This window comes from Idiotropiscis lumnitzeri, chromosome 2, assembly GCF_059441095.1.
Source record: "Idiotropiscis lumnitzeri isolate Australia: NSW breed Sydney's pygmy pipehorse chromosome 2, RoL_Ilum_1.0, whole genome shotgun sequence".
In the NCBI taxonomy this organism is placed as follows: Eukaryota; Metazoa; Chordata; class Actinopteri; order Syngnathiformes; family Syngnathidae; genus Idiotropiscis; species Idiotropiscis lumnitzeri.
This window is the reverse complement of record NC_142392.1, coordinates 22,599,739-22,671,827: the sequence shown is the minus strand read 5'-3', so window position 1 is coordinate 22,671,827 and position 72,089 is coordinate 22,599,739. Positions and strand designations below refer to the sequence as shown.

The following is a 72,089-nucleotide window of genomic DNA, read 5'->3' as shown; positions in this document are numbered from 1 at the left end:
CTTTCCACGCTTTCCACGTCTTCGTCAAATTGTTTGAATCCAAAGCCAGAATCGGCGGCGGTCGCAGTCCTTCCATTGTAGCGACTGTCCGTAGTTAGCTTCCGTGCTAACAAGCTAGCGATCCTTTCAACACTCTCTTCCCGTCGCCAGTTATGACTCACGCGCTGCCACCATGTTTCACTCTGTTCTGTTTCTCATTCAGAGTGGACGATTAAAGCATTGACTTGCTTACTTCACTTTTATTAACTTCTTAACTTTTGCAGTACAGTACGTTACTTCAGTCTGTTGACAAAGGGAAAACGTCACTTCCTCCTTCTCTCGTCCGTCACTGTAATCGGCCCCTAAGCAACATAACATAACAAACAATAATATTGTTACAGTAACCATTAAAAAAACGTATAGTCACCATAAAATTATTTAAAAAAAACGTATCGTAAACATACTAAAGCTGTTGCTTTATGTTATTTACAAAGAATTGTTGTTTAAAATCCCCCTGGCTCTTCTTTTTGTCTTTTCTATATTATGTACGTATTAATAACTGTGTTTGGTTTGCTGATGTTAATAAAGTTTTTTACAAAAACCGTATGAGTAAATATTTATCATCTCATCAATATTTGCAGAACAGAGTACTGAGTTTCGAGATCCTCACAATAATAGTTCTCAAAATCATATTTCTTAGGAATTTAGCTTCGTTAAGGGATATTTTATTGACAATCTAACATCACTATACAAAGACAGAAAAAAATTGGTGGTGGGGGGGAGCGAATCTTTTTCCTCTTGGTAGGGGTGGGCGTGAAATAATTGAGAAGCACTGCTAGTATATGCAGAAATTATATTCATACAATCTTGCAGCCCGAGTGAACCACAGCATTGTTGCAAATTCGGTAGGAGAAACGGAAACGTCCCACTGCTGTAGAAGCAGCGGCTTCTCCGGGCATAGGCGGAGTGACGTAAGAGCTGACTCGCCAATGTGGCTTTAATTTAGTTATTTTGCAAAAAAAATTATCGACCCAATTAAAATATTATATAAAATATATATTAAAATAGAACAGCCAGGGGTAAAACAAACACAGAGTCAAAGAAATATATTTGAAAAATACGTGCTTAAAGCATGACGTCATAAGCAAGCGCGCAGCTTCCGAAGGACCTCGACCAGATCCACCGACTCCTCCACACCGGAACAAAAACAGCCACCGCTAAATTCTTCTGATTTCGTGTGGAACTGACTGTAATTTTCTCATAGGATGCCCAGTGCTACTCTGAAGGACTACGACATAATTCATTAAGTCTTTGTGTCCCGATAACCTCATCTTCGCGCGTTGATGCTTTTCGGCGTAGTTAGCTTAGCTTGTTAGCTAGCTAGCCGCTAACGAAAAGAGGCACATGACTCATCGCCAAGCAGAGATCAAGTGTGGATTTTTTGGAATTATCATTTGAAAATGTGTGCAAAAACGACACCCAAGTACGAAGAGGAACTTTGTGGAATAAACGAAGAGAACGAGCAACATCTTCAACTGCTGGGCGAAGGTTGCAAGCAGCTTCGTGTTGTGCAACACAAAGCAGGTTTGTACACGTCTTACTCTCATTTGCTTTGTATAGAACGACTTTCTATCGTTAGAAATATGCATCACAACATTAAGTTGTTTGGGGAAATCGTTCACGGTTATTGCCATTTTATTTTTAAATGTTGCCTTTTACTTGTCGGTTTGCTGAACATTTGTTTATGCCAAATGAAATCAGTGCAGAAAATAAATGCCAAAGAATAACCAATAGTGGGGGGTGAACTCCATGTTTTTCCCAGTATAAAATTTGAACTCGTTTTACATTTTACATTTTCTGGGTTTTATATCTTGTTCAAGCAAGTCCTTACGGAAGGAATTCTGCCCGACTCTAAAAAATGTGCACTCTGCGGCGAAAACATCAATGGCGGTTGATCAATTTTAGTGGATTAAACACAAAATATTAAGTTTTTAAAAAAAATCAAGCACGTAATGGTCTTATTTATTTATTAACTTTGTACTGGCTTCGTCGGGTGAGAGTCAATGAACCTCCGGTGGCTCTGCACTGTTTTGTGCACATGTGCGTAGTTTCACCCCATCCAATCATTTAAAATACATTTAATGCATCCATCCAGGGTTGCACGGATCTCATCAGTGAACAAGCGCATGCTGCAAGGAATGCATCTGCATTTTTTGCTTACTATGGGCTTACAAAGGGAGAACGTCAAAACCCCCTTTTCTACCAACAAGTCCAGGAACATTTAGTTCCTGGTAATAAAGTTCCTGTGGCCCAGGTGGTTTGCATCTCCCCCACAACTCGTAGTTCCTGGTAATTTATCCCAATGACAATGATGATGTATCAGTGGGAGGTCTTGTGTTCCTTTGTTACTCATTACTGACACCCTTTGGCAGTTAAGCATCATTGCAGTTCCAAAATAATTTAGTGAACTCTTAAAATATTATGGTGTATCTTAGTCTAATTTGAATATGTATTGGATAACTTTAATATAAACAGTCATTATTCAAATATGTCAACATGAAAGTCAGAGTGAAAGTGTTGTTGCTTAATGCTTATGTGAAGGGATTTTGTCTCTTCAAACATAATTTTGTTTTAAATTTGATTTAAAAACAGAAATTTTATAAAAAATAAAAAGGGGAATGTTGGAATGTACTTGCAGGCTAAATGTCATTTTGGGCAAAAAAAACCAAACGTAAATCATGCAATAAATAGCAACTCTGATTCCAGGGCCCCTTTAATTCTTTTAGGGATCCAGATTATAATGGAAGCAAAAAGTACCCACGATGAAACTATCTCTAAATGCAAAAATAAATACTTGTAAACATATTTCACTTGTAGGATTCCTATTTTATCAATGACATTATGTTGCGATGCCCCCCAGTGGTCTGCATCAATATTTTAGGGTCCCACAACAGGTGTTCCATCAGACGCACACAATAGCCTGTGTGTGCTAACTTCAGCTCGCTTCCAGAAACGTCTGTGACTATGTCCGGAATGAAATCGGGCATCAGCCGCAACCTGCTTCCTTTTTAGATGCTCGTTTATCACAGTTGTGCTGCTAAAGGGACGTTTACATCGTAGGACGTAATTTTGTGAAATGCCCCCATGCTCCGGTCCAAGTTGGGGTTGCACACATTGCTCCGTGTGCGGCAGGCACAAGTCAAGGTAGCACAGTAGAAACAATATAAGACAAAGTCACCGCATGAGCTTTGACTTGACCAAACCAAATGTGTGTTTGTCTTTTTGTGTCCTACAGACGTCAGACAAAACGATCTCCGTTCTGTGAAAGAGGAGCCAGACTTGACTCACATCAAAAAGGAGGAGGAGGAGGAGGAGATCAACAAGTCACCAGTGAACGGTGTCCCAATCAAGACTGAAGATGAAAACAAGGATGAGAGTGAGGACAACAGAGGGGCGGAGCCTCCAAGCACCATCTCAAGTAGTCACGTGACAACAGAAGGTGATGAAGACCAATGGGGACCATCACAAGTACATAATGAGGACACATTATCAGATGCTCATCACGATGATGATACTTATGATGATGATGAAAATGATGATGATGATGATGGGCAAGCCAAAGGTGAAAGGGCATGTCACACAGACTCATTAACTTCAAAGTTGTCTTTAAAAGGGCACACAAAAACACACACTGGAGAAAAACCCTTTTCCTGCTCAGTTTGTGGCAAGAGTTTCTCTCAAAAGTCGCATTTAACAAACCACACAAGAACACACAGTGGAGAAAAACTTTTTTCTTGCTCAGTTTGCAGTAAATGCTTCTCTGCAAAGTCTTTAGTAAGGCACACAAGAACACACACTGGAGAAAAACCTTTTTCCTGCTCAGTTTGTGGCAAAAGCTTCTCTCAAAAGGCACAATTAACAAGGCACACAAGAACACACACTGGAGAAAAACCTTTTTCCTGCTCAGTTTGTGGCAAGAGTTTCTCTCATAAGATAAGTTTAACAAAACACACAACAACACACAGTGGTGAAAAACCTTTTTCCTGCTCAGTTTGTGGAAAATGCTTCTCAAGAAAGACATATTTAACAGAGCACACAAGAACACACAGTGGTGAAAAACCTTTTTCCTGCTCAGTTTGTGGCCAAAGCTTCCTGTATAAGTCAACTTTAACAAGACACACAATAACACACAGTGGTGAAAAACCTTTTTCCTGCTCAGCTTGTGGCAAGAGTTTCTCTCAAAAGCAAGATTTAACTAAACATAGAAGAATACACAGTGGAGAAAAACCCTTTTCCTGCTCAGTTTGTGGCAAAAGCTTCTCTGTAAAGTCAAATTTAGGAATCCACTCAAGAACGCACAGTGGAGACAAGCCATTCAGTTGCAGCGTTTGTGCTAAAAAATTCTCCACTAAACAGAGTGCTAAGAGACACGATTGTGCTGGTGAGAATAGCAGCGATCCTTGAAGCTTAAAAAAAGAAAACAAAAAACTGAAGGAACTGACTCTTTGTGGTAAGATGTAAATGTGATTTTGAATGAAATATTGAATTTTGCATAGCTCTTTTATTGACACTAAGCCAATGTGATCATTGCCAGAAGAACCATTGTGTCTGAGTGATGATTTTTTTTTTGTGTGTTTACTTCAAACATGTAAATAAAATTAATTGCCTTTGCCTGGAATAACATTTGTTAACGTTATGCTTTTCAGTTGTCTTTTTAATCGTACTTAATGGAAAAGGTGTGAGAAGAAACTGCTTATGAAATCGGTACCTTCCACAGTCATCAATAAAATCACTTGTTCCACTTGCTCAACTGGCCTTCATTACGCAGTGTGAAAAGGTGAAAAACTAAACTAGAAGTTGAACTATAAAAAGAACCAGAAAGAGAAACGCAAATCGGCTCAGTTTCTCTCAAAGGTTTTGGTATGTCAGGAGTTGGCAACATGATGGCGACTGGAGTCAGCGCTGGTTTTCTCGGTGTGTTTGGCTGGGTCGTATAGGCATGGTCCATTGAACAAAACTCAAAGTCTTCAAATATCCCATCACATACATTTAATATTTCACTTTCTGAATAAAAGAGATAGAAAATAGGCCTGAGCATTGTTTATGGTGGTGGCAATTCTCTCGCCAGGTCAGTGACCTTCCAGGGTATGAGAGTAATTTAAGGTGGTCACTAGTAGACTGGTCGTATCAACGGGGAGACGCATCTGCTCTCCCTCTGGGGGACTTTTGGAGGGAAATCCCAAAGACTAGCATGATGGGAATGCATATGCGTCACGTCAAGTCAATTTTATTTGTATAGCCCTTAATCAGAGACAGTCTCAAAGGGCTTTACATAACCACAATCGACATCCACTGATCTTAACCCCCAGGAGGGCAAGGAAAAACTCAAAAAACCTCAGTAGGGGAAAAGTGAGAAACCTAGAGAAGGGACCACAGATGGGGGAATCGCCCTTCCAGGCTGCAATGGATGCCAACTGGGCAATATTTGACACATAAAATGATGCTGTTCAATGTTAGATGAGATAATGTGAGAGTCAATCAAAAGAAGTGCTGCAGGAAGATGACTTCAGTGGAGTGGGTCCTCATCCAGGGCTGTAATCTCCATGGCAGCATATCCGAGGATGAGCCTTCGATCTTGTACCGGTCAGTTGGTGTAAATTCAGAACAGCCACTTCCAAGTGAATCACCATCACCTAATTCCCACGTCGGGGAATTGGGAACAGAAAAAAACGAACAGAAGTAGTAAACAGGCCAACAAGTAGTTCAACGAAGTGCTGAAATATAAGGAAATCAGAAAAGGCGCTGCATGAAGACGACTTCGGCAGAGCAGGTCCCTTCCCGGTTCGTCAGTGCCTTAATCTTCAAAGCATGTCCCCATCACCTAATTCCCAAGCAGGGGAAGAGGGGGCAGAAAAGAGAAGAAGCGGCAGTAAACAGGCCAACAAATAATTAAGTTAGATGCTAAAGTATATAAATAAATTGATCAAATGACGCGCTGCAGGAAAACGACATCACTGGAACAGGTGCATGCCCAGTTGGTCAATGCCTTAAACTTCCTAGTGGGTCACCGTCACCTAATCCCCCAGCCGGGAGAAAAGGGGGCAGAAAAGAAAACAAAAGAGAAAAAAAAAAACGCCAATAAACAGACCAACAGCTATTTCAGCTAAATGCACAAGAGTATAAATGCGTCTTTCATAGTGTTTTGAACATTTCTACTGAAGTGGCACCTCTAATACCTGAGGGTAGTGCTTTCCAAAGCATTGGTGCCCGAATAGAGAACGCTCTAGAACCTGCAGACTTCTTTTTGGCTCGGAGGATCACGAAAAGACAAGCATTTTGTGAGCGAAGGTTTCGGGACGGAACATATGGTACCACGAGGTCAACGGGATAGGAAGGTGCTAAGCCGTGCAATATTTTAAAAGCAAGTAGCAGAACTTTAAAATCACAACTTCCGAGGACCGGAAGCCAATGCAAATTGGCTAGTATCGGGGTAATATGATCAAACTTTCTCGTCCTAGTCTTTTAATACTAGACATGGGGAGACCCGAGAGCAAAACGTTACAATAGTCGAGGCGAGACGTAACAAACGCATGGATTAAGATTTCCGCGTCACACGTTGATAGAATTGGGCGAATTTTAGCAATGTTACGCAGATGAAAAATCGCAGTCCGAGTAATATTTTTAATGTGGATTTGAAATGACATAGTTGCGTCAAATATAACACCGAGATTTTTTGTTAAATCCTTCTGGGTAATATTACATTTATCGATACTCAGAGTGGTGTCTTTGATGACGCGCTGGTCCAATGATCAGCATCTCGGTTTTATCTGAGTTAAGACGCAAAAAATTTAAAGACATCCATTGTTTAATTTCGGCAAGGCATGCCTCTAATTTAGAGCAATCGCGCGGATTTGTTATATCCAACGGCATGTATAACTGCGTATCATCAGCATAATAGTGAAAACTAATGTTATATTTCCGTCTAATATCACCAAGCGGTAGCATGTAGATGCTAAACAATAGAGGTCCAAGTACCGATCCCTGCGGAACTCCACATGTGATCTTACAAAGATCCGAAGTCGCATTGCCATGAATTACACGGTGCGTCCTCTCCGACAGATACGAATTAAACCAAGAAAGCGCTGAACCTGAAATGCCAACACACGTTTCAAGGCGTTTTAATAATATGTTAAGATCAGGGATGTCTATTGTGGTTATGTAAAGCCCTTTGAGACTGTCTGTGATTAAGGGCTATACAAATAAAATAATGTAAATGGCAGTCAATTTAAAACTGAACAAAGGTTAGACTGCTCGGAGCCACTTTTGTGATCCTGGCATGGAAGTCCATTGTTTCAGAGGGGTCTCGTTCACACCTCCTGTGGTGCAGCTGTGATCTAATCTTCCTGCATTCCTCTCCTGAGTGTCTGGTCATTAGCATGGTCTAAACTTCGGTTACACTTAAAGGATTTCATACATTTGACTATTAAAGGAATATAAGAGTTTGAGCTTAACATAGTTCATTAGATGTTGGTGCATCCAATGTATGAAAATGTGATATTGTAAAATGCTGAGAGTGTGACTGGTGAAGCGAAACTGGTTGCGGGGGTTGTGCAAGAATGGAATGTTTTAGAAGCAGAAGGTGCTGAGCGAGACGAGATGACTCCGGGAAGGAGCGGCCATCGGGGGATCGCACGCAGGAGGAGCCACGGGATTCGGCGGGAGGAGAAAGACCAATGAGAGCGAGCTAAAGTTAACTGCAATACACATAGCCAATAGAATCATGCCAGGATGCCTTTGTCTGTGCCATTTTGCATGTTGTATAGTATGAATCAGTACTGGGCAACTCGGGGGTAGAACACATTCGCTGGTGGCAAGAGAGGTGTAGAGTTGTATTGAGAGGGACCCGAGATCCAGGTGCCATGTAGAAAGTCTGTGTATTGGGAATAAACCCACTTGTGCGTGAAAATGCCGGCTTCCTGATACCTTTCTATTGCAGAACGAGCGCGCATATTGTTGGATGAGTGAGAGTTGGGAAAGGTCGCAAATTGGAGTCAGATTACTTATTTGAGTTTACATTGGGTTAAAGTTAAATTCTAACATTGATATAAAGATAAATTCCAACACTTGACTTGACTTGACTTATGATCAACGGTATCAAAAGCGGCACTAAGATCGAGTAAGAGTAATATTGATGAGGTGTCGGCGTCCATAGCTATGAGAAGATCATTAGTAACTTTAGCAAGGGCCGTCTCAGTAGAGTGGTCGGCTCTAAAACCCGATTGGAAAGGTTCAAATTGATTATTAGCAGTCATATATTCATTAAGTTGTTGCGCTACGACTTTTTCAAGAATTTTTGCAATAAACGGAAGATTTGAAACCGGCCTATAGTTGATGAGACTCTCTGGGTCAAGGTTTGGTTGCTTAAGTAACGGTCGGATAACGGCGGTCCTAAAAGCTGCTGGTACTACACCCGTGGTAAGTGATAGATTAATTATATTTAAAACAGACGGTCCTAGGGTCGTAAACAGTTCTTTAATTAGTTTACCAGGAAGCGGATCGAGCACACAAGTTGTCGGTTTTGCTGCACTAACCAATTTTGTTAGGCTCTCAAGAGATATTTTTTTAAATTGACATAAGGTTATCGGACAGTTATCAGCCCTAATGTTAACACCATTTATCGCGGAATTCGACGGAATTTTAAGAACAGTGTCTTTAATCTCATCACGAATACATTCTATCTTCTGAGTAAAAAATTGCATAAAATCGTGATCTGAATAGGAAGAGCTATCCGAGGTTGGTTGCTGTTGCGTTAACATTGCTACGGTATCAAATAAATATTTAGGGTTGTTTTTATGTAAAACAATTAATCTAGAGTAATAATTAGTTTTGGCTAGATCAAGCGCTTCTTTGTATATGAGTAAACTATCGCACCATGCCTGACGGAAGACCTCAAGTTTGGTCGCACGCCATTTGCGCTCAAGCTTCCTACAAGTTCGTTTCAGTATGCGCGTTTCCTCTGTAAACCACGGAGTAAGCCTCTTTGGACGAGTTTTAGTTTCTAAAGGCGCGACGGAGTCAAGCGCATTTAACAAAGCGACATTAAAGTTGTTTGTGAGATCATCAATCGTACCAATATAATTAGGAAACGAAGCAGTTGCTAAAGGGAGTAGCTCAGAGAGCGCAGCGATTGTTGAGGAGTTAATATTGCGGCTGCTATCGCTTTGATTATGGTCAGAACGATGACCATGAGCCAAGACTTCAAATTTGATAAAGTAATGGTCAGATAAAGCACTGGTATATGGTAATACAATTATTTTTGAGGATGCTAAGCCTCGGGTTAATACCAAATCTAACGTGTTACCATTTGTATGTGTAAAATATTTGCTTGTAGGACTGATTTTCAGGAGTTGATAACCGCTGCAGTATGTCCAGTTAGAACACAATATTGTCCAGATGAGGAATAATCAAACCAGTTTGGTCCATGTAATCTTTAATTTGTTTCGATATGGATGTGTGTGTGGTTTCTGTAGAACAAATAAAAAGAAAACATGAGCGGATACAATGGAAAGCCTCATCAACACAACACTAATTTGCCGTAGTCATAACCATAACAAATCAACAAAACAGCATAAACAACATTAACTGAAATGCCCACAAACAAATCGCGTTCCCACAAAAAAGGATATTTTATGTTGAGTCACTTACATGCTAATGCACGCACACCTTGTGGTTGGATGGCTTCGGAGAGAATGACTGTACATCCCTTGTCTGTTACTTTTCGTGAGTCCTAAAATAGGTGGCTAAAAACATGCCCATCTAAAATTAAATTGTATGAACAGGCGAGCCACCAGAGGGTGCTACAACGGCATACTACAAAACAACCTGACCTTTTTAACAGCCGCCCCCAAATCTGAGAAGCAGATTTGTATCCCTTGAAGCCAGTTAAGAGTCTTCTTCTGGTGGAAAGGCGGGCAACTTTATGAGGCGAGACATCAGTCTTACGAAAATTTTGTCATTCACGCGAACCTCTGCCGGTCGGATCCTATTGTCTCTTCCCTGTATAGTAGTCTTAACTATTCCGACAAGCCAAGGGGCTCTCGGAGATTGTGGGTCTGCCAACATTACCACAGTTCCGACTTTGAGGTCATCCTTGACCTCTGTCCATTTGTTACGAGTTTGTAAGGCGGGCAGGTGATTTTGTGTGAAGCATTTCCAAAACTGGTCACCGAGAATTTGACTATGTCTCCAACGCTTCCTGCTCAGAAGATCGGATTCGGGGTACACCACCTGTGGTAGAGATGAATCATGCCGCCCCATCAAGAGTGTATTTGGTGTAATAGGTTCGGGATCTGCGATGTCAGATGGGTCATGATGGTTTTGAGTGAACCAAAGTTTTGTACTTTCTGATGCGCACTCAACAGGAAGGTGTTCAAGCGTTTCTGGGTGACTGGTTGCCCACTGCCTGAGTTCAAATCCACCTTCTGCCAGCAAATCTCGTAGTTTGTTGGCTAGTGACTTAGCTTTCTCGACTGATGGTAAACTTTTCAGCCAATTGTCTACGTAGAAACAACGCTCAATTGCAGCACGCACATCTTCATTAGGTTGACTGTTATTTGTCACATGCATTTGCAAAGCAAACGTAGCACAGCAAGGGCTTGAGACGGTTCCGAACAACAGAACTAACCAATGGTACACTTCAGGGGGTTCAGTCACTGTGTTCCGCCAGAGAAATCTCAGGTACGACTGATCTTCGGGAAGGAGACGCATCTGGTGGGACATTCCCTTTATGTCGCTGCCAATGGCCACCATATTCTCTCTGAACCGCAACAAGATCCCCAAAAGACTTGAGGTGAGTCTGGGGCCGGGCAGCAGATGTTCATTCGGTGATAGTCCTTTATACTTGAATGAACAGTGAAACACAATTCAGTTTTTGTCATTGTGCGTTACCGTGTGATGGGGAATGTACCAACCTTCGCTGGAATCGACTTCGTCAGGTGTGATTTTCTTGATGTATCCCAAGGTGAGTAGCTTGTTGATCTCGTTTTTATAAGTTATCAACTTACTATTATCCTTTGTTAACCTTTTTTCCATACTGCGTGAATGGGGTAGAACAGCTTCTTTGGGTGCGACCAGCTGTGGCAGATTCTTTCTCCACAACAAGGGTGTGGCATATCTGGAGGCATCATTTACGTCAACCTTGACAGGTTTTTGGGATAACGTCTCGAGTGCTTCAGTGTCCTCCCTCGACCTGGTAACCACCCTCTCACTTCGATAAGGCAAGATGTACAACTGCCATAAACGTTCGACATGAGTAAGAAGATTGGCTTGGGGTAGCTGAGTGGAGGTGAAATGGCATTGTGCGGAGTGGGGGGAATGCTTCAGGTACCTGGAAGGGCCTTGCAGGGTCCAGCCCATCGCTGTCTTGATTGCAGCTGGACCGTCAAGTGGTCCGCGCCGGACACGCTCTGTTGGTAGGATGAGGTGTGGATGGTCCGACCCTAATTAGGAGCAGTGGTTGTGCATTATTTATTTCTGGGATTGGCAACTCTCTCAGGTGATGATATTTCGTCTTGAGGGCGGCTACTGGGTAGGAATGACTTCCTAGAGCTATAGCTCTTTAGCTGTAAAGGTATCTTGTATTTGGTATTTATAATTGGGATTGGTCGCTGAGGACACTGTGAATGACATAGAGGCACCATGAATGATACAGACATCTTGCCGGACAGTGCGCAGGTGTAAGTCCTCCGGGCTCCCCAGGATACCTAATGCTTGAGCTGCCTCGTGAAGTAGAAAAGAACGCTCCGATCCATCATCCAGCACAGCATGGGTGTCGAGTGATGCATCTCCATGTCTCAGGGTGACAGGAATAATTTTGAGCAGCACTTTATTGTGTCCAATTGGTCTGTCCACATAGAGTGTTTCGGCGGTAGAATTTATTGCACGGGAGCTGTCGGCCATGATCGGATGGATGGATGTGGGAGTGGGAAATTCACCGGCATTTACCTCATGAAGCACTTCCAAGTGTTTCCCTTTGCATTTATTACATCTTGCCTTTAAAGTGCATTGTGATGAGAAATGGTTACGCCCACATCTCCAGCACCTCTTGTATGTCTTAATCCAGTTATTAATTTGCTCTTTTGTGAGAATCTTAAAGTTTGTACACTGGTTGAGATAGTGTTGAGTAGTGTTACAGAATGGGCAGAATTTCTTTGGTTCTATTGTAGTTTCTCCGGGTTCGCATGTAACTGTTGTGCTTTCTATTTGATTATGATCACTGCCAGGTGTAACCAAGTTAAAAATACTCAAATATTTTTGACTAAATGTTATTCAATTTCTAATAAATTGTTTGTTGTATTATAAATTTTTTTGGGGAATGTGCTTGTTATAATAGCCCATGAAACAAATTAGGTACATAGTTTGTGTTGTAATTTTGTGTATTTAGTTTTGTTATTAAAATGAGCGGATCACATCCGGGGGAGGAGGAGCGAGTGAGCGAGTGGGCGAGCGAGCGAGAGAGGGAGGACGGCGATTGCGGCGGCGATAGGAGAACGAAGGCAGACGAGTGTACAAAAAGTAGACTGTTGGAGTTGGTTAACGAAAGTGTTCAAACCGGACTCTTTTAGAAACCATTAACAGTGATAGAGTTGGTCAGTTTGAGTGGACTACTTGACGTAAGACCTACGTGTTTGGAATTAGCCGTCACCGTCTACACCTCGGACTACAAATACAATTCCACAACCTGTCACCTGCAGAAGTTCTCTGATGACTCTGCGATTGTCTGCCTCATCACTGACGATGACGATCGGGAGTACAGAGGGGTTACGCAGGGGTTCGTGGACTGGTGTCAGAAGAACCGCCTCCAAATCAACGCTGGGAAATCCAAAGAGCTGGTGGTGGATTTCCGCAAGCGTCGGCACTCTCCACCTGCACCAGTGAATATCCAGGGAACAGACGTTGAGAGGGTCTCAACTTACAAGTACCTGGGTGTTCATCTGAACAATAAACTGGACTGGAGCGACAACACAGACGCTCTCCATAGGAAGGGCCAGAGCAGACTCGTCCTACTCAGGAGGCTGAGGTCCTTTGGCGTTCGGGGAACACTCCTCAGGAACTTCTATGACTCGGTGGTTTCCTCAGTCATCTTCTATGGAGTGGTCTCCTGGGCAGGAGGCATCTCGGGCCGAGACAAAAAGAGACTGGACAAACTGGTGAGGAGGGCCAGCTCTGTCCTGGGCTGCTCCCTGGACTCTGTGGACTCAGTGGGGAGCAGGAGGATGACGGCAAAACTGTCATCAATGCTGGACAAACCAGCCCACCCATTCAATGACACTCTGAGAACACTTTACAGCTCCTTCAGTGACAGACTTTTACACCCTCGCTGTACCAAAGAGAGATTTCGCCGCTCCTTCCTGCCGACTGCTGTCAGACTTTTTAACAAGAACATTGGGTCAGGCCTACAAACAGGAGGGCATTAGTGCAATTGTGCAGTCCTAGGATGCAATATTAACTACTACTGTACTTTCAGCCAAGGGTGTACTTAAATATTGACCAATGATGTATTTTGTTTACCATTACAGTATTCTTATTACAATACTTCTATCACTGTAGTATTTCTACCACTGCAGGATGTTCACTATTACAGTACTTTTACCATTACAGTACTTTTATCATTGCAGTATTTTTCTATCATTGCGGTACTTTTACTATTACAATACTTTCATCATTGCAGTATTTTTCTATCGTTGCAGTACTTTTACCATTACAGTACTTTTATCATTGCAGTATTTTCTATCATTGCAGTACTTTCCTGTCATTTCAGTACTCTCACCATTACAGTACTTTTATCATTGTAATATCTTTATCATTGCAGTATTTTCAATCATTCAGTAGTTTTTATCATTACAGTGTTTCCCCCTCTGTATAATGGACAGGCATTAGGAGTGTTTCCTTACACTTAGATATGTTTATACTGTGTATATTTGCATGCTTTTTATGAATGTCTGCTGCTAATGTTATACATTAACGGCTACATTACGCCGCCGACTCTGTGTGATCTATATCTTTGCTGCTGTAACACCTCAAATTTCCCCATTGTGGGACTAATAAAGGACATCTTTATCTTTATATCCAGAAACACTGACTGAAATTTAACGGTCTAATAATCGGCCACGTCTTTCCACTCTACAATATAACAAATCAAGAGACTTTGAAAAAACTCCCCTCCCTTTGTTCTGATTGTCCTGGCCTGGAATATTGTAGAGTGTGAAGAACAAACCGCAACGACTTCCTCCTTGAGAAAATCACGTCGGGGTCACCAAAACTGTTGGAGTTGGGCCACCGAGAAAATGAGAAACATTTAGGAAATGAATCTTAAAAGCCAAACTTACTCCAATGCGTGTTCGTTTTTTGTACTCAAGAAGAATAGGTTCAAATGAAGACTCAACAACAACTGATTAGAGTTCCGATATTTTAGTTTGTTCGATTTCTGGAGTTCAGGAAATAGTACAAATACAGATATCTGGGCGGCTTTTTCTTAATCTGACAAGAAACTGTACTCAGACGAGTTCTATCGAAAAATGGAGCGCTGATCTCAGCCCAGCCTCACATTTTATAGGAGGTTTTCTATGTCAAGGGTCATGTAGGTTGAATCGGTCGTCCTTGCTCCTTCCCCCGGTCCACGTTCCACGTCCAAGGCTGACCTTCTCAGGCAGGCGGCAGTCTCTCCGTCTCTCCTGCTCACATTCCCCTGTAATCTCGTCAGTGTACAGATTGTGTGGTGTATGTTTTCCCAGATCAAATTGTTATGTTTTGGGATGTTTTAGATAGCGTCCCTGTGACGTCCTGTGACGATATGTTTGTATCTTCTATGGCCTATGTGGAGAATGTGTTTTGTCGTATTTGTCCACGAAGTGCTATCTGGTTTGTCATCAGTTTGACGTGAGCAGACGGAATCTGTTTGTACTGAATGAGAGTGTGGGTCATGAAAATACTATGTGTGCAAGTTTGAGGTCTTACATTTAAACTAAGAAATAGAAATTTAGCATATGAGAATAATATAATGAATCAGTAAACACCATGACTACAATCCCAGTCAATCTTATCTATGCACTGTACTTCTACTTTCATTTGAAAAATGCTTTTTGTTTATCAATGTTGAACATATTCAGTAAATATGAACCTGCTAAATTAAATAATTGACCTTTTGTCCCGTAAGTGTTTAAAATAATGCCAGCAATCGTAATACAATCTTTCACTATTAATTACATAACGCCTACAATAAAGCATAACTTTAACTCTATTGATGAAAGTAACGTTTAATTTAGGCTATTAAGTAACTCAGTGGTGGGCCTTCAAGGCCTTCTCTGTTGGCCAAACATAATCAAAAAAAAAAATGATCATAATCATCGCATTGATGTCATATTATAGCTGAGCGTTGTATTTTTAGGTGAGAGTTTTGAATCCAATAAGAATTCTGCTAGCTCGTGTTGCCAGGCAGGTTTCACAATACGGGGAGCGCGCATTATGCATTCCGAGGCCTTAAGATGCAATTGTGCGAGCATCTCTTCTGTCAAAGTCAATGAGCTTTCATATTTGTTAGATGGTTGCGATAGCCAATCAGATCACGAGTTGGTTACAGTGAGCCTTCTCACTGGCCTTATGCTGAGGGTGATGAACGCGTTTTGTGATTGGATACTCACTTGTGAGGGGGCGGCGCGATGCAGAATCCACACACCCAAAAGTCGTAATTGGCGACCGTTCGGAAATCTAAAATATATTCTTGCTTTTTTTAAACCACAATGGCCGAAGGAGGGAAAAGTGTGGACTTAATTTCAGATACACTTGAAAGGACATTTTCAAGTCGGACCTTTCAAGAGAAGCTATATCGTCCAACACTCACTCAGTGGTGCGTAAGTGTGTTTCTGGATATTATTTGTCCAGCCGTGGTGTCATAAATGATGGTATTTTGATGGGGAATTATTCTAGTAGAACAAAGTAGGAATTCCCTGAAAGCACAGGTGTGAAATGCACTGAAGTAATTTAAAAAGTAAAAGTAAAAAAAAATAAAAAATACGATTAAGAATGTGCAAGAAAGAAAAATTTTGACAAATGTTGAAAATAATGATATTTTCCAGGTGGTATTTATTTCTTTGTTGTTTATTCATTCAATTCTATACTTATTTCAATATTTGAGTATTATTTTTCTTTCAAGATGTAGTATATTTTGTCTTTGAAGTGTGGGTCCTTGCTGCCTTCCGGAGAGGCAGCCGAGCAAGGCTGGATTGGTGATGGAAAAGAACAAAAGAAAGAAGAAAGATTTTATTCTCGTCACATGCTGATGTCAAAAGAAGTCTCCCCAAAAACGTGCGAGCCCCCTCTCAGACATTCCCTTCTTACAGGGAATGCCCAAATAGGACATGAATATCTAATTTTCCTTTGTTACATATGCATTCCCATCACGCTAATCTTTGGGATTTCCCTCCAAAAGTCCCCCAGAGGGAGAGCAGACGCGTCTCCCCGTTGATACGACCAGTCTACTCGTGACCACCTTAAATTACTTCCATACCCTGGAAGGTCACTGACCTGGCGAGAGAATTGCCCCCACCATAAACAATGCTCAGGCCTATTTTCTCTCAGGGCAGTATCTGGTTACATCGGAACTTCAGAACCAAGACTGGTCACTTCTGTGAGCTCCAGTCCCTTCATAGTTTCATAAAGAGAATTACTTACCATATCTATATTAGGCCATTTAAAAATACAAGACTTTTTTTTCATTTATTTCAATTTATATTTAAGCTTGTATATGTAATAATACAATATTTATTCAATTATTTTAATATGTAAAATTCTCAACAATTTAAACCTTTTTATTTCACACTTGAATATTTATTAACAAATTTGTTCTTTTGAATATGTGTGCAATTTAAATTATTCCATCCATCCAGCCATTTTCTGCCACTCATCCATGGTCGGGTTATTGAATTAATTTTTTAGTATTTTTTATAATTCAATATTTATTTCAAGATCAGGACTCTTCTCAATGAGTTCAATATTTATAAAATGTTTTATATTTCTTATTAATTAAATTAGGTCTGTAAGTGAGTGCCAATTTTAATATTTCCCTATTTCATTATATAAATAATCCAATGTATAAAAAATATAATATAGCATGGAAAAAAAATATTTGGTATATTTGACAAATGATTTAAGTTTTTCCGAAGTGAGATTCTGCTGAGCAACAAACCCCAAATGCTTGATAGAGCTCAACCTAGAAAGTGGTTTTAGCTCGTCAGAAATTTATTCAGAAAGCGAAATATTAAATGTATGTGAGGGGATATTTGAAGAGTTTGAGTTATGTTCAATGGACCATACATATATGAGCCAGCCAAACACAGCGAGAAAACCAGCGCTGACTCCAGTCGCCATCAAGTTGCCAACTCCTGACATACCAAAACCTTTGAGAGAAACTGAGACGATTTGCGTTTCTCGGTCTGGTTTTTTTTATCGTTCAACTTCTAGTTCAGTTTTTCACCTTTTCACACAGCGTAATGAAGGCCAGTTGAGCAAGTGGAATAAGTGATTTTATTGATGATTGTGGAAGGCAACGATTTCATAAGCACCGTTTCTTCTCACACCTTTTCCATTAGGTACGATTAAAAAGACAACTGAAAAGCATAATGTTAAAAAATGTTATTCCAGGCAAAGGCAATTAATTTTATTTACATGTTTTATGTAAACACAAAAAAAAATCATCACTCAGACACATTGGTTATTCTGGCACTCATCCCATTGGCTTAATGTCAATAAAAGAGCTTTGCAAAATTACATTTTTCAAAATCACATTTACATCTTACCACAAAGAGTCAGTTCCTTCAGTTTTTTTTTTTGTCCATTTTTTAAGCTCCAAGGATTGCTGCAATTCTCGCCAGCACAATTGTGTCTCTCAGCACCCGTTTTAGAAAAGAATTTTTTAGCACAAACGCTGCAACTGAATGGCTTGTCTCCACTGTGCGTTCTTGTGTGGTATCGTAAATGTGACTTTTCAGAGAAGCATTTCCCACAAACTGAGCAGGAAAAAGGTTTTTCACCACTGTGTGTTCTTGTGTGACTTGTTAAATATGATTTTAGAGAAAAGCTTTTACCACAAACCAAACAGGAAAATGGTTTTTCTCCAGTGTGTGTTCTTGTGTGATTTATTAAATCAGACTTTCGAGAGCAACTCTTGCCACAAACTGAGCAGGAAAAAGGGTGTTCTCCACTGTGATTTCTTGTGTGTTCTGTTAAACTTGCCTTTCGAGAGAAGCATTTTCCACAAACTGAGCATGAAAAAGGGTTTTCTCCAGTGTGTAATCGAGTATGTGTTTTTAAATTCCACTTAAAAGAAAAGCTTTTGCCACAAACTGAGCAAGAAAAAGGGTTTTCTCCAGTGTGTGTTCTTGAGTGAATTATTAATTGAGACCTTCGAGAGAAACTCTTGCCACAAACTGAGCAGGAAAAAGGTTTTTCTCCACTGTGTGTTCTTGCGTGGCTTGTTAAATGTGTCTTTTGAGAGAAGCTTTTTCCACAAACTGAGCATGAAAAAGGTTTTTCTCCAGTGTGTGTTCTTGTGTGATTTGTTAAAAATGACTTTACATTAAAGCTTTTGCCACAAACTGAGCAGGAAAAAGGTTTTTCTCCACTGTGCTTTCTTGCGTGGCTTGTTAAATGCGACTTTTGAGAGAAGCTTTTTCCACAAACTGAGCATGAAAAAGGTTTTTCTCCAGTGTGTGTTCTTGTGTGACTTGTTAAACTTGAATTTTGAGAGAAGCATTTTCCACAAACTGAGCAGGAAAAAGATTTTTCAACACTGTGTCTTCTTGTGTGGATTTTTAATTGAAACTTTTGAGAGAAACTCTTGCCACAAACTGAGCAGGAAAAAGGTTTTTCTCCACTGTGCGTTCCTGTGTGCCTTACTAAATGAGACTTCCGAGAGAAGCTTTTGCCACAAACCGAGCAGGAAAAAGGTTTTTCACCACTGTGTGTTTTTCTGTGCCCTTTTAAAGACAGCTTTGAAGTGAATGAGTCAGTGTGACATGCCCTTTCACCTTTGGCTTGCCCATCATCATCATAATCATCATTAGTATCATCATCGTCATGAGCGTCTGATAATGTGTCCTCATTATGTGCGTGTGATGGCCCCCAGTGGTCTTCATCACCTTCTGTTGTCACGTGATGACTTGAGCTGCTGCTTGTAGGCTGCGGCCCTCTGTTGTCCTCATTCTCATCCTTGTTTTCATCTTCAGTCTTTATAGGGAGAACATTAACTGGTGACTTGTTGATCTCCTCCTCTTCCTCCTCCTTTTTGATGTGAGTCCAGTCTGGCTCCTCTTTCACAGAATGGACATCGTTTTCACTGACGTCTGTCGGACACAAAAAGACAAACATACAGTTGGTTTGGTCAAGTCAAACCTTGTGCGTCGACTTTGTCTTATATTGTTTCTACCGTACTACCTTGACTGGTGCCTGCCGCACACGGAACAATGCGTGCGACCCCGACTTGGACCAAACCATGGGGGCATTTCAATAAATTACGTCCTACGATGTAAACCACCCTTTAGCAGCACAGCTGTGATAAACGAGCATTTAAAAAGGAAGCACGTTGCGGCTGATGCCCTATTTCATTCCTGACATCGTCCCAGACGTTTCTGGAAGCGAGCTGAAGTTAGCACACACAGGCTATTGTGTGCGTCTGATAGAACACCTGTTGTGGGACCCTAACTTATTAATGGGGGGCCACTGGGGGCCATCGCAACCTAATGTCATTGATAAAATAGGAATCCTTCAAGCGAAATACGTTTTCAAGTATTTCTTTTTGCATTTATAGATAGTTTCATCGTGGGTACTTTTTGCTTCCATTATAATCTGAATACCAAAAAGAATTAAAGGGGCCCTGGAATCAGAGTCGCTATTTATTGCATGAGTAACGTTTGTTTTTTTACCCAAAATGACATTTATCCTGCTAGTACGTTCTGACATTACCCTTTTTATTTTTATAAAATTTCTGTTTCTAAATAAATTTTAAAACAAGATTACGTTTGAAGAGTAAAAGTTCTTACACATAAGCATCAAGCAAAAACACTTTCACTCTGACTTTCGTGTTGACATATTTGAATAATGACTGTATATATTAAAGTTATCCAATACATATTCAAATTCGACTAAGATACACCAAAATATTATGAGTTCACTGAATTATTTTGTAACCGCAATGATGTATAACAGCCAGAGGGTGTCAGTAATGAGTAACAAAGTAATACAAGACCTTCCACTGATACATCATGATTGTCATTTGGATAAATTACCAGGAACTATGAGTTGTGGGGGTGATGCAAACCACCTGGGCCACAGGAACTTTATGACCAGGAACTAAATGTTCCTGGGCTTGTTGGTAGAAAAGGGGGTTGTGACGGTATCCCTTTTTAAGCTCATAGTAAGCCAAAGATGCAGATGCATTCCTTGCAGCATGCGCTTGTTCACTGATGAGATCCGTGCAACCCTGGATGGATGCATTAAATGTATTTTAAATGTTTGGATGGGGTGAAACTACGCACACGTGCACAAAACAGTGCAGGACCACCCGAGGTTCATTGACCGAGCCAGTAAAAGTTTCATAAATAAGACCAATACGTACTTGATTTATTTAAAAAAACGTAATCCTTTGTGCTTTATCCACTAAAATTCATCAACCGCCATTGATCTTTATGCCGCAGTGTGGACAGTTTTTCGAGTCAGGTTGAATCATTCCATAAGGAATTGCTTGAACAAGATATGTCAGAGTTTTTGTCAAAAACGAGACAAGCCAAGATTGTCTATGTCACTTGCGAGGAGCAGTCCGCCAGGTTGTACCGGCATTAACTCTGTCAAATGGGGGAGGCTCAGATATAGCAAAAACAAATTGGACAAGCTGTGGAGCAGAGCACAACATCAGTCAGACCCCCGGGTCCACAACCCCCTCTGGCAGAGACGCAAACAGAGCTTTCGCTTCAGAGTGACCCATTCACTGTCTACCATACTGTCGAGAAACTCGGAAAATGTTCCATAACAGAAGAATTCGGAATGGGTGCTGAAACACCACACCCTGCTAGTGACATGGAGTATTCGACATCTAAAATTAACTCTGCCAAAAGTCTTCACCAATGGGCCGAAATCTTTAGTATGATGATGCGCATCGATAGTGAATGTGATTTGTGGCTCAGCGAACATAGACAATTCATAGCGTTTCCTCTGCTCTGGGGCAAGGCACACATGCAAGGCAGCACCGGTAGACATCACAAATACATAATCCAAATGCAAGATGCACTTCTGACCCTCGAAATTGGGTGAATGCATCCTGACTAACCAAATCATCAGAACTCAGTGTTCAATGCAAAGGACCAATTGGTGGTTTGAAGGGGTGGAGGCGGCTACACCACGCAGACCAGAGCAGGAACAAGGACGTACCACCCGCGGGAGGATGGAGACCCTGGTCTCAGAGCTAACCAGTCGACTGGAACGGAGGACAACATATGCTTCCCCCGGCGGAAGTGCACAGTCAAATTCAGTCCCTTCTGGAAATTCAGTCCCACTCAAATTCCAGTGTTTCACAGGTGCGGGTTCGGTCCATGGCAGTGACTCGGCCAATCTCAAGAGTCCCACAAACGTGACAGTGTTGTTGCTCATTGGGATATGCAGAAGGAACTTGCAAAGCGTGGAATATCTTGTTCCACCATCAAAAACTGTTGTCCATCAATCGTCACCGGAAAGCCAAGAACTGCCGGTCCTTGAATGCTGAGGCTCTGCGGGCACCCCTATCGTGGAATGTGGTCCCAATCGGGTTGAGGCGTCAAGTGTGCGTTTGGAAGCCATAGAAGCGTTGTCGGAGGGGGTAGCGGTGGCGCCCCGTGCTAGTGGAGCTCTTTGTGACAGGCATGGCGCTGGACCACAGGCTGACACATTTCAGGAAGTGGCTCGGTTTGGACCACTCATCACCCAGTGACCCCACAACCCACAGCAAGAGCACGCCCCACTCAAAACCAATGTCTATAACCAGCCCTACTTCTGTTACGTAACCTTGTTGACCGGCAGGTGCGGACAACAAACCTGCTGTGGCACTGTCACCAGAACCTGGCCCAGGAGCAGCGGAAATGGAAAGAGCAGACGCAATGGGAGCTGCATGCGTCGGCTGCTGGATTAACTGCTTCCCCCGGTTGTCGTGACCCGTGCCGGTCACGCCTGTTTTGTTGTTGTTTTCGTCACCTCCCTGCCATGTGCACTTTTGTTTATGTTTCTCAGCTGAGCAGGGGCGTCTCCTCCAACGACCGACTCCGCCCGCGTCATCACGAGTGGGAGACCAGCCCACCGGCGCCGCACCTGACATCCATCCACTGACTAATTACACACACTATTTAAGCCACCTACACTGACTGCCCGGCGTCGGATAATTTTCCTGCACTGCTCACGTTCATGACCCTGGTATCGATTGTTCTCTTGTTCATGCATTTTTGCTCTTGCGATCTCTTTGTGTTCCACGTTTTGCCAGCTATTGCTCGGTCTCTTTTTGTTCCTCGTTTTCTCCAATTGGTTTTCCCTCTTGCCCTTTTGGCAAGCTATTTATGTTGATCGTTTTTCCTTTTCCTTGCCGGTGCAAGCGCTTTTCGTTCCGTCGTTTATCTCCTTCCTGGTGTGAGCTTTTCTCCGCCAGCGCTTTGTGTTTTCTCCTGATTTATCGACGGATGTAATGCTAAGATAGATATATTTGCCTTAATTGATGATTGGACTTCCACTATTGTGAATCAATAAACACTCTTTGTTAAACTGATTTTCCTGTGTCCGCGTTTGGAGAGTCCTGCCACCTTCTTCCCAGCGTTTCGCTGGCAAGACCCTGACAGAATTATCCGACCAGAACACGAGTAATCACAGGGTACGTATCTGAACAGCGTATCTCTTGCTACGTACCAGCGAAACCGTCGGGCCCTCCACACAACGGTACGCCTCGATCCTTACTGTGTTCCATGCCACAAAGTGCCCAATACGAGACGTGGAAGTGTGCTTCTCTTCATTATTTCTATTTTCAGCTCATAATTTTCCTGCTAAAATTTACACCCTGGCCAGGGTCTGCGCTCAAACTGAGCTTATTCACGACTATGTTGTCTATAGCTATAGTTTTACACTTCTTATTTCTCATCTCTTTAACCACTAGACCTTTCTTTTCTTTACCTTCTGCACATTTCTCCCGCGCTAGTCCCCATTTACATAGTTCCTATCATTATTTTTTTTCATTTATTTATTTATTTTTTTATACATTTCCGTATGTTCTTTCACAGTGCGGTTACTTTGACATCTTTTAATGTCTTAATCAGTCATGATATTGGCCTCTTGTGAAAACTATAATTGAAACTAACACAGGGACATTTTCCATGACCAATCAGCCAGCAGACCCACACGCACAAGCTCTCTTTAACGACCCCAAAAGCCCCGACCGCTTGGACACAGGCGCACAACACCCGTTGTGAGTAAAAGCATCTCACCTAAAGTTCAGCCGGCCGGCTGTTGAACGCCTGCGCCCCAGCACCCTGAGGCCCTCAATGGAGCAAGAATCCTGTTTGTGACGCCAAAAATGAGGTATATTTTGTTGTTGATGTGTGGGTCTGGCTCAGCTTCCCTCCGGACAGGTGGCCGAGCATGGCAGAATGAGTGATGGAAAAAAATTCTCTGACACAGCCATTTTGGTTATTTTTGTCACGTGCTGATGTCAAAAGAAGTCTCCCCAAAAAGCAAAAAGGGAAAGGTGTCCCCTCTCTCCGGCCTTCCCTTCTTATCGGCATTGGCCACACCTGACATGAATATTGAAGGATTGTATTATGATTGCTGGCATTATTTTAAACACTTACGGGACAGAAGGTCAATTATTTAATTGAGCAGGTTCATATTTACTGAATATGTTAAACATTGATTGAACAAAAAGCATTTTTCAAATGAAAGTAGAAGTACAGTGCATCGATAAGATTGACTGGGATTTTAGTCATGGTGTTTACTGATGCATTCATATGCTAAATTTATATGACTAAGTTTAAATGTAAGACCTCAAAATTGCACACATAGTATTTTCACGACCCACACTCTCATTCAGAACAAACAGATTCAGTCTGCTCAGGTCAAACTGATGACAAACCAGATCGCACTTCATGGACAAATACAATAAAACACATTCTCCACATAGGCCATAGAAGATACAAACATATCAAGTTGGGGGAGGACATCACAGGGATGCTATCAAGAAGACCCAAAAATATAATCTGATCTGGGAAAACATACACCACACAATCTGTACACTGACGAGATTACAGGGGAATGTGAGCAGGAGAGACGGAGAGACTGCCGCCTGCCTGAGAAGATCAGCCTTGGACGTGGAACGTGGACCGGGGGAGGGAGCAAGGACGACCGATTCAACCTACATGACCCTTGACATAGGAAACCTATAAAATGTGAGGCTGGGCTGATATCAGCGCGCCATTTTTCGATAGTACTCGTCTGAGTACAGTTTCTCGTCAGATTAAGAAAAAGCCGCCCAGATCTCTGTATTTGTACTATTTCCTGAACGCCAGAAATTGAAGAAACTAAATATTGGAACTCTATTCAGTTGTTGTTAAGTCTTTATTTGACCCTATTCTTCTTGAGTACAAAAAACGAACACGCATTGGAGTAAGTTTGGCTTTTAAGATTCATTTACTACATGTTTCTCATTTTCTCGGTGGCTCAACTTCAACAGTGGATATAAACATACACTACATTTGTCAGCATAGTTTTGAAACATGATGACATGACAAACTTAATTTCTTTAACAACATATAAAAACTGGAATATGTAAAATGTTAAATAATCAGTTCAAATTTTAAACTGGGAAAAAAACATGGAGTTGAAGCCCCACTAATGGTTATTCTTTGGCATTTATTTTCTGCACTGATTTCATTTGCCATAAACAATTGTTCAGCAAACCGGCAAGTAAAAGGCAATATTTAAAAATAAAACGGCAATAACCTTGAACGATTTCCCCCAAAAACTTAATGTTGTGATGTATATTTTTAACGATAGAAAGTCGTTCTTTACAAAGCAAATGAGAGTAAGACGTGTACAAACCTGCTTTGATTGGCACAACACGAGGCTGGTTGCAAACTTCGTCCAGCAGTTGAAGATGTTGCTCGTTCTCTTCTTTTATTCCACATAGTTCCTCTTTGTACTTGGGTGTCGTTCTTGCACACATTTTCAAATGATAATTCCAAAAAATCCGCACTTGATCTCTGCTTGGCGATGAGTCATGTGCCTCTTTTCGTTAGCGGCTAGCAAGCTAACAAGCTAAGCTAACTACGCCGAAAAGCATCAACGCGCGAAGATGAGGTTATCGGGACACAAAGACTTAATGAATTATGTCGTAGTCCTTTAGAGTAGCACTGGACATCCTATGAGAAAATTACAGTCAGTACCACACTAAATCAGAAGAATTTAGCGGTGGGTGTTTTTGTTCCGGTGTGGACGGGTCGGTGGATGTGGTCGAGGTCCTTCGGAAGCTGCGCGCTTGCTTATGACGTCATGCTTTAAGCACGTATTTTTCAAATATATTTATTTGCCTCTGTGTTTGTTTTTACCCATGTATGTTCTATTTTAATATATATTTTATATAATATTTTAATTCGGTTGATAAAAAAAATTAACAAAATAACTAAAATAACGCCACATTGGCGAGTAAACTCTAACGTCACTTCCGCCTTTGCCCCGAGAAGCCGCTGCTGCAAGAGCAGTGGGACGTTTAAGTTTCTCCTCCCGAACTTGCAACAATGCTGTGTTTCACTCGGGCTGCGAGATTGTATGAATATAATGTCTGCATATACTAGCAATGCCTCTCAATTATTTCACGCCCGCCCCTACCAAGAAGAAAAAAGATTCGCGCCCCCACCACCATTTTTTCTGTCTTTGTATAGTGATGTTAGATTGTCAATAAAATATCCCTTAACTAAGCTAAATTGCTAAGAAATATAATTTTGAGAATTATAATTGTGAGGATCTCGAAACTCAGTACTCTGTTGTGCAAATATTGATGAGATGATAAATATTTACTCATACGTTATTGTAAAATCTTTATTCACAAAAGCAAACCAAACACAGTTATTAATACCAAAATCCATGCGATGTATCTAATTTGAAGTACTTAGCACCTGCCATGTCACTCAGGACTTCTTCACGCTTGGGAAACTGATAATGTTCTCTTATATGAAAAAAAATCAGTGCCTACCTTCTGCCAGGGAGTTGTGGGAAGGTCAGCTACTAATACGTACATAATAGAGAAAAGACAAAAAGAAGAGCCAGGGGGATTTTAAACAAAAATTCTTTGTAAATAACATAAAGCAACAGCTTTAGTATGTTTACGATACGTTTTTTTTTAAATAATTTTATTGTTAGTATACGTTTTTTTAATGGTTACTGTAATGTTCCGTCTTCTATCTTAAGAAGTCACGCAGGTAACGTGATGCTGCAAGCTTGTGTCTCTTTATTTATTGACTTGCATTCTCGTCTATGTGCGTACACGCTTGTTCGTCTGGTAACCAAAACACACGTCTGGCAATACTGCCAACTAGTGACCAATGATATAACTGCTGTCATTACATCTCCCTTTCAAACGTTAAACAATGCCTATGCCTTTTTTTAATAATTATTATTATTATTTTATTCTTATTATATTTTTGTTTTGTTATCAATTATTTTCACTTCTTATCAATATCTATCCATTTTTTATGACAACAAGCAGCTCTACAACAATTTTAGCAACAATCACACAACATTAAACATTTTCAATCAGCCTGTCCGGTTGTCGTCTAACTCTTGTTGATCTTCGAAGAGGTTCAGTAATCCCAGAAATTGCTGGTGGTTGAGGTCTGTGCTCCTTCGATGTATCCGCCTGCTTTGCAGCCTCAGCCGCATCAGAAGATTTCTTCCAGTCCTCGGGAACCTTCAGAAGACTCCTCCTGTTCCTCCTCACTCTTTGTCCATGCTTTGTTTCCACAATGTAAGATCTCGGTCCGGCTTCGATAAGGACAGTCACTTTTCTGTCCCAATGAGGTCCCTCGATCCTTACAGTGTCTTTCTCAGAAAGAGGTTCCAGATGTTTTGTAGCAATATGCAATTTTCTGTTTGAGTTTGAGCATTCTCTTCTTTTCAAACCAAATGTTGTTGTCATGTCCTTGTGGTATTTGTGGAAGCGTGGTGCGAAGCTTACGGCACATGAGTAGGTCAGCAGGCGAAGAAGCTCCCCACTCCAGAGGTGCAGCTCTGTAACTCAATAGGGCAAGGTAAGGATCAGATGCATCATCCTTGGCCTTCCTTAGTCTCTTGATGATTTGCACTCCCTTCTCAGCCTGGCCATTTCCCTGTGGGTATAAAGGGCTTGAAGTGATGTGCTTGAATCCATATTGCATTGCAAATTGTTGAAATTCTCCACAGTCAAATTGCGGACCGTTGTCACTCACAACACACTGCGGAATTCCGTGGCTTGCAAAGAACCCTTTCATGTGAACAATAATGGACTGTGCAGTGGTGCTGGTGAGTTGGGCAATCTCAGGATAGTTAGAGTAATAGTCAATGTTAATAACACAAACTTGAACGTACCCACGATGCTACCAAAGGCAAAAGATGTATGCAGATTGTGCTCGATTGGACTTCATTATCATCACATTTCTCTCTTATTGGTGATCTATTATTATACTTCCTGCTTCCGCGAAATCCGATTTGATGACGTCATTTCCGGGTACGAACTACGCTGCTTCAAAACGAAACTAAAGTTGCGTTGTACAAAAAACATTTAGAAAAATATTTAACGTTACACTTCACAGTAATTTGAATGCAATAACAGGATTTAAATGAACAACAAATTGAAAACAGAAAAGCAATACTTTTCTAGCCACTCAAAAGGTAAACAGTTTGCACGCTAGTATTATGCAAAAACATTAACAGTAGGGACCCATATTGCTATTATTAAGGTTATTTCGTTAGAGCAGGGGTGTCAAACTCATTTTTGTGGACGGGCCACATCGTAGTTGTGGTTTCCCTCAGAGGGCCGGTATGACTGTGAACCCATATAAATTGAATGGAAAGCCAGTTTTGAAATCAGAAGCTCCTAAGTAATTGTTCAACAATTTTTCAATGTATTTTAAAAGGGGAGGACTGCTAACAAATAAATGGCAATATCTCATATCTCAGTGTTGTTAAAAGTGAAGAAAATATGATAGAAACAGGAAGTTGATGCAGATGATTTGCCCTTTGCGGGCCACATAAAATGAGGTTGCGGGCCAGATCTGGCCCCCGGGCCTTGAGTTTGACATGTGCGTTAGAGTGAATTGTATGTACCTTGTTGCTTTTCATGTGCAGAATGTCACCGTGAGGGACATCTCTTGACCGCAAGAAACGTTCCAAGTCACCCTCTAAGATTATTGCCGCATCTGACGTACTGTCGTCTCTCGAACAGCCGCGCATCAGAGGCTAGGCTAGCCAAACTGACCCGGAAGTACATAAACACGTATTAAAAAAATAAATAAACGAACATTCACTATCTTTGCAAGGGAAAGCAAAGATTTTGCGAGGGAATGCAAAGTTAGTTTTTTTTCTTCCATGTCCCCTAAGGGGCTCCGGAATTTCCGAACGCCGTCAGAGGAAAAGGAGAAATAAAAAAGGAAAATCTGGATATCAGTCTGAATCGTGGCCTTTTTGCTGGACCGGTGTGGCTACACTCCTGCCATTCCAAAAACTTTGAGAGAAACTGAGATCATTCGCGTTTCTCTTTCTTGTTCTTTTTATAGTTCAACTTCTAGTTCAGTTTTTCACCTTTTCACGCAGCGTAATGAAGGCCAGTTGAGCAAGTGGAACAAGTGATTTTATTGATGATTGTGGAAGGCAACAATTTCATAAGCACAGTTTCTTCTCACACCTTTTCCATTAAATACGATTAAAAAGACAACTGAAAAGCATAACGTTAACAAATGTTGTTCTAGGCAAAGGCAATTGATTTTATTTACATGTTTGATGTAAACACCAAAACAAATTATCATCACTCAGACACATTGGTTCTTCTAGCACGGATCACATTGGCTTAATGTCAATAAAAAAGCTTTGCAAAATTCAATTTATCATATTTTATTCAAAATCAAAATGTACATCTTACCACAAAGAGTCAGTTCCTTCAGTTTTTTGTTTTCTTTTTTTTAAGCTTCAAGGATCGCTGCTATTCTCACCAGCACAATTGTGACTCTTCGCATGCTGTTTAGTGGAGAATTTTTTAGCACAAACGCTGCAACTGAATGGCTTGTCTCCACTGTGTGTTCTTGTATGGCTTGTTAAAGGCGACATTTGAGAGAAACTCTTGTCACAAACTAAGCAGGAAAAAGGTTTTTCTCCACTGTGTGTTCTTCTGTTTTGTTAAAGTTGATTTTAGAGAGAATCCTTTGGCACAAACTGAGCAGGCGAAGGTTTTTTCTCCACAGTGCGGTCTTATATGTTCTGTTAAACTTGACTTGAGAGAAACTCTTGCCACAAACTGAGCATGAAAAATGTTTTTCTCCAGTGTGTATTTTTATGTGACTTGTTAAATTTGACTTTACAGAAAAGCTTTTGCCACAAACTGAGCAGGAAAAGTTTTTTTTCTCCAGTGTGTTTTTATGTGACTTGTTAAATTTGACTTTCCAGAAAAGCTTTTGCCACAAACTGAGCAGGAAAAAGGTTTTTCGCCACTGTGTGTTCTTGTGTGTGCTATTAAACTTGTCTTTTGAGAGAAGCATTTTCCACAAACTGAGCATGAAAAAGGTTTTCTCCAGTGTGTAATCGTGTATGTGTTTTTAAATTTGACTTTAAAAATGAGCTAGCGTTCACGCCCATGCCATGACGTCAAACGTTTGTGGGTGTTGCTTGATAGAGCAGTACCCACGCGGTCGTATATCTCTCAAGGTAAATTCTATTAGATGTTATATTGATAGTACGAGAGTATAGTGTGTTCTGCATCGCTTAAAGACTTGTAATTCCGTGATTTATGTTCACGCCCATGCCATTCCGTCAAATGTAAGTAAGGTGTACATCGCTCTAGTTCGTGACTGTTGCTTGATAGAGCAGTATTAGCAGCGAACGGCTACATTTAGCCTCCGTGTTTTCTATTCGTGCGTCACGTTTTAAACAGTTTTCGCGCATTATTTCGCTCGCCACAAGTCACCCAATCATGACAACCGTCACCCTAGCCACGGTTTGATTTTATTGTCGTCTTTTTGGCGTATCAGCAGGCATCAGTGGTTTTAGTCGAGCCCTCGTCGGAGAAGTGTACAAACACTCACGAATCACCACAAGAGGAGACAAGTACGTCTCTGACATTCACTGTAAGTACATTGTCTAAAGTTACTTTTATTTCACGACAACAATTTGTTGTGTTTACTGCCGTGCTTGTCGTAAATTGCTTAATAACTCGCTTCTGGGCTATGTTGGGTTGCTAAATATGGCTGTATAATGAAACTGTGAAACGATGGAAACAATCATGCATTCTTATCTATTCATTTTGTCAGGGTGACATGACATTTTTGTAAACGTGCAGAATCATATTTTCAAAGTACAATACTGTAGTTTTACTTTGCATCTTGTCTCTTTAATTGCCTTGAGACGATGTGTAATGCAGCAGTAGTGCCATTTTACTCCTCTGTTTCAGAAGATGGACTCGAATTTTCTAAAATTTCTCCAAGACCAGCGAAAGTTAGATGATAAAGTCATTGCCACCTTTATCGAGGAGAAGGTATGTACAACAGGCAATAACATGTCATTTAACCAATGTGGGTGTTTAAGGAAAACTGCTTCGGGCATATTATATGTTGTGAGACATGGTTGATCATAAAAAGAAAATTGTAATGATTCAAATTTTTCTATTCTTAATATCAATCTCAATAATCAAGTTTAATCCACCCAAATGGATTTGCATTTCTTTGGGGCAGGTTGTAATTCTAGTAGAAGCATTCAAGTGTAAATGAAGTACACACACATTGACAAAAGTGTTGTCTGTTCATGGAAAGAGGGAAACGACATATATAACAATCATAATACATAAAAATAAAAAGGAAAAATAACCATTCATAATCGGACATTGATTTTTTTTATTGTGGTTCATTGGAATTGTTAAAAATTTTGAAACAGGCCTTGACAAAAATTATGGTAGAAAACACATTTTGTTGCAGAACCTTTTGAGGAAATCACGACAATCAGATTATTTATGTAATGAAATTTCAATGAGATGTGTGCAGCTCTCATTTCGTCCCTGTCTCCATATGCAAACCACGCCAGTTGTTTTACGTTTATATATATACAGTTCGAAATGGAGTAGGAAGAAGTATAAACTGTGTTCCTACCCCTTTACACCATTTCTAATTCATATTTATGAATGATGTTTAGCGTAGTGAGTACACTATTGGAGGTTCAGCCAATCATTTTTCTACGTTGCTGTTCAAAATGCGTCTTACTTTCCATGTTTTAAAATGATTGCTGGTCATGTACTTTGTGTATTTTTAAAACTTGTTTCATTACCAATGTTCTATTTTTCCTCAGATTGATTGCTATGCTGTCAATGCGATGACAGACCAGCAGCTCACAGAATATGTTCCCAAAGCTGGAGACCGAATTGCAATACGCCAATACTGCAGAAGAGAAGTAGCTGCGCTTGAAGGAACCAACACAACAATATCCAAAGCAACTGAGTCTTTGATTTCAAAAATTCAACAAAGGCGGGGTTTTGACAATGGCCGCACAGATGAGCGGGTGAAAAAAATGTCTGGCAACACTAATGCTATGAAAGAACACCGCAACTACCAAATGGGCCGATTTGAAGAGACTCAGGACCGAATTGTGCAAGTTAGAGAGAGAAGAGGAGGAGGCACAAGACATTTAAAGGCCCTGAAGAATGCAACAATGTCAGAATTAATGGAAACAGGCAAAGCACTCTTTTTTCCAAATGGAAAATCAAAACTAGGGAGGGAAAGCGATTTTGAATTTCTAATACGGGACTTCACTGAAGAGATCATTTCACCACAAACAACATTAAATGAGCAGTATGAAAAGAGAAAGGTGAAAACATTACGGCTTTATTTGTCATGCAAAAGAGTTGGTGCTGATGCCCCTGCAAAAGTGCTTGATGAGCCACATGACACCGCTTCTGTGCATTTTACTGCATTGGAGGAAACAGCCAAGGTGCCTCCATTGGACAGTGAAATGGTGGGAGCAGTAGGTGGACTGTTAGAAAATGTTATTGCTGATGAAGAAATAGTCTTCAGACATTCATTTGCTGATTATGCCACTTATGATGTCGATGACACCCTCGACGACACCATCCCCATGGAGCTGTTGGTTGAAAATCCATCCCCAGGGCAAGAATCTCATCCACTTAAAGCAAGAAAACTTAAACTGCACAGGGGAAATGTTTTCCATGAATTAAATGCAGCCTTTCAAAACGGCACTGTAACTACTGATGAGCTGCTGGTGGAGATCGAGATGTTCCAACCCAATGGAGCAATGGAAAAGGGAGAAGATAATGGTGGTGTGTTACGTGATGCCTTAAGTGAATACTGGGAAACATTCTTCAGTAAATGCACTCATGGAAGCACAATGAAGATACCAATGACACGACACGACATGAAAGACGAATGGGTTAACATTGCCAAAGTTATGGTCCTTGGATACAACATTGTGCAATATTTTCCCATAGCATTAGCCAAGCCCTTTATTTTGTATTGTCTCCGCGTTGACCTGATGGAGAATGACCTGCTTTCGGCATTTTTAGACACAATTCCCTCTGAAGAAAAACAAGTGGCTGAACAAGCGATGATTGATTTTTTTTGTCTATCGCTGGATCTGAGGAGTGGATGGATTTCCTCGACACTCACGAGGTTAAAGTTATTGTCAATAAGGGGAACGTGAAGAAGACTTTAATTGAGGTGGCACATAAGGAACTGGTTCAAGATCCCGCCTATATTGCTGAGTGCTGGTCCAGTATATTGAAGGAACTGAAATTACCTGTCACGATCCGTCTGCGGTGTCTCCAGCAAGTGGGCGTGGCCCGGCGGCTCCGCTCCGGGAAGCGGCCACGAGCGAGACGCGCTCCCGATCGCCACAGCTGAATGTCATTAAGACACTAATCATTGGCCTACTTACATACCCGCGTCGGATTATTGTCCCACGTTGCTCATGCTATTGCTCATGCTCTTGTTCACAGATTGTTCTGCTCGCGATTTGCTCTTGTTCTGTTGTTTGCGTTTTCATGTTTTGAATTTCACCAGCTACTTTTCGGCTCGCTTTAAGTTTATCGTCTCAATTGGATTTTGTCTTCACCCTTTCGTGGTAAGCATTGTTTTTCGGTTTCTTGCGTTGCAAGCGTTTTCTGTTGATCCCTTATTTTTTCCTGGAGTGACTCGGTCTCCCAGCGTTTTGTGTTTCGCCTCTCCGGCGGCTGTACTCATAGAACCCTTGCGGTTACTAAATTTATAGATAACTGCATCATAGTGATTATTGTGTATTGCTTGACGGCTTCCCAATAAACATCCTGTCAATCAATTCCTCCTGAGTCTGCGATTAAGGATCCACCTTCCACCGCTTTCCAGCCTCGGCTGGGAAGCGGTCCTGACACAAACACACACGCACACACACACGCACATAAATATAAGGAACCTTTTGTAATCAAAACGAATCTTTTCTATAAAATTCAAAACAACCTTGTATTCGAAATATACTAGTGTAGAAATTAAATAAATTATAAACTATAAAACAACCAAATAATTAAAATAACAAATTATTTAAAATCAAGTTCACATTAAATAATAATTGTCTCCAAAAGGGGTCCCATGAAAGTCTGCACAGTCTCAAACATTCTACAGTTTTGTTCCGGATTAGCCCACTTTAGTCAAAAAGACCAATTTATTTTAAGTTACCTGTGGAAAGTCCATCTTCTTCCCATTTATGAAGACGAAAGGACCACGGAAAACAGCTTTTTCCCCTCTTTCTCTTGCTTTCTGAACCAAAGGCCAAAGCTTTATCCTCTTGGGACAAAGCTTCGGTGATCCTCAGCTTGTTGTCAAGAAGAAACTTGGAACCTCTCGCCTCCTTCCAAACAGCATCCCGATGTCGTCGCAAAGCAAACAGGACTATAGTTGAGCGAGTCGAGCCGTCTGGACGTCTCTGTCCAATGCGGTGAACGATGTCAATCCCCTCCTTCAAGCAACCTCGGGTGGATGGTGCAGTTCCCTCCAGGATGGTGATAACTTTGGACCTGATATTCTCGTTGTCTTCTCCCTTCATTCCGTGAATCTTCAATGACCAGCGACGGCTGTAGCGATGGCTCTCTGCAATACTTGCTTTCAGGAGTTTATTTTCAGCCTGGAGTTTCTTAATTTCCTTCTCCATTTGTACTCCTTTTTCTTTTTGTTGTCTAACATCTAACGTTAGTTGTTGGACTGTCGCAGTTAGTTTTGCAACCTCTTGTGAAGTGGCCTCCGTTGTTTTCTCAATGGTTGAAATTTTCTGAAAGGTCTCATCGTGTTTAGCAGATAGAGCCTTAATTGCCGCGAGTATACCACCTTCATCTTCGCTTTGCTCTTTTCGGTGCCGGTTTTTTTTGGAGTACCGTTCTGGGGCATTTTAAAGCTTGAAAGTTCCATATTTCCATCAACTTCTTCCATTATTACCGCGGCAGTTGTGTCGTCGCTGGGCATGACTGAGGACTCCACTGTCGACAAGTTATTGCTTTTCTTCCCTTTAACTCCCTTTCCCATCCAAAGAAAACGTGTCTCACTTCAAAATACAAGGTTGGATGCGTGAAAGCTGAAAAAAATCAACTTGTACTTACATAACTTGGTGTTAATCACAAAACCCCTTGACTATCTGAACAACATACGTTCTCTTACGTCGCAGCCATCTTGGCTCTCTCCCTGCATTCGTAATTTTTTTTTTTCTTTATTGCAAACTGCAGAAAATACAACAATTAGACAAATGTAAAAGTCATTATAGTAAATCGAACAATTGGACAAGAAAACGATCATGAATATAGTGGAAAAGAATAATATAACTATTAAGTAAAAATACAGATAGATTAACGGAGAAATAGAAACAAATAAAATAAATAAATAAAGAATAAATAAAGATATTAGGGAACAACTTGCTTGGGGCAGAAAAAATAGGACTATATAAACACCTTCAAGTTTTTGCAGATCTCTATTGTTTTATGAGCCTTTTGTTTAAAAGAAATATTTGATGGAATGGATGTACTGTTGAAAATCGTTGTAAAAAACAATAAAGCATGGTTTCTTTCCACGAAATTTACAGGAGTGAATATGGTATTTTACCATTATAATCAAAAGATTTATCAAATAAAATACATTTCTTTTGTCCATGTTATCCTCAAAGAAACCAAACAACACATTTTTCCAAGCAATTCTTATATCACTTTCAATATTATTATGTATAAAATCACATAATTTCTGCCATAACAAATGAACATAAGGGCAATACCAAAATAAGTGAATAACAGATTCAGGGCATTTGTTACAAAAACTACAGTCCGTGTTAATACCGATCTTAAATAGTTTGTTTATATACATTTTGGATGGGTAGAATTTATGTATCAATTTAAAAGATATTTCTTTAATTTTGTTTGTGATTAGATATTTGCTTGATTGGAGCCAGACTTTTTTCCACGGTATATCATTAACAAACATATTCCAGTGTGGAATAACATAGGGTAATGTTGTAACGTCTTTCTGGAGCATGTTCCTTATGAGCCTATTGTTATTAATGGAGCCGCTAAGTAAACACACCTTCCCCGCAGTTATGGTAGTTGGGGAGAGATAATCGGTTTTGTAATAATCCAAACGCTTCTGACCTTTGAAAAGCATGCAAACACCAGTGGGGATGGCTCCAAAGACTTTGGCAAAATCACCAGGTGTCACAGGGATACGATATTTCCTAAGAAATTCCTCATATGTAAACAGAAGTCCTTCATTATTAAACAGCTGATCAACCCAGATGATTTTGTTTTGGAACCAGTACTCCAGAAAGAGTGACTTATGCTTATAAAGAATATCCTTGTTATTCCAGATCAAATATTTATGGGGTGAAAAATTGTGTTTGTAGATAAGTGACCAAGAAAGAAATGCCTGGCGGTGAAAAGCTGACAACTTAACAGGGATTTTATCAATGTTATAATTGCTGACAAGAAATAAATCAATACCACCCAGCTTTGATAACATATGGAGAGGAATAAGATTCCATATTGAGTCGGGGTTTTGATACATTCGCTTGATCCAATTGATCTTAAAAGTATTATTCAGTGTAAGAAAATCCAAAAAGTTAAGGCCACCAGTTTCATAAGAATTCATAACGACAGTCTTTTTTAGATAATGATGTCTGTTTTTCCAAATAAAGTTATATAGTATTCTGTCAATGTCTTTAAGGATCTCCTTATTAACATGTAGTGCCATAGCCGCATATATAAGACGAGAGAGTCCTTCTGACTTGGCAAGCAAAATCCTACCTCTCAACGACAGATCACGAAGAAGCCATTGGTTTAATTTGTTATGGGTACTTTTAATAATTGGAGAGAAATTTGTAGCGCATCTCATTTTTTGATCTTTTGTTATCAAGATACCTAAATATCTCACTTCATTTCTTATGGGAATGTTATACAGCTCAGAATTATCACAGTTTTTAATAGCAATAAGTTCACATTTTTTAATGTTCAGGCATAAACCGGAGGCCCTTGAGAATTCCCCGATGGTTTTGATAGCAATAGGAATTTGGTTTTCATTTTTCAAAAAAAGTGTTGAATCGTCTGCTAGTTGTGTCAGTATTAATTCTTTGCCGAGGAGAGAAATGCCTTCAACAGCACTACTTTGGATATGATAAGCCATCATTTGTGCCACGATTAAAAACAGATATGGGGAGGCAGGACAGCCCTGCCGTATACCTCTAGAGATTTTAAATCGAGGGGACGTGCCACCTGATAGTTTAATGGAGCTATTACCGTTTTCATAGAGAGTTTTCATAGCTGAGCAAAAATAATTACCAAAGCCAAATTTAATTAATGAATGAATTATGAACTGATGTTCAACTGTATCGAAGGCTTTATAAAAGTCAAGAAATAAAATAAAGCCATTAAGGTCCAAAATATCAGAGTAATCTAGTATGTCCATAACTAGTCTTATGTTGTTTGTTATGTGTCGTTTGGGCATAAATCCTGACTGAGTCTCATCAATAAGAAAGTTCAAAATTCTTTTCAGTCTTCTGGCAAATATCAGAGCAAAGATTTTGTAATCATTATTAAGCAACGAAATCGGACGCCAATTATCAATCAGAGTATTATCTTTGTTTGGTTTGGGAATTAATGTCGTTAAACCTTGAGTCATTGTTATAGGAAGTGTTCCTCTTTTTAGACTTTCTACATAAACTTCAAAAAGGAATGGAGTCAGCTCAGATTCATGCAAGTGGGGAGTTGTGGGGAGTGGTAACGCCATTAAAACGTGTTACAAGACAAGAGCCTCGTTGCCATCATTTACAATGACAGTCCTCCACGCAGCCAGGAGCCAATCATATCACAGCGGGGTGTGTCCTATTCTTCCGCATGAGTGCAGAGCAGACTGCGGTTTTCTCGAAGGAAATCCTTTCAATGCAACTTTGAAAAACGACGCCATCTTTAATTCGTCTCGTCGAACAAAGAGAAGCACACGAGTTATCCCCAAGCAGAGATCAAGTGCGGATTTGTTGGGATTGGCGTTTGAAAATGTGTGAAAAAACGACACCCAAGTACAAAGAGGAACTTTGTGGAATAAAAGAAGAGAACGAGCAACATCTTTAACTGCTGGACGAAGTTAACAACCAGCCTCGTGTTGTGCTACACAAAGCAGGTTTGTACACGTTTTACTCTCATTTGCTTTGGAAAGAACGACTTTCTATCGTTAAAAATATGCATCACAACATTAAGTTGTTTGGGGAAATCGTTCAAGGTTATTGCCGTTTTATTTTTTAATAATGGGGGGGGGGCTAGCAGAGAGAGGGTGCACAGAGCTGAAGGAAGCAGGACGGCTGTAAAAATGAACAACAATGCCTGCTTTTTCCCTGCGGTCAGTCACCTTTATCTGGTGCAGTAAGCTATTTCAGTCAGCAGCAAATTAAGCTCTCCCAAAGGCCTCAGGGCATTTCAACCTGACACCTCATGTTTCAAAACTGTGCTTACAGGTTAATAGAAGGTCACAAAAACATGGACCTCTTAAACAGGAAAACGTGAGTTCAGTGGTAACAGAGTTGTGTCTATGCTGGCAGTTTAGCAGGAAGCCACAAAAACAGATGCACGCCTTGAACCGTGTTTGACAGGAAACCGTTTCGCAGATGTGTGACCCAAACATGTCTTGTAAGCTGAAACCGTTCGAACAACAGGAAGAGTGAGGACGGGTGTGATGAAGTCAAAGTGTTCATGTTTTTCCATTATTTATGAGTTTGCATATTCAAAATGCTTTGCTGTGCTTAAATAAAACGCCGCACAGGAGCGGGAAAGCTTTTCTCTTTGGCGGACTGCTCCTTGCAAGTGACAAAGACAATCTTGGCCGGGTGATTCATTTGTACAGGCTTGTCTCGTTTTTGACAAAAACTCTGACATATCTTGTTCAAGCAATTCCTTACGGAAGGAATTCTGCCTGACTCTAAAAAATGTGCACACTGCGGCGAAAACATCAATGGCGGGTAGTCAATTTTAGTGGATAAAACACAAAATATTCAGTTTTTTTTAAAAATCAAGTACATATTGGTCTTATTTATCAACTTTGTACTGGCTTGGTCGTGTGAGAGTCAATGAACCTCGGGTGGCCCTGCACAGTTTTGTGCACATGTGCGTAGTTTCACCTCATCCAAACATTTAAAATACATATAATGAATCCTTCCAGGGTTGCACGGATCTCATCAGTGAACAAGCGCATGCTGCAAGGAATGCATCTGCATCTTTTTCTAACTATGGGCTTAAAAAGGGAGAACGTCACAACCCCGTTTTCTCCCAACAAGCCCAGGAGCATTTAGTTCTATCTCTTAATGCAAAAAGAAATACTTGTCAACATATTTTACTTGAAGGATTTCTATTCTATCAATGACATTATGTTGCGATGGCCCCCAGTGGCCCCCATTAGTAAGTTAGGGTCCCACAACAGGTGTTCCATCAGACGCACACAATAGCCTGTGTGTGCTAACTTCAGCTCGCTTCCAGTAACATCTGTGACTATGTCAGGAATGGAATAGGGCATCAGCCGCAACATGCTTCCTTTTTAAATGCTCGTTGATCACTGCTGTGCGGCGAACGGGAGGCTGACATCGTAGGACGTAATTTTGTGAAATGTCCCCAGGGTCCGGTCCAAATCGGGGTCGCACGCATTAATCCGTGTGCAGCAGGTTCAAGTCAAGGTAGCACTGTAGAAAATAGGACAAAGTCGCCGCATGAGCTTTAACTTGACCAAACCAAATTTGTCTTTCTGTGTCCTGCAGACGTCAGTGAATATGATCTCTGTTCTGTGAAAGAGAAGCCAGACTGGACTCACATCAAAAAGGAGGAGGAAGAAGAGGAGATCAACAAGTCACCACTGAACGTTGTCCCTATAAAGACTGAAGATGAAAACAAGGATGACAGTGAGGACAACAGAGGGGCGGAGCCTACAAGCAGCAGTTCAAGTCATCACGTGACAACAGAAGATGACGAAGACCACTGGGCGCCATCACAAGCACATAATGAGGACACATTATCAGACGCTCATGATGATGATGATGCTGATGATGGGCAAGCCAAAGGTGAAAGGGCATGTCACACTGACAGTTGGGTATGTTCTCACTGTGGGAAATCATTAACTTCAAAATTCTCTTTAAAACAGCACATAAGAACACATAGTGGAGAAAAACCTTTTTCCTGCTCAATTTGTGGCAAAAGCTTTTCTGTAAAGTCACATTTAACAAGCCACACAAGAACTCACAGTGGAGAAAAACCTTTTTCCTGCTCAGTTTGTGGCATGAGTTTTGTTAATAAATCAAATGTAAAAAGGCACACAAGAACACACACTGGAGAAAACCCTTTTTCCTTCTCAGTTTGTGACAAGCGTTTCTCTCGAAAGTCAATTTTAACATGTCACACAAAAACACACAGTGGTGAAACACCTTTTGCTTGCTCGGTTTGTGGAAAATTCTTCTCTGAGAAGTCTCAGGTAACAAGACACACAAGAACACACAGTGGAGAAAAGCCTTTTTCCTGCTCAGTTTGTGGCAAGAGTTTCTCTCAAAAGTCAAATTTAACAAAACATATAAGAACACACACTGGAGAAAAACCTTTTTCCTGCTCAGTTTGTGGCAAAAGCTTTTCTGTAAAGTCAACTTTAACATATCACACAAGAACGCACAGTGGAGAAAAGCCTTTTTCCTGCTTAGTTTGTGGCAAGAGTTTCTCACAAAAGTCAAATTTAACAAAACATAGAAGAACACACACTGGAGAAAAACCTTTTTCCTGCTCAGTTTGTGACAAGCGTTTCTCTCGAAAGTCAATTTTAACATGTCACACAAAAACACACAGTGGTGAAACACCTTTTGCTTGCTCGGTTTGTGGAAAATTCTTCTCTGAGAAGTCTCAGGTAACAAGACACACAAGAACACACAGTGGAGAAAAGCCTTTTTCCTGCTCAGTTTGTGGCAAGAGTTTCTCTCAAAAGTCAAATTTAACAAAACATAGAAGAACACACACGGGAGAAAAACCTTTTTCCTGCTCAGTTTGTGGCAAAAGCTTTTCTGTAAAGTCAACTTTAAAATATCACACAAGAACGCACAGTGGAGAAAAGCCTTTTTCCTGCTTAGTTTGTGGCAAGAGTTTCTCACAAAAGTCAAATTTAACAAAACATAGAAGAACACACACTGGAGAAAAACCTTTTTCCTGCTCAGTTTGTGGCAAAAGCTTCCTCCGTAAGTCAACGTTAACAATCCACACAAGAACACACAGTGGTGAAAAACCTTTTTCCTGCTCAGTTTGTGGCGAAAGCTTTTCTAAAAAGTCAAGTTTAACAAGCCACACAAGAAAGCACGCTGTAGTAAAACCTTTTTCCTGCTCAGTTTGTGGCAAGAGTTTCTCTCAAAATTCACAGTTAACAAGCCACACAAGAACGCACAGTGGAGACAAGCCATTCAGTTGCAGCGTTTGCGCTAAAAAATTCTTCACTAAACGTAGTGCTGAGAGACACGATTGTGCTGGTGAGAATTGCAGCGATCCTTGAAGATTAAAAAAATGAAAGAACCGACTCTTTGTGGTAAGATGTAAATGTGATTTTGAATAAAATATAAATTTAATTTTGCAAACCTCTTTTATTGACACTAATCCAATGTGATCAGTGTCAGAAGAAGCAATGTGTCTGAGTGATGATGATTTGTTTTGGTGTTTACATCAAACATTATGAATATGATTGCCTTTGCCTGGAACAACATTTTTTAACATTATGCTTTTCAGTTGTCTTTTTAATCGTACTTAATGGAAAAGGTGTGAGAAGAAATGGTGCTTATGAAATCGTTGCCTTCCACAATCATCAATAAAATCACTTGTTCCACTTGCTCAACTGGCCTTCATTATGCTGTGTAAAAAGGTGAAAAACTGAACTAGAAGTTGAACTATAAAAAGAACCAGACAGAGAAACGCAAATCGTCTCAGTTTCTCTCAACGGCAGTTAAGTTGAATACGTTTTTCAAGTTCGTATTTGGGAACTGTCAGAGAAGTTTCTGCAAAACAACTGGACAAGCCTTCTGACTGTACAACTGAATCAACCAGCCAAGATTGTCTTTGTCACTTGCGAGGAGCGGTCCGCCAAACCCCTCAGCGAGAATGTCCAGAGAAAAGCTTTCCCACTCCTGTGCGGCGTTTTATTGAAGCACAGCAAAGTGTGACCCACGAAATATGTGGTCACAGTTTGGTTCATTTGGGATGGTTGATGTGAAGGGAAATTCATTTTCCAGGTTGATTTGAAACGTGTGCGTGTTTCGAAAGCAGAGGGCAGTAAAGGAACAGCACAGTACCAGCGATGTGATTGTATCTTCACAACAGGCTGCAGTAAAGTGGCGTTGTGTCGTAGTTTCTATGAGTTCGCGGTTCTGACAAGATCCGTTGAAAAAGCAACAACTGATCTCCGTTCTCATTATTTTTCCTGCATTTGCAGGATTATTATCTGTCAACACGCCTGCCAATCTGGGGCCTGGAACAAAAGCAATTTTCATAAGTAAACTCAAATAATGGAAAAACATGAACACTTTGACTTCATCACACCCGTCCACACTCTTCCTGTTGTTCGAACGGTTTCAGCTTACAAGACATGTTTGGGTCACACTTCTGTTAAATGCGAGCTAAACGGTTTCCTGTCGAAAACGGATCAAGACGTGCATCTGTTTTGTGGCTTCCTGGTAAACTGCCAGCATAGTAAAGGATTTGATACATTTGACTATAAAGGATTTTATACGATTGACTACAAGTTAAATGTATTCAGTTTAATGCAAGAAAGATTTTTATTGACTGGCCTTTAATTCAATGTACAATAAAAGGTCAGATCAGGCTGTGTGAAATGCATAGGTGGCAGATGTTTTGTACAGGACGAGCCGCACTTCTGAGAACTGGGTGTGCTGACGCAGAATGTTCCAGACATCAAGGCGCTGTTGTGTGAGATTGGTAAAATGGTGACCGCAAAAGCAGAATAACAGCTCCAGTGGCTCATTGGCAGTTGAGCACAAACAACTGCCTTGGCGCGCACATGGGAAGAGCCGACACGCCATCCTGCGGGGAAGACAACCAATAAGAGAAAGCTAAAGTTAGCTGCAGATGACACATAGCAAATAGGAGAGTAGTAGGATGTCTTTGCTTTGTTTGTTGAAATGTATAAATGATCCTGGGCAACTCAGGGGGGGGGCACAGAACGTGCACCGCCGGAGTAGGAGCTTGAGGAACTGGCAAGGGGCCGGCACTCGGGGCGGCAGCAGGCGAGGGGCCGGAACGGGAGACTGCAGCTGTCGAGGAGCCGGAACGGGAGACTGCAGCTGTCGAGGAGCCGGAACGGGAGACTGCAGCTGCCGAGGAGATGGGTCTGGGAGCTGCAGCTGGCGAGGAGACGGCACTGGGGGCCTCATCCCTATCAGTCTGCCGCCATAGGGATTTAGGGGAACGAGGGACCGAGACTACAGGTGCTGATGAACGTGGTCTACAAAATGTGGGTGGAACGGGACAAGGTGCAGAAAATGATAGTGGACGAGGTGAACAAAGTGGCTGTGAAGAATGTGCCTCAGGGTGTGAAAAGCGGGTGTTCCGATGACTGGTGGCAGTTCCTTTACTTGGGAACCGTCGTTGACCACCCCGCGGAGGTCCGGGATAGATGGCCAAACGTGTGCCCAAGTAAAGGTCTGATGGACTAGACTCAAAGGAATCAAAAGAAAAAGGTAACAAAAACTAATAGTGGGTAGGAAACTGACTGGGCCTAACAAAATCTGTGTCGCACTGGGAGTCTAGAAGGTTGTAAATGTATTCAAAATCAGAATCTACAAAAATGTGGGGAGGTGAAATGGCTGGGTGCTGTGAGTCATAACTAGACGAAGAGGGAGAAACAGGCGTGGAATAAAAAGCACGTGAAGGGTTTGGGGTTGGTTGACAGGCTGAGGGGGGTACCAGCTAGAGCGGCGACGGCGAACTCGTCGGCGTGTGCTTCCTGCTGGATCCGTTGTTGGTTAGTCCATTCTGTCATGTTGCGCTGGAGGTTGAGGAGGACCCAAACGCAGAGAAGCGAGGAGTGGGAAACTTAAAGGGTATTCATTAAACAAAAATAAAAGGCCAAAGTTGGAAGGGAAGGCATTAGCACTTTGGAGGAGAAAGTGCGAGCCGTGAGGGACTGGCCTACTCCCAGCAACCCGCGTGAACTGAAGAGCTTCCTTGGGCTGGCATCCTATTACAGGCGATTCGTGCGGGGTTTCTCATGTCTAGCTGCACCGATTTTCTACCTGCAGCGGAAGGACACTGATTTTGACTGGACTCCCGAGTGCAGACGGGCCTTCAGCTCGCTAAAGAAGGTGCTGACGGAGGCACCCATTCTCGTCCCCCCAGATGCCAACCTGCCGTTTGTCCTGGACACTGATGCCAGCAATGTCAGAATTGGGGCGGTTTTGAGTCAAGTGGGGGCAGACGGGGAGAGAGTAGTGGCATACTTCAGCAAAACCTTGAATAAGGCTGAACGGCGTTATTGTGTCACACGAAGGGAACTGCTGGCAATTGTGAGAGCCATTAGCCATTTTCGATATTGTCTGTCGGGTTTCCCCTAATTGTACACACTGACCATGCGGCACTCCAGTGGCTATTGTCTTTTAAGGAGCCTGAAGGACAGATTGCACGCTGGCTTGAAGAACTGGCGCCATATGTCTTCCAAGTGGAGCACAGGACTGGAAATTGCCATGCCAACGCTGACGCTATGTCTCGACGCCCTTGTGCTCTTGCTGGCTGCCGCTTCTGCGAGAACAGAGAAACCCGAGAGAAGGAACTTTGTGGTGATGAGCAAAGTCCCGCGCATGATCATGTCAACCCCATATGTAGGGAGGTCAAGGTTGTGGGGGCACCTGAATGCAGGAAGCAGCAGCAACAGGATGTTGACCTCCGACCTGTATTGCAGGGTCAAAACCCAAAGTGGGAGGAGGTCGCTCGATACTCGCCTGCCACTAAAGGACTGTATTCAAAGATTGGGACTCTTTAGGTCAAGGATGGGGTGCTCCAGAGAGCTTGGAAGGAGCCTGCTACTGGTGAGGATAGATGGCAGGTGGTCGTCCCCAGGGCTCTGAGAGAGGCTGTGTTGAAAGCTTCTCTTGGGCCTGCAGGAGCAGGACACTTTGGTGTGTCGAAAACACTTCGCAGACTCCGGCAAAGTTTCTATTGGGGCCAACTAAGGCGAGATGTTGAGGACTTTTGTCGCCGTTGTGACCTCTGCACAGCGCACAAGGGCCTACCAGGCCGGTCTCGTGCCCACCTCCAACAGCTAGCAGTGGGCACTCTTATGGAGAGGATTGCGGTGGACATAATGGGCCCCTTTCCACGCACTGACAAAGGCAACCGTTATGTCTAAGCTGCTATGGACTATTTTACGAAATGGCCAGAAGCATATGCTATCCCCGACCAAGAAGCAGAGACTGTTGCAGACGCGCTGGTTGAAGGCATGTCTACAAGGTTTGGGGCAGCTGAGGTCATTCACAGCGACCAAGGGAGAAACTTTGAGTCGGCTGTGTTCACTGCAATGTGTGAGCGACTGGGCACGAGGAAAACGCGCACAACACCTCTGCATCCTCAAAGTGATGGGCTCATTGAGCGCTTTAACAGGACCTTGGCAAAACAACTCGCAATTCTCACAGCGGAGCACCAACGAGATTGGGACAGGCATCTCCCTCTGGTTTTGTGGGCCTACAGGTCCGCTGTATAGGATTCCACTTCATGTACACCTGCCCTGCTCATGCTGGGGCGTGAGCTACGGACACAGGTGGAAATGGCTTTTGGCAGACCCCTGATACACCAGCCGAGCCACCAGGACCAGAGTATGCCAGGAGACTTCAAGAAAGGTTGGAGTCAGCACGTGTCTTTGCTCGCGACCATTTACAGAAGGCAGGTGTAAGGCAGAAAAGGAATTATGACATGAAGGCCAGAGGGACGGACTTTAAGGCCAGAGACCTGGTTTGGGTGTCCAGCCCAAAAAGGAAAAAGGGCAGGTGTCCTAAATTGGACAGGCAGTGGGCGGGGCCGTGTGGCGTGCTGGAGAGGATAGGAGAGGTGGTGTATAGGGTGCAGCTGCCACCTGGTGGCAGACGGGTAGCCCTCCACAGAGACAGACTGGCCCCATATAGAGGTGGTGCCGTTCCACAGCAGCAGTCTGGGTCGCGGACACACTCACAGTGGGTTTCGAATCCCAACCCTCCAAGACGGCGGATTGTACCTCCACTCTCACCCCCATAGGCGGCTACAGTTGAGGACTCATCGCCTGATGCTACACTGACTGTTCCGAGCGGACATGCCTCGGGGCGGCCTCAGCGACAGAGGAGACCACCGGGTCATCTCGGTGACTTTGTTGAATGACGCCCTCGGGACGAGGTTCTTGATAAAGGGGAGGGCAGTGTAACGACTTTGTAAATAGTTCAAGGGTTCTGTGTTTTCCTCGTTTCTGTGGAGGCTGTGAAGGCAGCAGGGGAGTGAACGTTATGTTGTTGTTGTTGTTGTTAAATCACTCGAGGCGCCTGAGGATAATCCTCAGAAGCGCAAGACTCGCGTGTGGGAGTAGCGGGGGGAATGGGTGACGTAGAGTTGGGGGCAAGAGATGACGGGGTGATAGTTATAGATGAAGTGGAGGTGCTACGACTGGCCTGTGCCACCCGTGTAGGCGGAGAGAGCCCAAACAGATTATGCAGACGAAGCCTTGTATGTCCATTGAATATCGGGACAGGCCGGAGCAGCTCCTGTGGAACCCCCGTCGACAGGCGGCACAGTCGATGTCGCCCGCCCTAAGAAGAAGAGATCGCAGATGCAGGACGGTCAATGCAGCTCCGATAAGGGAAAAGGGCGCCTCCAACGACGCGAGTCTGAGTGTTGTAGCCAGGATTCGCAGGGCTCCTCCATGAAGAAGCCCTTCGCGGGACACCTGGAGAAGGTTCCTGGTCTTTGTCCCGCTGTTGTTGTCGTTGTGTTTGGTTGTGGTCTGATCGGCGTGGTTGCGGCCAACAGCAGCCGTTTTTGGCTTAATAATGGATGGATGGACAAATTGGCCTGACTTATTATACAACGTTACAGTATTTTTCGTTCAGCGCTCAACAACAACTTACGTCATCAACAAGTTACCCAGGGGGCACCACTGCATTCTCAATGAGAAACGACTACAATCAATACATCACATCTGTTAAAACCGAAGAACAAAGTTGAGCCTTGATTGAACTAACACCGAGTGCCTGTTGAAGTAACTATTCCAGACCACGCCCATAATGGCATAAAAATGATGTATGAGTTAGTGAAGGACGTGTTTGTTGAAAAGTAGTTATATTACATTTGGAAGCAGATATTAACAAAGGAAAAACGAATGGTTATTTGAGTTTCATTTTAAAAAATAAATTCCCAAATTGAAATACAGCTTGTTTGTTTTCTGCAACAAGGAAGGAAACGTCTCAAAACAGCTTGAATTTAAAATTTTGTTTCGACTACGAAAATAGAATATAACATGAGCAAAAATGGAAAAACGGCTTTTCTATTTATTTGAGATTCCCGGAAGTGGTCGGAGAGGGACAAATTGAAAGACTGCAATTGCGTTTTCTCGCCTGTAGGTGGCAATGTTTTCCACAGTTTTGAATGAGTGAAGACGGGTTTTATCGCCATCTACTGTTTAATAAACAACGACTTTTAACCTTTGTGGTATATTATTGTTGTTGATGTGCGGGTCTGGCCCAGCTTCCCTCCGGACAGGTCGACAAGCAAGGCTGGAGTGGTGATATAAAAAAACTTCTGAGACACTCCGGTGGTTGGAAAAAGATTGTATTGGTAAAACCCTCAAGGACGAGAACAGATGTGGACTCCCCTTATGTTGCTCCTCGGCGCCATCTCGTCTAACCCGGGACCCATTCCTGTATATCCATCCCTTGATAAGTCGGGGACCCCTGTCGAAATCCCTGACCTGACATAAACTATGTTGAGGCCCACTGCAGTTCAGAATCGTAACTCATTGTAGTGGCGGCTCAACGCAAGATTATACATTCACCAGAGCAACAGTTGCGCTATGTTAGAAGTAGAAATTAAGAATTATTCCCGTCCATAAATTACAATGTATGGAAATACAAACATAAAATGTTGTTGGGTTTCTCACCTGTTTCACATTCTTCACTTTGCCAGCTTTCTTGTTTGTCACTTTTTCCTGTTTGCGTGTGTTTTGGGTTGCGATTTTTGATTGGCTCTCTTCATCATTGAGGTCAGCGTCGATCTGGAGGAACTCAATGTCGGTGTAATGTGTGCAAAAATATACTTTATTTCTAAAGCGCATGTCACGTATATGGGTTTAAACTTGAATTGCTGTCTGTTTTGTTTTTTCAGCGTTACCAGTTTACATTAAGTACACTAAAGTCCATCAAAGGCTATTAATTACATAAATCCTACAATAAAGCATAACTTTAACTCTATTCATGGAAGTAAAGTTTAATTTAGGCTATTAAGTAAGTCAGTGGTGGGCCTTCAAGGTCTTCTCTGTTGGCCGAACATAATCAATAAAAAAAAATGATCAGAATCTTCACATTGATGTCATATTCTAGCTGAGCGTTGTATTTTTAGGTGAGAGTTTTGAAACCAATAAGAATTCCGCTCGCTCGTGTTGCCGGGCAGGTTTCACATACATTTCACATCTTTTCTGTCAAAGTCAATGAGCTTTCATATTTGTTCGATGGTTGCGATAGCCAATCAGATCACGAGTTGGTTACAGTGAGCCTTCTCGCTGACCTTATGCTGAGGGTGATGAACGCGTTTTGTGATTGGATACTCACTCGTGAGGGGGCAGCACTATGCCGAATCAACACATTGAAAGTCGTAATTGGCGACCGTTCGAAAATCTAAAATATATTCTTGCTTTTTTTTAAACCACAATGGTCGAAGGAGGGAAAAGTGTGGATTTAATTGCAGATACACTTGCAAGGACATTTTCAAGTCGGACCTTTCAAGAGAAGCTATATCGTCCAACACTCACTCAGTGGTGCGGGAGTGTGTTTCTGGATATTATTTGTCCAGCCGTGGTGTCATAAATGATGGTATTTTGATGGGGATTTATTCAAGTAGGACAAAGTAGGACTTCACTGAAGGCACAGGTGTGAAATGCACTGAATTGACTTCAAAATTAAAAGTAAAAAAATTACGATTAAGAATGTGCAAGCAAGAACTCAATCTGATCGAAATGTTGTGCTTTGACAAATGTTGAAAATAATGACATTTTCCAGGAGGTATTTATTTCTTTGTTTGTTAATTCATTCAATTCTATACTTATTTCAATATTTGAGTATTATTTTTCTTTCAATATGTAGTATATTTTGTCTTTGAAGTGTGGGTCCTTGCTGCCTTCCGGAGAGGCAGCCGAGCAAGGCTGGATTGGTGATGGAAAAGAACTGGTTCGAAAAAGATTTTTTTCTCGTCACATGCTGATGTCAAAAGAAGTCTCCCCAAAAACGTGTGCGTGTGCGCTCCGCACACGTGCGAGCCCCCTCTCAGTCATTCCCTTCTTCTAGGGAATGCCCAAATAGGACATGAATATCTAATTTTCCCTTGTTGCATATGCAATTCCCATCCCGCTAGTCTTCGGGATTTCCCTCCAAAAGTCCCCCAGAGGGAGAGCAGACGCGTCTCCCCTTTGATACGACCAGTCTACTCGTGACCACCTTAAATTACTCTCATACCCTGGAAGGTCACTGACCTGGCGAGAGAATTGCCCCCACCATAAACAATGCTCAGGCCTATTTTCTCTCAGGGCAGTTTCTGGTTACATCGGAACTTCAGAACCAAGACTGGTCACTTCTGTGAGCTCCAGTCCCTTCATAGTTTCATAAAGAGAATTACTTCCTATATCTAAATTAGGCCATTTAAAAATACACTACTTTTTTAAAAAAATATTTCAATGTATATTTAAGCTTGCTGATGTAATACTACAATATTTATTCAATTATTTTAATATGTGAAATTATATCAATATTAATTTAAACCATTTTATTTCACTCTTGATTATTTCTTAACATATTTGTTCATTTGAATATGTATGCAATTTAAATTATTCCATCCATCCAGCCATTTTCTGCCGCTCATCCGGGGTCGGGTTATTGAATTAATTTAATACTTAAGTATTTTTTATATTTCAATATTTATTTCAAAATTAACTCTTCTCAATGTGTTCAATATTTATAAAATGTTTCTATATTTCTTATTAATTGCATTAGGTCTGTATGCCGTTGCTAATTTTACATTTTAATATTTCCCGATTTCATTATATAAGCAATCCAAAGTATAAAAAATATAATATAGCATGAACAAAAATATTTGGTATATTTGACAAAATTATAGTTTTTCCGAAGTGAGATTCTGCTTCGCAACAAACCCCAAACACTTGATAGAGCTCAACCTAGAAAGAGAAACCGAGACTATTCGCGTTTCTCTTTTTGGTTCTTTTTAGAGTTCAACTTCTAGTTCAGTTTTTCACCTTTTCACAGCGTAATGAAAGCCAGTTGAGCAAGTGGAACAAGTGATTTTATTTATGATTGTGGAAGGCACCGATTTCATAAGCACAGTTTTTTCTCACACTTTTTCCATTAGGTATGATTAAAACGACAACTGAAAAGCATAACGTTAAAAAATGTTATTCCAGGCAAAGGCAATAAATTTTATTTACATGTTTGATGTAAACACCAAAACAAAATCACTCAGACACATTGCTTCTTCTGGCACGGAACACATTGGCTTAATGTCAATAAAAAAGCTTTGCAAAATTCAATATATCATATTTTATTCTAAATCAAAATTTACATCTTACCACAAAGAGTCAGTTCCTTCATTTTTTTTTTCTTTTATTAATCTTCAAGTATCGCTGCAATTCTCACCAGCACATTTGTGTCTCTCAGCATAATGTTTCGTGGAGAATTTTTTAGCACAAACGCTGCAACTGAATGGCTTGTCTCCACTATGCTTTCTTGTGTGGATTCGTAAATGTGACTTTCGAGAGAAACTCTTGCCACAAACTGAGCACGAAAAAGGTTTTTCTCCACTATGTGTTCTTGCGTGTTCTGTTAAATGTGCCTTTTGAGAGAAGCATTTTCCACAAACTGAGCATGAAAAAGGTTTTTCTCCACTGTGTGTTCTTGTGTGGATTGTTAAATCAAACTTTTGAGAGAAGCTTTTACCACAAACTGAGCAAGAAAAAGGTTTTTCTCCACTGTGTGTTCTTGTGTGGATTGTTAAATCAAACTTTTGAGAGAAGCTTTTACCACAAACCAAGCAGGAAAAAGGTTTTTCTCCACTGTGTGTTCTTGTGTGCCTTTTTAAACTTGACTTTTGAAAGAAGCTTTTGCCACAAACTGAGCAGGAAAAAGGTTTTTCTCCACTGTGTATTCTTGTGTGGATTGTTAAATCAAACTTTTGAAAGAATCTTTTGCCACAAACTGAGCAAGAAAAAGGTTTTCCTCCACTGTGTGTTCTTGCATGTTCTGTTAAATTTGCCTTTTGAGAGAAACCTTTTCCGCAAACTGAGCAGGAAAAATGTTTTTCTCCACTGTGCGTTCTTGTGTGCCTTACTAAATGAGACTTTTGAGAGAATCTTTTGCCACAAACCGAGCAGGAAAAAGGTTTTTCACCACTGTGTGTTTTTCTGTGCCCTTTTAAAGACAGCTTTGAAGTGAATGAGTCAGTGTGACATGCCCTTTCACCTTTGGCTTGCCCATCATCATCATCATCATCAGTATCATCATCATCGTCATGAGCGTCTGATAATGTGTCCTCATTTTGTGCTTGTGATGGCCCCCAGTGGTCTTCATCACCTTCTGTTGTCACGTGATGCCTTGAGCTGCTGCTTGTAGGCTCCGCCCCTCTGTTGTCCTCACCCTCACCCTTGTTTTCATCTTCAGTCTTTATAGGGACAACGTTCAGTGGTGACTTGTTGATCTCCTCCTCCTCCTCCTCCTCCTCCTTTTTGATGTGAGTCCAGTCTGGCTCCTCTTTCACAGAACGGAGATCGTTTTCATTGACGTCTGCAGGACACAAAAAGACAAATTTGTTTTGGTCACGTCAAAGCTCATGCGGCGACTGTCTTATTTTCTACCGTGCTACCTTGACTTGTGCCTGCCGCACACGGAGCAATGCATGCGACCCCGACTTGGACCGGACCATGGGGACATTTCACAAAATTACGTCCGACGATGTAAACCTCCTTTTAGCAGCACAACAGTGATAAACGAGCATTTAAAAAGGAAGCACGTTGCGGCTGATGCCGGATTTCATTCCGGACATAGTCACAGACGTTTCTGGAAGCGAGCTGAAGTTAGCACACACAGGCTATTGTGTGCGTGTGATGGAACACCTGTTGTGGGACCCTAACATATTGATGCAGACCACTGGGGGTCATCGCAACATCATGTCATTGATAAAATAGGAATCCTTCAAGTGAAATATGTTTTCAAGTATTTATTTTTGCATTTAGAGATAGTTTCATCGTGGGTACTTTTTGCTTCCATTATAATCTGGATCCCTAAAAGAATTAAAGGGGCCCTGGAATCAGAGTCGCTATTTATTGTATGATTTACGTTTGTTTTTTTTTTACCCAAAATGATATTTATCCTGCGAGTAAGTTCCGACATTACCCTTTTTATATTTATAAAATTTCTGTTTCTAAATACATTTTAAAACAAAATTACATTTGAAGAGTAAAAGTTCTTACACATAAGCATTAAGCAACAACACTTTCACTCTGACTTTCATGTTGACATATTTGAATAATGACTGTATATTTTAAAGTTATCCAATATGTATTAAAATTAGACGAAGATACACCATAATATGAGTTCACTGAATTATTTTGTAACTGCAATGATGCTTAACAGCCAGAGGGTGTCAGTAATGAGTAACAAAGTAACACAACACCTCCCACCGTTACGTCATCATTGTCTTTTGCATAAATTATCAAGAACTATGAGTTGCAGTCGAGATGCAAACCACATGGGCCACAGGAACTTTATTACCAGGAACTAAATGTTCCTGGACTTGTTGGTGGAAAAGGGGGTTGTGACGTTCTCCCTTTTTAAGCCCATAGTAAGCCAAAGATGCAGATGCATTCCTTGCAGCATGCGCTTGTTCACTGATGAGATCCGTGCAACCCTGGATGGATGCATTCAATGTATTTTAAATGTTTGGATGGGGTGAAACTACGCACATGTGCACAAATCAGTGCAGAGCCACCAGAGGTTCATTGACTCTCACCCGACGAAGCCAGTACAAAGTTAATAAATAAACAAATAAAACCAATACGTACTTGATTTTTAAAAAAAAAACTTAATATTTTGTGTTTTATCCACTAAAATTGATCAACCGCCATTAATGTTTTCGCCGCAGTGTACACATATTTTAGATTCAAGCAGAATTCCTTCCGTAAGGAATTGCTTGAACAAGATATAAAAAACAGAAAATGTAAAATGTTAAATAATCAGTTCAAATTTTATACTGGGAAAACATGGAGTTCACCCCCCACTATTGGTTATTCTTTGGCATTTATTTTCTGCACTGATTTCATTTGGCATCAACAAATGTTCAGCAAACCGACAAGTAAAAGGCAATATTTAAAAATAAAACGACAATATCCTTGAACGTGTGATGCATATTTCTAACGATCGAAAGTCGTTCTATACAAAGCAAATGAGAGTTAGACGTGTACAAACCTGCTTTGTGTGGCACAACACGAGGTTGGTTGCAACCTTCGTCCAGCAGTTGAAGATGTTGCTCGTTCTCTTCTTTTATTCCACAAAGTTCCTCTTTGTACTTGGGTATCGTTCTTTCACACATTTTCAAATGATAATTCCAAAAAATCCGCACTTGATCTCTGCTTGGCGATGAGTCATGTGCCTCTTTTCGTTAGCGGCTAGCTAGCTAGCAAGCTAAGCTAACTAGGCCGAAAAGCATCAACGCGTGACGAGATGAGGTTATCGGGACACAAAGACTTAATGAATTATGTCGTCGTCCTTTAGAGTAGCACTGGAAATCCTGCGAGAAACTGACAGTCAGTTCCACACTAAATCAGAAGAATTTAGCGGTGGTTGTTTTTATTCCTGTGTGGACGGGTCGGTGGATCTGGTCGAGGCCCTTCGGAAGCTGCGCGCTTGCTAATGACGTCATGCTTTAAACACGTATTTTTCAAATATATTTCTTTGCCTCTGTGTTTGTTTTTACCCCTGGCTGTTCAGTTTTAATATATATTTTATATAATATTTTAATTCGGTTGATAAAAAAAATTAACAAAATAAATAAATTCACGCCACATTGGTGAGTCATCTATCGCGTCACTTCCGCCTCTGCCCCGAGAAGCCGCTGCTGGAACAGCAGTGGGACGTTTGCGTTTCTCCGACCGAACTTGCAACAATGCTGTGGTTCACTCGGGCTGCAAGATTGTATGAATATAATGTCTGCATATACTAGCAGTGCCTCTCAATTATTTCACACCCGCCCCTACCCAGAAGAAAAAGATTCGCCCCCCCACCACCAAATTTTTTTCTGTCTTTGTATATTGATGTTAGATTGTCAATAAAATATCCCTTAACTAAGCTAAATTGCTAAGAAATATAATTTTGAGAAATATAATAGTGAGGATCTCGAAACTCAGTACTCTGTTGTGCAAATATTTATAAGATGACAAATATTTACTCATACGTTTTTTGTAAAATCTTTATTTACAAAAGCAAACCAAACACAGTTATTAATACCAAAATCTAGTGATGGGTAGATGAGGCATCCTGTCTCGTTTCGACACAGGGACACAATGTATTGACACTGTGTTGACACTGTGTTGCTGAAGACTGACACCTGGTGGACTTGCAGGAAACATTTGACAGGGTCATCTGACACTGATCTGTCAAACTAATATTATCCAATTCCATTGATTAGCGACGTGATGTGTTTTTATATATCCTATTTCGTATTACTTTCTATCGCACTAATTATTCTCTTATTTATCTAATTTATATATTTAACTGAATTATTGTTGTACGTATTGCACTGGAGAGGGGAGCTCTCTAATCTCGTCGCACACTTGAGTACAATGACAAAGGGATTTCTGATTCTGATTAGGCATTTGCTTTCACATTATTTTTACATAAACGCAATTTCATAAAAAAAATCTTTGATATTCGAGACGCAGTTGATAAATTAAGAGAACATCTGTCTGAATGCCCAAGTAAAAGTGTTGTGAATGACAATGGACTCATTGTAATTAAAGATTTTTATTCAAAAAAATTAGTTTCTCCAGCGTTTTGTTATTCAGTCTGTTTCTTTTTTTTTTTTAGGCAATTTCCACCGCCTTTGAGAAGATCCTCTCACAAGGCACTGAAGAGGCCGGTGTGCACAACGCCTGTGTGGCTAATATAAATCGGTGAGGGAACGTTGCCTCCATGGACTTCCAGTATAAGAGCGGGACATCCGTACGTGCAACGTGTCCTGCTGACATATAGCGCAGCACCTCTGAGTGCGCATCAACAGTGATGTCTTCCATCTTGTGGATATTTTAACGCAAAGTAACGCGCCAATAACTCGATGCTTGTTTTGAGCGTCCATCCTGTTGACAGATGCGCTTCCTTATGAACACGGTTTGGCGCGCGACCGCCGTGTCGACACGATTCTGGTAGTGGTCACGTGACTTTCTCAAAGCGGTACGCGCACCGACACGGGGTTTGCCCTGGAAGCTCGGCGCGCGCATCGACGCCTCAGTGTCGCTGGACCCATCACTACCAAAATCCATGCGATGCATCTAATTTGCTAAAATACTTAGCACCTGCCATGTCACTTCTTTTTTAATGTTTTCATTCAGATCTTTGGGGTCGAGGCAAACACGTAATTCAGTTCCTTTTTTAATCTATCTTTGAGAGAGGCTGGAACTCTTCTGGTGGCATGTACTACAGGTTTAGCATCTTCCTTGAGCTGTATTTTATAAGTGTAAGGTAGCGTCCCTTGTCCTTTGAAGACAGAAAAGTATTTGTTCACTATACTCTTACTACCTTCACTCTGCAACACTTTGTTGTTCTTATTGACATCCTTGCTGTTGATTTGGTCAATTCTTTTTATCAATCCAAGATCTTCAGCTGCCTTGTCTCCAAGGATATACTACAGTCGACTTGGCACAATTTTGAACGTTAACTTGTGTTGTCTTCCCTTTGCTGTCACTTTTAGCCTTCAACATCCCTTTGTTTTTATTGGCTGATTGTTGTAGGTTTTCAATTTCACGGCCTTGTCTGTGACTCTTTCCGGTTTCTCTTCAAGTGATTTCAAGTCTTTTTCGTTTATTATGTTTGCTTTTGCTCCTGTGTCAATTTTAAAAGTAACTTGAGTCACATTGACAAGCAGTGGTGCAATCCATTTATCTTCTTTTACTGCTTGCTCTGGGTCTCCTCTAGTTTGTTGTTGCACATCGCTTTCGTCATATGACACGATTTTGATGAAAAAAAGTGTCACTTAGGTCATCACTATCATCTGTGTCTTCCTGCACGGTGTGCACTTTCTTCTTGGTGTTGCACATCTTAGCATAGTGATTTTGCTCTTTACACTTAGCACATGTTCTCCCAAATGCAGGACACCGTTTTGGCTCGTGCATTTCTCCACACTTTTTACAGCTGAATGGAGCTTGATCATTTTCATTGTTTTTGGTCTTTTTCTTGAATCGCAGTTTACCTTTCCTTGTCACTGCCTTCACGGACTCTGCTTTTTCATAAAATGGCGCTGCTTGGAAAGTTAGCACGTGCTGCTTTGCTAGCTCGTTAGCTTGGCAAGGCTTTCCTTATTATTGAGTTTTTCAGATCACCAAAGTTACAAGACTTAGCTTTAATTTTGAGATCGGTGAGGAAATTGTCAAAGGACTCACCGCGCTGTTAGAGTCTTGAACAAAACACGTATCTCTCATAAGTTTCGTTTTTCTTAGCAAGACAGTTTTCATCAAATTTTTGTAAGACCGTTTCAAACTTGTCTTTATCTTCGGTTCATCATAAACAAAGGTGTTGAATACCTCGATGGCCTCGGCTCCGGCATTGGTTCGCAAAAGGGCTATTTTTCTTTCGTCCGCTCTGTTACCGACTCCCACGGCAGCAAGGTAGAGCAGGAATTGTTGCTTGAAAGCTCGCCAACTCGCGTCCACATTTCCCGTCATTTTCAGCGCTTCTGGTGGCCTTACGGAGCCCATCTCGCGTCAGTCCTTTTCTTGACCCGCGACCTGGTACCATGTAATGTTCTGTCTTCTAAGAAGTCACGCAGGTAATGTGATGCTTCAAGCTTGTGTGTCTTTATTTACTGACTTGCATTCTCGTCTATGTGCAGACACACTTGTTCGTCTGGTAACTAAACACACATCAGGCAATACTGCCAACTAGTGACTAATGATATAACTCCTATCATTACAGTTACTATACGTTTGAAATCAAACCACTTCGTCGTGATGACGTCAGACATTTCCGTGTTCCTTTCATTTTATGTTTAGATACTTAATGGTTGCAATACAACATTTCTGTTCATTGCTGCTGGCTCTCCACCCAAATGCAGTTCAAGTCAGACTTCTGTTAAACGTCGAGCGTACTTAGAAACAATTCATTTTAGCGATTAGCGCGCTTAGCACCTCCTCGCTTAGCACTGTTGGAATTTATCTTTAAATCAATGTTAGAATTTAATTTTAAACCAATGTAAACTCAAATTAATAATCTGACTCCAATTTGTGACTTTACCCAACTCTCACTCATCCAACAATATGCGCGCTCGTTCTGCAATAGAAAGGTATCAGGAAGCCGGCATTTTCACACACGAGTGGATTTATTCCTAACACACAAATCTACAACTTGAGTTTGGGTCCCTCTCAATACAGCTCTCTCTGTCTTCGCTGTTCAGCATTAATTTATAGACACAATATGCAAATGACACAGAGACTAAGGCATCCTGGCATGATTCTATTGGCTATGTGTACGCTGCAGTTAACTTTAGCTTGCTTCTCTTGGTCTTTCTTCAAGTGGTGGCCCCTCCTGCTTGTGGCTGAAGGGTCCAGTTTCTTGTGCATCCCTTCCCCCTCGAGGTATCTGTCTGCGCCAGGCACCGACCTAAAACCTCCCAAACCTCACATTCTTTCACTTTCTTTTTCCAACTTCACCAGCCACCCACACAGCATTCCACAGAATAACAGTGACACAAGATGCAGGACATCGAATAAAACTAGCCAGGTTTAAACTCTTCCACTCCTTTACCGGTATAGTCTTCCTCTGGTGTGGTCTTCCTGAATGTTTGACGGCAATCTCTGGCAAAGTGTCCTAATTTGCCACATTTGTAGCAGCTGTCATCTCTATTAGAAAACCGTCCTCGACCTTGTCCCCTGGCGCCAGAATATCTGCCGCGCTTTCGTCCTCGTCCTCTGTCCCCTTGACCTTGATAGTAGATGGGGGCGGAGGCCGCTGTGGAAAGGCCTTCCATCACGGCAGCCAAAGTGGTTGATGTGTTTCGCTCCTCCTTTTTCTTCTGGATTTCCTCGGCATGGGAGGCATATTCGATGAGCGTGTCAAGGTTTGCAGTTCGCCACCCAACGTGGTGTTTGCAGATGAAGTCTCTGGTGGATTCGTGGATACCATCTAGGAAGGCCGACTCCAAGAGGATTTGGTATGGGCTGTTGTCTGCATTGTCTTCCTGTAGGCCGCAATAGAGTCTGTAGACTCCAGATAACCTTTCCAAATACCGGCGGGCAGATTCCATGTCTTCTTGGCGGCATTGTCTGATCTTTGTGTTGTCTGGTTGCTTCTTGAAGATTTTTCTTGCTTCATCAAACATGGCGCGGATTGCGTTTGCGAGCTCGGGAGCTCCAGGCTGGAGGCGCTGGCCTATGGCATCGTAAGGGTTGAAGGCACCTCTGATTCTGCCATATCTATATCCTAGGATCATTCTCATGCATGTTTCAAATTCTTTTCCATTCAGGTGGTAGCTATTCATCAGGTCGTGCATACTCTCAATCCATTTCTCCACATCCACTTCGATTGGAGGAATTGATTGACAGGCCGCCTTCCATTCATCTTGGGTCCAGGGCCTGTAGACCATGATGGTAGGTTCATGTGGGTGGCCATTTGCATCATCAGTCCCAAAAGCTGGGTTGGCAACGGCCACCATCGGGTAGGTCTCTACACTGGGTAGCGGTGGGTAGAGGTTCGTGGCTTGAAAGACTTGTGCTCTTTCAGGGTAATTGAGTGATTTTTCCATCGGCTGTGCTTGAGCTCTCTTTTTCATTTGTTCCCTTGTTCCAGCCGCAGGGGGTCGCTGTGTGGAATCGAATGAGGCAGGAGGGGCCGTTTGTGAGGAGCGGGGAGTGCCATTTTTCTCCTCGCTTTCCAGGGGCGGCATCTCATCGTCACTTAGCTCCGTCTCTGGGGCTGTGGCCGCCTGTCTTCCTGCTTGCGCGGCAGTGCGGGTTCGCTCATTGAACAGTGCACTTCCTCTCTTGCCTCTGACTCCGGTCTCGTCATCTTTCCTTTTCTTCATCTGATAAACTTTTTTCTCCTCTTTTGTTCTGATATCTTCCACTCTCTTCTTACTCTGTTCTACCAACTTTATGTTAGCCCTCAGTTGCCTGTCCACTGATTTAGTGTTTTCCCCCTTTCTTATCTTCCTCTTTCTTTTTCCATTCACGCACTTTTCACTGCTTCGAAATTTGCCGGATCTTTCAGACGTGGCTTAAAGTCATATTTCCTCACCCATTTCTCCAGAAATTGGCAACAATCCGGGTCATACCCGTTCATAAACTTCACATCAGGGTTTGCTTTCAACTCTTTTGCCACATTTTGACCCATTTTCCATTGTTGTCCGAAGTCCGCCGTCTCCACTCACACACACTCGCACAGGCACTCAATCACCCCCTCCCTTCCTCTTCACTCAGTCTCATTCACCACACACACACACAGCTGTACAGCACCAAATTCACGCACACACCTCTCAATCAAACAAGCAGTCTGCTTATCAAAGAAAATCTAAATAAAAACCACCAAAAATAATGCCTTATTATTCCCTAAATTTTAATGTGAAATTGTGAGTAGACCTTCTCCACAGATTGTCGATCATTTCCATTGTCGGCACCGGAGGGAACCTCTAATTTTCGCGGAAACCTTGTTTCCCTTCTCTTAGGCTGTCGTCTTTTCTCTAAAATCTGCTACAATTTCTCACAGAGTTATGGCCCAATTCGCCACCTTCGACACCGAGGAAACACAACTCAATTTGTTCACCGTGCTACCCGTATCTCTAAAATTTGCTCAGTTTCAACGAGTTATGGTCAATTCGCTATCAATTATTTTTGTATAACTCCTTGGACTAGCACGATGCAGTTTTATTACCGTACTGACTAAACGGTCGAGGCCCGGCCTCTGCGCGTGCTTGTCTCACTCACCTCAATCACCCCCTTCCAATTGTTTTAATATTTTAAAATTTTAAAATGGTGGTACAAAATAATTTGAAAAACAATACCTGGTCTCCTCTGTATCAGCCTTGTCCGCGAGGGAACCGACATCCGGGCAGACGGCCGTAGCCGGAACTCGGAGGCCCGCTTTCTTTCAATGGGAAAGCGCTGACGTCAGATTCGGTGGCGTCCAAAATATCCAGCAACGAGCGTCCGTCCAGGTGTGGCTCCCGGGTTTCGGCACCAAATAAATGTCAGGTTTAAAATGCCCTGACGCCTTTTATAGACTGAATTAACTTTGCAGAGACCCAGAGAAACACCAGATAAAGTTTTGTTTTTTGACCGTTCGCGAAGGGGAGAGGGGTCAGGCTGGAACGAACGTCTTGCTCTGTTCAAGCCTTTGCTACCTCTGACTCTCACACCCTGCTCTGGCTTTTTTATTAGAAGAAGAAAACTCATCCCTCAGCAGACAGAAGATTAACTGACAATGGAGGTCTGTGTGAGAGTATGTAAATAGTTTGTGTATTTTTAATCATGTTTTTTATACACTATTTGTATCAATGATAATTACACACACACTCACAGACACGCACATCATTGCTTCAGCACACATGCGCACACCCACACGCTTGTTTTAAGTTTCACTTTCCATAGGTTTCGTTTTTCTCTGAATAAAGTCCAGAGGGATGGGCGAAGATGTCAGTGAGAGTGCGGGAGAGTGAACTGGCAAGACGTCTACTTCACTTCCTGGCTTCTCCTCCCATCGCGATGGAGAAAAGACAAAACCTTCTCTGGTTATTCCTCTGGTTCTCTGCATTTAATTCAGTCTAATGAAGGCGTCAGGACCTTTTAAACCTGACAGTCACCATACTTGCAACACTAGGGTAATGTAGGTTGAATCAGTCGTCCTCGCTCCCTCCCACGGCCCGGGTCCACGTCCGAGGGAAGGTCCTCCCCAGGTTAGTCATCGTCTGGATAAATTGATTCCCGTCTGGTCCCCAAGACTGGCACGCCAAGTCTGGCCTTCCCCGGCGGGCAGTCTCTCCGTCTCTCCAGCTGCCATTGCTCTGGAATCTTGTCGGTGTGCATGTGTATGTGCACGTGTATGTAAGTGTTTGTGTGTGTGCATGCGTATGTGCATGTGCTCCGATCTCCAATTGTTCTGTCTTTCGGAATGTGTTTTTTTTATAGCGTCTGTATGAGTCCTCCAGTGCCCAATTTGGTATGTTTGCATCTCTACAGCCAATGTGGAGAATGTGCTTCGTCGTATTTGTCCATGAAGTGCTGTGAATGCAAGTCATGGAAATGCTATGTGTGCAAATTTGTTCTCACGACTGAGAATTTCAATAAAGTTCACACATTTAAACTAAGTACTATAAATTTAGCATATGAGAAAAATATAATAAATTAGAAAACATCAGGACTACAATCCCAGTTATTCTTGTGAGCCGTGCTTCTACTTTCATCTGATAAATGCTTTTTGTTTCATCAATGTTTAACATATTCCGTAAATAAGAACCTGCTAAATTAAATAATTGACCTTCTGTCCTGTAAGTGTTTAAAATAATGCCAGCAATCATAATACAATCCTTCTGTAAAATATTTGCTTGTAGGACAGATTTTCAGGAGTTGATTAGAACACAATATTGTCCAGGTGAGGAATAATGAAACCAGTTTAGTCCATGTAATCTTTAATTTGGTTAGACATGGATGTGTGTGTATACTGGCCTCACAGAACCTTTCTGCTAACCAGTTAGTTAAACACCTCCACACAATCAGTCACTGACGCCAGGATGGGTTTAGACCTTCTCTTTATAATGCAGGTGTGAAACGGTAACAAATACATCACAACAATAAACAAAATGGCGGCACAGTCGGCAATGCAAATAGTTCACATCCTAATTTGCGATTTACAAACTCTACTAATTAGCATCAATCAATGGTTAAATATTTGAAAAACACTTACAGGGAATGCCGTTTTATGGACTTCAGCATCAGACACAACCTGACTGCTACTTGGCTTCGTGTATAACAGACTTTGTGTGAGCAGGAAGCGCTTGTTCTCGCGCTGACTTTTGACACTCTCTTAAAGGGGCAGTGCACCACCAAACTGGGACTTAAAGGGGAATGGCACGCAACAGTCTCTTAACTATAAACAATTGAAAAGATAATAACGGCCAAAACAGATGGTGTAGTGGTACACTCGCCTGAGTTGTGTGCAGGCAACGTGGGTTCAGTTCCCACTCAGTGACGGTGTCTATGTCTGCCCTGTGACTGGCTGGCGACCAGTTCAGGGTGTAGTGCGCCTTTCGCCCGTAGTCAGCTGGAATCGGCCTCAGCACCGTCCCGCGACCCTGTTCAGGATAAGCGGTGTGGATAATGACATGATGTGACAAATATTTGTCATCTCATCAATATTTGCACAACAGAGTACTGAGTTTCGAGATCCTCACTATAATAGTTCTCAAAATTATATTTCTTATCCATTTAGCTTAGTTAAGGGATATTTTATTGACAAAATCTAATCTCAATCTACAAAAACAGAAAAAAAATGGTGGTGGGGGGGGGCGCGAATCTTTTTCCTCTTGGTAGGGGCGGGCGTGAAATAATTGAGAAGCACTGCGAGTATACGCAGACATTATATTCATACAATCTTGTAGCCCGAGTGAACCACAGCATTGTTGCAAGTTCGGAAGGAGAAACGTAAACGTCCCACTGCTCTTGCAGCAGCGGCTTCTCGAGGCATCGGCGGAAGTGACGTAAGAGCTGACTCGCCAATGTGGCGTTAATTTAGTTATGTTACATTTTTTTAATCAACCGAATTAAAATATTATATAAAATATATATCAAAACAGAACAGCCAGGGGTAAAAACAAACACAGAGGCAAAGAAATATATTTGAAAAATACGTGCTTAAAGCATGACGTCATTAGCAAGCGCGCAGCTTCCGAAGGACCTCGACCACATCCACCGAGCCGTCCACACCGGAACAAAAACACCCACCGCTAAATTCTTCTGATTTAGTGTGGAACTGACTGTAATTTTTTCACAGGATGTCCAGTGCTACTCTAAAGGACGTCGATATAATTCATTAAGTCTTTGTGTCCCGATAATCTCATTTTCGCGCGTTGATGCTTTTCGGCGTAGTTAGCATAGCTTGTTAGCTCGCTAGCCGCTAACGAAAAGAGGCACACGACTCAAAGCCAAGCAGAGACCAAGTGCGGATTTTTGGGAATTATCATTTGAAAATGTGTGCAAGAACGACACCCAAGTACAAAGAGGAACTTTGTGGAATAAAAGAAGAGAACGAGCAAAATCTTCAACTGCTGGGCGAAGTTTGCAACCAGCCTCGTGTTGTGCCACTCAAAGCAGGTTTGTACACGTTTTACTCTCATTTGCTTTGTAAACAACGACTTTCTATCGTTAAAAATATGCATCACAACATTGAATTGTTTGGGGAAATCGTTCAAGGTTATTGCCGTTTTATTTTTAAATATTGCCTTTTACTTGCAGGTCTGCTGAGCAATTGTTTATGTCAAATGAAATCAGTGCAGAAAATATATGCCAAAGAATAACCAATAGTGGGGGGTGAACTCCATGTTTTTCCCAGGATAAAATTTACATTTAAAATAACAAAATAACATTTTCTGGTTTTTATATTTTGTTCAAGCAATTCATTTCGGAAGGAATTCCGCCTGACTCTAAAAATGTGCACACTGCGAAAACGTCAATGGCGGTTGATCAATTTTAGTGAATAAAACACAAAATATTAAGTTTTTTTTTTGGAAAAAGTCAAGTACGTATCGGTCTTTTTCATTTATGAACTTTGTACTGGCTTGGTCGGGTGAGAGTCAATGAACCTCGGGTGGCCCTGCACTGTTTCGTGCACGTGTGCGTAGTTTCACCCCATCCAAACATTTAAAATACATTGAATGCATCCATCCAAGGTTGCACGGTTCTCATCAGTGAACAAGCGCATGCTGCAAGGAATGCATCTGCATCTTTGTCTTACTATGGTCTCAAAAAGGCTGAAAGTCACAACCCCCTTTTCTACCTACAAGTCCAGGAACATTTAGTTCCTGGTAATAAAGTTCCTGTGGCCCAGGTGGTTTGGATCTCCCCCACAACTCATAGTTCCTGGTAATTTATCCAAATGACAATGATGACGGAACAATGGGAGGTGTTGTGTTACTTTGTTACTCATTACTGACACCCTATGGCTGTTAAGCATCATTGCAGTTAAAAAATAATTCAGTGAACTCTAAAAGAAATATTATGGTGTATCTTAGTTGAATTTGAATTCATATTCCAGAAACGTCTGTGACTATGTCAGGAATGAAATCGGGCATCGGCCGCAACGTGCTTCCTTTTTAAATGCTCGTTTATCACAGTTGTGCTGCTAAAGGGAGGTTTATATCGTAGGACGTAATTTTGTGAAATGCCCCCATGGTCCGGTCCAAATCGGGGTCGCACGCATTGTTCCGTGTTCGGCAGGCACAAGTCAAGGTAGCACGGTAGAAAATAAGACAGTCGCCGCCTGAGCTTTGACTTGACCAAACCAAATTTGTCTTTTTGTGTCCTGCAGACGTCAGTGAAAACGATCTCTGTTCTGTGAAAGAGGAGCCAGACTTGACTCACATCAAAAAGGAGGAGGAGGAGGAGATTAACAAGTCACCACTGAACTTTGTCCCTATAAAGACTGAAGATGAAAACAAGGATCAGAGTGAGGACAAGAGAGGGGCGGAGCCTCCAAGCAGCAGCTCAAGTCATCATGTGACAACAGAAGTTGATGAAGACCACTGGGGGCCATCACAAGCACATCATGAGGACACATTATCAGACGCTCATGACGATGATGATGATGATGATGATGATGATGGGCAAGCCAAAGGTGAAAGGGCATGTCACACTGACTCATTAACTTCAAAGTTGTCTTTAAAAGGGCCCAAAAAAACACACAGTAGAGAAAAACCCTTTTCTTGCTCGGTTTGTGGCAAAAGCTTCCTGCATAAGTCAATGTTAACAATCCACACAAGAACGCACAGTGGTGAAAAACCTTTCTCCTGTTCAGTTTGTGGCAAAAGCTTCTCTCAAAAGTCTAATTTATTAAAACACACAACACATTGTGGAGAAAAACCTTTTTCATGTTCAGTTTGTGGTAAAAGCTTCTCCCAAAAGTCGCGTTTAACAATCCACACAAGAACACACAGTGGAGAAAAAACATTTTCTTGCTCGGTTTGTTGCAAAAGCTTCCTGTATAAGTCAACGTTAACAATCCACACAAGAACACACAGTGGTGAAAATCCTTTTTCCTGCTCAGTTTGTGGCAGAAGCTTCTCTCATAAGTCAACTTTAACAAAACATAGAAGAACACACAGTGGTGAAAAACCTTTTTCCTGCTCAGTTTGTGACAGAAGCTTCTCTGAAAAGTCAACTTTAACAAAACATAAAAGAACACACAGTGGTGAAAAACCTTTTTCCTGCTCAGTTTGTGGCAAATGTTTCTCTCAAAAGGCACATTTAACAAAACATACAAGAACACACAGTGGAGAAAAGCCTTTTTCCTGCTCAGCTTGTGGCAAATGTTTCTCTCAAAAGGCACATTTAACAGAACATACAAGAACACACAGTGGAGAAAAGCCTTTTTCCTGCTCAGTTTGTGGAAAATGCTTCTCTCAAAAGGCAGGTTTAACACAACACACAAGAACACACAGTGGAGAAAAGCCTTTTTCCTGCTCAGTTTGTGGAAAATGCTTCTCTGTCAAGTCAATGTTAACAATCCACACAAAAACACACAGTGGAGAAAAACCCTTTTCGTGCTCAGTTTGTGCCAAGAGTTTCTATGTAAAGTCAAATTTAACAGCGCACACAAGAACACACAGTGGAGAAAAACCTTTTTCCTGCTCAGTTTGTGCCAAGCGTTTCTCTCGAAAGTCGCTTTTACGAAGCCACACAAGAACACACAATGGAGACAAGCCATTCAGTTGCTGCGTTTGTGCTAAAAAATTCTCCACTAAACATAATGCTAAGAGACACAATTGTGCTGGTGACCATAGCAACGATCCTTGAAGCTGAAAAAACGACCCCAAAAAAAACTGAAGGAACCGACTATTTGTGGTAAGATGTAAATGTGATTTTGAATGAAATATTGAATTTTGCAAAGCTCTTTTATTGACACTAAGCCTATGTGATCATTGCCAGAAGAACCATTGTGTCTGAATGATGATGATTTTTGTTGTTTTCATATTTGTAAGATAAGCTGAAGACCACAATCACCTCAAGTAACCTTATGTAATCAGTTTGTGTATTTCTAAACATGTTTTTATCCACTAATTGTATTAATAATTGCACACGCACACACACACTTACATTTTTGCCTCAGAGATAGGTTTTGTTGTCTAATCTAAACTTTCGTTATGAGTTAAGTTTTTATTTCCTTGCTTTCATTGTAAGCCATGATGTGCTAGTTTCAGTTTCGTTATGACTCTCCTTCAAGCTCTAATAAAAGGCGAGGCGGAATGGAAGAGAGGCGAGAGGGTGCGCAGAGCTGAACTGAGTGAGGCGCCTGTCTGCTCCTGGTCTCTCTTCCGCTCGCGACCGGTAAAAACGAACAACCTTGCTTGGTTCCTTTCTGGCCTTGGCCATTTCAATAAACTCTCCCAAAAGGCGTCAGGACATTTAAACCTATCTGGTGCCCGAAAACCGTGAATCTCGTCCGGACGGATGTGACCGTCGTGGGACCCTCGGACGCCACAGAATCTGACGTCAACGCTTCCATTGAGGAAGCGGGTCTCCGAACTCCTGCGTCGGCCACCTGCCCGGAGACGATTCCCTATCGGACCAGGCTGACCTGGAAGGCAACCAGGTATTGTGTTTCAAATTATTTCGTACCACCATTTTAAAATGTTAGATGACTAAAACAATTGGCAGGGGGATTGAAAGTTAGTGAGTGGGACTAGGCGCGCGCGGGGCCGGGTCCCTAGCCGTTGACCAGTACGGTGTGATAGACTGGATCGTGCTAGTCTAAGGAGTTATATCAATGGAATTAGGCCATAACTCATTAAGAAACTAGGTTTCCCTTGCGGATAGCACGGTAGTGTAAATTAAGGGTTCTGCGGTCCCTCTAAAACCGAATCGTGTTATTCAAGGAGTTATATAAATGGTATTAGGTCGTAACCCGTTTAGAAACATGTTTTCTCGGTGCGGATAACACGGTCAAGTAAATTAAACGTTTCTCGGTATGTCGAAAACCTCGAGGAAGTCTACTCACAATTTCACATTAAATTTAGGAAATAATAAAATAAGGCGTTATTTTCGGTGGTTTTTATTATTTTTATTTGAATTTCTTTGGTAAACAAACTGCACGTTTGACTGAGAAGTGATTTAAAGTTGATACTTTTTGTGTGCTGATCTGTGGCTGCCCAGCTGTGTGTGTGAGAGAGAGAGAGAGAGAGAAAAGAAAAAAAAGGTTCATGGTTGAGTGTGAGTAAAAGTAACGGACTTCAGACAACAATGGAAAATAGGTCAAAACGTGGCCAAAGAGTTGAAAGTAGATTCAGATGTGAAGTTTATGAACGGGTATGACCCGGATTGTTGCCAATTTCTGGAAAAGTGAGTGAAGAAATATGACTCTAAGCCACGCCTGAAGGATCAGGTTTCGAAGCAGTGAGAAGAGAATTGGCGGAAAAAAGAAAGCTGAAGATAAAAACTGGGAAAAACACAACATCAGTGGACGTGCAATGTACATTTAAATTTTGTGTGTGAATGTTTGCGCAAATTGTATGTAAAGTGAGTGAATGGTGTGATTGGGGATCACAAATACCATTTGGTATTTTATCTCATGTAATACAGTCGGGTTATAAACAGCAGACTGGTGTGGATGCAGAGGCAAGAATTCTCCGCCTGAAAAGGTTGAAGTGAGAATTACCACAGGAAATTTGAGTTGCTGTCCTACTGATGAGAAAACAGTTTTTATAACACCCTAGGTGTTGACAAACTGGACCAAATTTTCTCAAACGGGGATATTAGGTGGTAATAATTAATCCAGGAATATGCTGTAGTGCAAGGATTGGACGCATGTGAAAAAACAGGATCTTAATGAAATAGAATAAAGATTTGGGTTCAATGGAAAATTAAATAAATTTAATATAAATTCAGAGGTTGGTTAAAAACTCACAAAAGTACTATATAGTAGCGCCAGAATTAATAATCATAGACAAGACAGAAGAAATCTAAAAAACAGACACATTGGTGCGTTGCTTTGCACTTGTGGCAGAGGCTGCACTGGCCCTACAAGGCTGCACATATATAAAATTAGGAGAGATAGTTGAATTAAAGGACTTATTATTGGACAAAGATAAAGATGGATTGTGTTGTTGTTATTACTAACATGTTCTTATTGTTTGTAGCTGTTCAGTGTTGAGAACTGTGTGTGTCGTTTTGTGGGCCCGTGTCTACGTTTGTGTCTGTGTGTGTGTCAAAATGTTAGAAAGAGTGATAAAAGTGGTTGGAATTGTGCTAAAAGGATTGATGAAGTAGAGATGAACTGGAATCAATGATTAGTAACCAACAAAAGGCTACTTAGGAGTGATGAGATCTTATTGAGGAAAATAATTTCAAAATTTACAAAAGAAATCAATAAAGGGGAAGACTTGAGGAAATACATTTATTCCAATTTGAAAATAAAATAAAATAACTTTTACGATGGGACAGGCTCAAAGAAATGAGATAGAAAACTTGCCTGATGTGCGTTTTATGAAAAGATTGAACCAAGACGCCGAGGTTGATTTAGGAAGATGAGTGAAGATAAGGAAAAACAAAGAAACAGGAGCGAGAGGAAGAAAAAAAAAGGAAGGAAATAAATGCACCAGCTGATTATCAAAGAGTTAACAGTTCTGTTAAGAGGTCCCAAGTAGGGGGAGGAAGTCAGAGAGAGAGTTTGGTGATTGAAGTAGGTGTGACTTGAACAGATGGATGAGGATAAGAATTAGATTCTGCTTTAAGGATGAATTGAAGAAATAAATATTTTATATTTCATATTTCAGTTGATGATGTTTGTATTAAGATAGACCAGAAATTGAATGAAATGCAGAGATAGAAATGACACAGGAAAAAAGATAATAATTTGATTAGAAGGGCTATAATTTTCATTAAGGCAGAGAAGAAATCAGAGACTACAAATAACATTGATGTGTACTTGTTCACTTTGAGGTAGAACTGGTTGAAGTAAAATGTGACAGGGTTCGCCGTTCGGCGAAGAGGAGGTGGACCCAGAAAACGAGGAAGCAGGGAAACGGATACACTTAAAGGGAATTTATTAAATGAAACAAACAAGGACAAACAACGTGGCGTGGACAAACTAAACGTGACTAAATAGAACGAAAGAAGACAAGTGACGAGGATCGTGACAAAACACCAGGGACCGGGGGCATGAGCAGGGGGCATGAGCATGGAGCAGGAGCGTGGGCATGAACGAGGGCATGAACGAGGGCATGAGCGAGGGCATGAGCGAGGGCATGAGCGAGAAGGAGGGTGGTCGTGAAAGTCCGTAACAGGGCGTAGCAGGACAAATGTTCCGACGCCAAGCTGTCGGCCAGGGGTGGATAAATAGTCCGGTAATTAGGGGGAGCAGATGGGAATCACGTGCGTGATGGTTGACAGGGAACAGGTGCGTGGCTGGTGGAGACGGAGTGCTGAGGGGAAACGCCCCTACTCAGCTGACAAACATAAACAACGTGCACATGGCAGGGAGGTGACGAAAACAATAACAAAAAACACAGACATGCCCGACACGGGTCATGACAGTACCCCCCCCTCAAGGGACGGATTCCAGACGTCCCAAAAAACACACATACACAGTCCAAGAACGAGGGTGGGCGGAAGGGGTCGGGAGGTGGGACCACCACCCGAGTTCGAGACCGGTCTGGCGGATGTCCGGGAGGCCAGACCAGCGAGTCCCGTCGTGGCCATTCGGGCGGACGTCCGGGAGGCGGAACCAGGGACCGCGAGCAAGACCGGTCTGGCGGATGTCCTGGAGGCCAGACCAGCGAGTCCCGTCGAGGCCATTCGGGCGGACGTCCAGGCGCACCCGGGACAGGAACGTGGAGCGGGGGCTGGTCGTCGAACCCCGCCGAGACAGGAACGTGGAGCGGGGGCTGGTCGTCGTACCCCGCCGAGACAGGAACGTGGAGCGGCGGCTGGTCGTCGTACCCCGCCGAGACAGGAACGTGGAGCGGCGGCTGGTCGTCGAATCCCGCCGAGACAGGAACGTGGAGCGGCGGCTGGTCGTCGAATCCCGCCGAGACAGGAACGTGGAGCGGCGGCTGTTTGTCGAATCCCGCCGAGACAGGAACGTGGAGCGGCGGCTGGTCGTCGAATCCCGCCGAGACAGGAACGTGGAGCGGCGGCTGGTCGTCGTACCCCGCCGAGACAGGAACGTGGAGCGGCGGCTGATCGTCGAACCCCCCCCGAGACAGGAACGTGGAGCGGCAGCTGGTCGTCGAGCCCTGCCGAGACAGGAACGTGGAGCGGCCGCTGGTCGTCGGACGCCGCCGAGACGGTGACGAGACGCAGTGGATCGCCGGACGCCGCCGGAGCAGGGACGAGACGCGGTGGATCGCCGGACGCCGCCGGAGCAGGGACGAGACGCGGCGGTAGGTCGTCGAGCGCCGTCGAGGCAGGCACTTGGAGCGGCGGCTGGTCGTCGAACCCCGCCGAGACAGGAACGTGGAGCGGCGGCTGGTCGTCGAACCCCGTCGAGACAGGAACGTGGAGCGGCGGCTGGTTGTCGAGCCCCGCCGAGACAGGAACGTGGAGCGGCGACTGGTCATCGAGCCCCGCCGAGACAGGAACGTGGAGCGGCGACTGGTCGTCGAGCCCCGCCGAGACAGGAACGTGGAGCGGCGGCTGGTCGTCGGACGCCGCCCAGACGGAGACGGGACGCGGTGGATCGCCGGACGCCGCCGGAGCAGGGACGAGACGCGGCGGTAGGTCGACGAATCCCACCGAGACAGGAACGTGGAGCGGCGGCTGGTCGTCGAGCCCCGCCGAGACAGGAACGTGGAGCGGCGGCTGGTTGTCGATCATCGCCGAGACAGGAACGTGGAGCGGCGGCTGGTTGACGAGCCCCGCCGAGACAGGAACGTGGAGCGGCAGCTGGTCGTCGTCCACCGCCGAGGCAGGAACCGGGAGCAGTGGCGGATCATCGGACGTCGCCGAGACCGAGGCGAGGAGTGGCGGTGGTTCCTCTGGCACCGCCGGGACAGAGGCGGGAGGCGGCAACGGTTCATCAGACGCCGCCGAGGCAGAGACGAAGGGCGGCGGCGCGTCGTCGACGACCGCCGAGACAGAGGCGGGAAACGGCGGCGGTCCTTCGGACGCCGTCGCGAACGTGACTTGGGACGGCGGGGAATTGTTAACCGCTGTCGAGGCAGGAACTTGCGACAGGTGCAGGACGAGCGCCGTCGGATCGAAGACCTGAGGCGGCTGCGGGACGTGCTCTGCCAGAACAAGGACTTGGGACGGGCGCAGGACGTGCTCCGCCGGGACATGAGCTTGAGGCGGACGCAGGACGTGCTCCGCCGGGACGTGAACTTGGGACGGATGCAGGGAGTGCTCCGCCTGAACGTGGACTTGACCTGGAGACGGACGCAGGACGTGCTCCGCCGGGACGTGAACCTGGGACGGATGCAGGGAGTGCTCCGCCTGAACGTGGACTTGACCTTGAGACGGACGCAGGACGTGCTCCGCCGGGACATGAGCTTGAGGCGGACGCAGGACGTGCTCCGCCGGGACATGAACTTGGGACGGATGCGGGATGTGCTCCGTCTG

General features: G+C 42.4%; 1 protein-coding gene and 1 pseudogene across 1 annotated transcript; both read left to right on the top strand.

Annotated features, from left to right (window-relative positions):
* The first annotated feature begins 29,944 nt into the window (after window positions 1-29,944).
* LOC148342004 (uncharacterized) lies at window positions 29,945-34,243 on the top strand (annotated as a pseudogene).
* A 5,699-nt stretch (window positions 34,244-39,942) lies between these two features.
* LOC148342003 (uncharacterized) lies at window positions 39,943-45,725 on the top strand. Its single transcript, XM_088288021.1, has 3 exons — window positions 39,943-41,197; window positions 44,663-44,752; window positions 45,614-45,725. The coding sequence occupies exons 1-3, from the start codon at window positions 40,083-40,085 to the stop codon at window positions 45,723-45,725; spliced, it is 1,317 nt and encodes a 438-aa protein (XP_088144147.1). The 5' UTR covers window positions 39,943-40,082.
* Window positions 45,726-72,089: the final 26,364 nt, after the last annotated feature.

Coding starts and splice junctions, on each gene's coding strand:
- LOC148342003 (XM_088288021.1), top strand. CDS start 40,083: ATGAGTTTTGTTAATAAATCAAATGTAAAAAGGCACACAAGAACACAC. Junction 41,198..44,662: donor AGTTTCTCTCAAAATTCACA/GTTAACAAGCCA, acceptor CCCCATATGTAG/GGAGGTCAAGGTTGTGGGGG. Junction 44,753..45,613: donor TTGCAGGGTCAAAACCCAAA/GTGGGAGGAGGT, acceptor GGCTTTTGGCAG/ACCCCTGATACACCAGCCGA.